Genomic DNA, 72,089 nt, shown 5'->3' with positions numbered 1-72,089 from the left:
ATACCTCCAGGTCGCCCAGATCGAAAAACTCCTCCAAAACGGACAAGTCCACACCGTCATAAAAGGAACAAAGTGGATCATCCGCGCCATGAGTCCCTTCGTTAGACCTCTCCTTTACCGCTGGGGCCTCCTCGAGCATGGACTCAGTATAGGAAGGCGACCCTAAAATCTCTATTACATTAGGTGCCTCCTTCGAGGCGTGGCCGGCATTTCGGGAAGTCTCGGCCCCGGTATCCTCATCGACCCCTCGGGTCTGAGGGGGATCAGCCTTATGGATCTCCTCTTAATGGTTGCTTGCTCCTCGGGGGATGTCGGCCCGTGGACCACGAAAAAATCATCTTCTTTGGGTTCATCCCTAAGTCGATAAAGCGAATCTGAGTCGGGCGCTCGAGAGCTAGAACTTTCCTTTGGCTTACGGCCCAACCTTTTGTTTAGCTTCTTCCTCTCTGAGTTCAGGGAGCCCGGAGCCTTCCTTTTCTTCTTTCCTCCTACTGCAACCCCGAGCTGCCCCAAAGTGGAGGGGTTAACAGACGGATCCTCGTCCTCTACTAAAGGCCTAAGCTCAACGGTCTTTGGCAAACCTGCAAAAGAAAAAGTGAAGAAAAGAGGATAAGTATGATACGAATGAGAGAGCCAAAATATTACCTATTTGAGGAAGGGTCTTACCGTGACAACGAGCCTCGGAATAAGGCATCTGTGAACAAATGCCCTCGATCCACTCCTTGAGCCGAGGGATCATATTTGGGACTCGAGCAACGGCTGCACCACCACAAATACAAGTAAGAAAAGAGGAGATGAAGGTAAAATGGCGTTCAAAGGGAAAATATACTTACGAGATGCGTTCCACTTCTCGGGGAACAGCATGAGTTCGGGGGGAACCAAGTCTTCGGTCTTCACCCGAATGAAATATCCCTGCCAGCCCCGATCCCGGTCCTCATCGATGCCCAAGAATGGGGCTTTGCTGGCCTAGCGTGTGAGCTTTATTAGTCCCCCTCGAAAGATTTGTGGACTGTATAGGCGGAGAAGGTGATCGATGGTTAACCGAAGGGATTCGGTCTTGTTCACGAAATAACGAAGGAGGATCACGATCCTCCACAGTGACGGGTAGATTTGACCGAGGCATACTTCGTACTTCTTGCAGAAATCCAAGATAACCGGGTCCAACGGGCCCAACATGAAGGGATAAATGTAAACACTTAGATAACCCTCCACGTGGGTAGTGATGGCGTCCGCAGGCCCAAGGACTACTACGTCTACCCACCCAGTTGCAGTCCTCTCGGACCGCGGGGAGGACGCTTCGATAATGGAGCATATATATCTTGATACTTCCTCACACCGGCCATGCACCGATGAGGGCTTCTCAACCTTAAAGTCATCGGCAACCGAACGACCCCCGGGAACAAACATTTGCAAGGAAGGCTCGGCAATCAGTTCATCAGTACCCGCGTCAGGAGCGGACCTCTCGAGGATGACCACATCCGAAGTAGTCTCATCGATTTCAAAAGTCCGTGAAGAAGAAGAAGAAGCGATTTTTTGGGAAATGGGTTTGGAAGTTTTAGCCATTGTTATCTGGAAAAAACTTGAAAAATATGAAAAAGGTTGAAAGATGAAAGGTCAAGTGCGCTGATTTGAGTAGAAAATAAGTAAAACCTTGCAACTTACTAAGAAGTTTTGAAGAACGGAGGTGAAATATTAGAGTGTGAAGAAGGGTAGTGATATCCTAAAAACTCGAAGGTAGAAGCTTGGCCAAAAGATAAAAAATGAACGAAGGAGGAAAGTATTTATAGAGGTTTCTCGCCGTTTCGCAATAAGGGACGACCTCCAGATGGCTGACGCGTGTTTGAAGTCATAATGACACGACTGACGGGACGTTCCGGATTCTTTATCGTTTTTGTCACGGCGTATTGAAGAGGGAATCGAAGTACATATGTCGTTTCTCGCCGTTTCCGTAAACTTACTCTCCGAGAAATAAGGGGACTATCTGTATAAGGGTGAAACCGAGCCCTTTGGACGCCTTGGTTCCCGATGAAGTTAACGGAGCAGAGATGTGACTGTAAGGAACCGGAGTCGGGGCAAGGAGCCCCTAGAGTCGGGGTCCGGACAATACACTTACCCTCGGAAGAATCGGAGTCGCGTCCCCCAAGTACGATTCGAACCCCAAAACTTCGAAGAGCATTACCAAATAATCGAGAACGACAAACAAAGGGTCGTGATATCCGGTATTACGACGTGAATCTCGGCACGTATCGGTAGAAAATCAGTGATTAGTAAAACGGAAAATTTTACCCCTTTTGGAATTGTACTTAGGGTAAAACTCCCCCACTATATAAAGGGGAGTCTAACTATTCATTAGGCATCATTGTAACATGCATATCAAGGCAATATACTCTTATTTTCTCTGTTATTCAAAGTTCTTGCTTTTGTTCATCAGTTCTTCATTATCGTGAGCCCGGGATCGAAGGCAGTCATTTCATTAAAGTTGTTACTGAGTCCGGGATTACTCCTCTTAATTGGTTTGACAATTTATTACGTCATTTATCTGTTTATTCTAACGCAATTTATCATTTGTATTGAATTAATCTGTGTATCATTAAAATCACATATAAATTTAATTATTATCTGTTGTTTAGAGTAAATAATTTTTTTTATTTTGTTTAAATTCATATGAGGTGGCACTGTCGTTCTAGATACTTCATGATAGAAGTTGGAAGAGAAGATGGTGCATAATGGGATTGAAAACTAGTATTATGTGATGCGGTTTTGATTTGGAGAGTCAAATAAATTTTTTTGTAGTATTTTATGTAGTTTTCAAATATATAAATTTTATTTTAAAAAAATTATGTTCGATCTGTTATTAAAATTAAAAAGTTGACTCTTAGAAATTTAAAATGAATCATATAAATTGAAATCGAGAGAGTACTCACCAGTAATGCAAAATAAAATTGCAATCATTAGATTGCTACTTCATTCTCTCTAATAAAATCGTGTAGCATCTTTGTCGTAGAGTATTTCTTTTCTTTTTTTATTTTATACGATTCCTAAAAAATGTTTTGGGCGACATATAACAACCTTTATTCGATTAGTGTCGTCTTATATACTTGACTTGGAGACAACTTAGAGGTTCATCTCAACCTAAACACATTTTTAAAGAAAACCGTCATAACAAAAAAGAAAAAACAGAATAATTTGCATTATAATTTGACATCTCCTTGCTCTTTCGTCTCTTGTTCAATCAAAGCCCTTTGAGTTTATGTATTTATTTATTGTTCGAATGGATTTTTCCCTTTGAGCTTTGCAAGTACAGGGGACCAATTCTAATTTGTGATCAGGATTTGCTCTCTATTTAAGTTCTTGAACTGAACGCTCAAACTTTATTGCCTTAATTTAGATATTTTCACTTGCTTCAAGTAAATAAGAATACAACTGAAATTTTTACTTTTTTGGTTCAGAGATTTCCCCTTAGGCTTGGTTTCTTTAACACTAACTTTTCCTGTGATTTATGAAATTACGGTTATTTCCCCTATTTTGATTTTATTTTGTTACAATTCTTTTAAGCTATTTATAATTAATAAAAAAATTGCAAACTTACCAATTTGCCCTTTCTTACACTCTTTTGATTGGCTAACTAAATCCTTTTGGAATAGAAAAATATTAATACCCAGACACGTTCTCTTTCCTCTACCTCTATAAAAAGAAAAAGAAAAAGAACTCATCAACTTCAGTGAGTCTTCATTGACATCAATGTGTTATTCCCGGTCAATATTGCTGTATTTGTAAATATTAATTCTGCAAAATATAAGTTAACGTAATGAAACAATAATAATAAATTCGAGCCCACTGAATTCACAGTATTTCCTTAAGGAATTTAATCCCCTCCTAGTACCCAAGGTTATGGATTATTTTCTCCCAGGATAGAACGAATAACACACTGGTATAGCGGTACTTCAAACCCCAGTGTTTCGGCGAACACAAAGTTCGGTAGCAAATCACACTTACAGTTGCTTTGTTTGAAGTTAAAAACAATGCAGAACGAAGGAGTATATACTCAGAAAAACGTATGGAAGTTCTGAGAGGAAGGAATGCAATGTATAGCCAATTTGTTGAGCGAATTGTATGTTGAGTTTTTCTTCAACATTTGCTGCTCATATATATAGCAGCCAAGAAGGAGTGCAAGACCAAACGTCCACCCTTCATGGTGGAGCAAGCATTACATGTTTGTGGAGCAAGCACTTCATGTTTGTGGAGCAAGCACTTCATGGTGGGAAGACCATTATCCGGCTGCCAAATTATCAATACACGGATTGAAAAATATCCGTTTACAAATACGGATAATCTTACGTTAATATTTACTATTAACAAATAAATTTGGTCCAAAAAATTAATCAATCAATCGATCATTTGACCAAATCCAAATCCAAATCCGAAGCCGAAGCCGAAGCCGTAGCCGAAGCCGAGCCGAGCGAGCGACGGCGACGACGGCGCGAGGCTTGCTTTCTTCTTAACTCTTTAAGAGCTACAAGAAGAGCAATTATATATATACCCACCAAAAATGTCTTCCACTTCCAATATGGGACAATGTCTCATTGTTAAGAGGGGAAACTTAAAATTTTACTCAAAATTTCATTTTTCCTCCATTTCCCATTCACCCTCATTTTAAGAATATTACATCTTAAAAAATAAAACCTCAACACAATGCACATCAAAAATATATCAATGCCTATGTATTTGCTTAAATTCCAGTGAATTTTCTAATTAAATAGCTTCCATGAGCCTATATATGAACATTGATGTCATTGGAGTTGATGAGGAAAAAAAAATCTTGCAGAGAAGAGAGGAAAGAGAACGTGGGCTGGTTTTTAATTTTTTTTGCTTTTGCAAAGGACAGGGCGGCTGAAGCACATACGGGATCTAAAGTCAAAGTTTAATACGACGCCTAAATTTTTAAAAGAAAATTATAAGATATGTTTTTATTTGAACTCTATTCTTCTAACTTTTTGAGATATAAAGTTGTTAATAATTTTTTTTATAATCGATCTTCTCTAATAATTCTTGCTCGATTGATAGTATAGCCAACTTATTTAATCTTTCTTGAGATATTATTAATCTTAGATAAGATTTTACAAAACAATCGAAGTATAGAACTATTGGAAGCTTAAAAGTATTGTTGAACACTTGAACTAGTTAAATCTTGGAAAAAGAAGGTGAGTAATGAAATCTTGGAGAAAGAAGTGAGTAAGAATATCAAAGAGAAACATAAAAAATATGTAGAGTTTTCTGAAATATGAAGAGATTAAAAAAAAGATTGACTTAGACAAATTAAGGAAGAGAGAGCAAATTTTTTAAGGAAATTTTACCTCCTATAGCAAAGGTATACACCATATTTATTATAAACTAAAATTATTTTAAAATATTATTTTCTATAGATATCTTTTATATTTTATAGCAGAATAAGTATTTTATAGTATATACTACCATTGATGCATGAAATAAGGCATGAAATACGCTATTTATTATGTTTTTCCTCTCTCTTAGACAGCTGGACATACCTATTTTTAAGGGATTGTCATTATTATATTCATGAATACATGGCGCGAATACATGTGAATACATGCGCGTGCAACTGGACTGTCCTGATTTTAGGCGCTTTTTGCTGTTAGATTCATGAATTAATGGCGCAAATACATGTGAATATATGTGCATACAGCTGGACTACCCTGATTTTAGGCGCTTTTTACTGTTGTATTCATGAATACAGCAGCGCGAATACATGTGAATACATGCGCGTACAGTTGGACTGCCTCGATTTTAGGTGCTTTTTACTGTTGTATTCATGAATACATGGCCTGATTTTAGGCGCTTTTTGTTGCTGTATTCATGAATACAATACAGCAGCGCGAATACATGTGAATACACTACCGTAACAACTGAATAGTAGCTATAGAAAGTAATTATTTATATGATAGTTATAAGAAGTTAATAGCCACTAAACAATAGTGGTTTCTGAAAATTCCTCATTTTTTAATGAAGGAGTAAAAAGTGGAAAGCTAAAAGTTATGAAAACTATTCATCTACACATTTTTAAGTAAGTCAAATTATTATTTTATTTATATATCTAAAAAAAATTCTTTTCTTTATATTAGAAAACTCTAGTTTTATATTAAAAATACTAAATATTATTTTTTAAATACCTATAAACCTATTATTTTTAAAAAATGGGGCCCCCTAAATTTGGGGGCCTAAGGCACAAGCCTTACTCCACATAAGGTTGGAGCTGGCCCTGGCAAAGAAATTTAATTATCTATATTATTATAAAAGCACGAATGTTGGAAGGCTAAATATTGAACGATAAAAATATCTCTGAAATATTGACTGACTTTTATACACTTCAAAATTGAATTATTTCTTCAAAAAAAAAGAATATGGGATAAAATTGTAGCATTTAGTGCCTAAAATATAGGAGTGTGAAACAAACTAATACTAAAAGATTTTAAAATGATAAAATAACGTGAATCAAATTATAGTACCTACAATGTAGGAGTTTGTTACCACTAGTAATAGAACTTTTTAAAGCCACATATCGTTGGGAAAAAAAGAAGAATTTCTTAAGTCACAAAATACGAAATACTCCAATGTCATTTTAACTCCTGGTTTAAACGTATGAAAGAATAACTAAAAGAAACAAAAAGTTAGAGTAAGTTTAAACGCGGAGAACCTATAATTAGCAGTCTATCTTGTTTCTGTGTCAAAATCAGAGGTAATCTTTAATTAGAATTAATTTTCTATTATTTATATCAAATGTCCTAATCATAATAATTTACTCGTACGTTTTTAATCCTACAGAAATTTAGAGACTACATAATAATATATATTTATATACCAAAATGGGAGGTAGTCTCTAAATTTCTGTAGGATTAAAAACGTACGAGTAAATTATTATGATTAGGATATTAGTTCCTTTTTTTTTCTCAAAGTCGTGTCCTTCTAATTCAAATATTGACAGACTTTTATATCATTCCAAATTGAATTATTTCTTCAAAAAAATAGAATATATGATATAACGTTTGATTTGGTAGGTATAACGAACTTTTAATATATACGCTAATTTGTAACTCAGAAATACTAAATCTCAATTGATTACTGCTCTTAATAAGTCAATTACTTTCAAAAATAGATATACTAAATTACATCTCAATGTTCTCTGTGACAAATGATTTGGAGATACTAAACAATTTTGATATGAGTAAGTATACTTGTGTATAGACACACGATGACTCATGTGCTTTCTAAGAGATTGGATTAATAAGAATTTAAATTAGAATAATTTTCCAGCGATAACTTTTGTATAATAACATTTTTTCAGTATAATTAAACAATTGTGTTTTCAATGTGTGGCTAAGAATTTAAAATTTTTAGACATAAAAATATGTAATAATTGAAATGTCCAACTGAAAAAAGTTCCATGAAAGACAATAATGACTAAATGACTTTTAAGTTTTGTTTTCTCCATTATCAATATATTTTTATCTTGAGATATATATTAGACGTCATATACCTTAAGACTTAAATAAAGTTAATCATAACTTCACATAAAATAATACTAAATAATAGTGCGTTCTTTAAGTTATTTTACAACTTTAATCACATAACTTTGTGATTCTAGAATGTTTAGTTTCAATTTGTCCTCCTATATTTGTCAAAACATTATTCATGACTTGATTTGTATGATATATTGCTTTTTTTTATTTTAAGGAACTAATTTTGTACCATATACATATGTATACATATTGAACAGTATATGCAATTGGAAAGTCATTATTGTCAGTATGTATTTCTCGTGCAACGCACGAACAGAGAGATTAGTTTAATTAAAAGAGGGTAGGAAAGGAAAGATTGGTAAGATTATAATTATTTTTTATTAATGATAAATAGCTTAAAAGAAAGGAAATCAAAATAGGAGAGTTAACTGTAATATTATTGTTTACCCATAAAAATAGATAACAATTAAATTTGTAAGTGGTTTTAAAGATATGCGGATTAATTCAATACAAACGATAAATTGCGTTAGATTAAACAGATAGAGGATATAATAAATTATCAAACCGCTTAAGGGGGGAGGTTCCGGAATCAACAACAACCTTAATGAAATATCTGCCATCGATTCCGGACTCACAATAACTGAGCTCTAATGAACAAAAGTGAGAATTTTGAATAACAGAGAAAATAATAAAATATTACCTTTATATGCGTGTTACAGTGTAGTTAATGAATAACTAGACCCCCTCCCCGCCCCCCGCCCCCCCTTTTATATAGTAGGGGAGTCCTATTCTAAATACAATTTCATAAAAGGTAAAATCTTTTGTTTAACCAATCACCGGATTTCTGCCGATACGTGTCGAGATTCACATCGTGATATTCGGATGGTCACGGACTATTGTTGGTCGTGTTCGATCGCCTAGTATTACTCTCAGATGCCTCTGGGATTCAAATCGAACCCGGGGTCATGCACAGATACTCCCGAGTTCGAGCGCTTTACCCGGATCTCGGCTCGAGGGGATCCTTGCCTCGATTTTGGTCCCTTGTCATCACGCCTCTTGCTCTGTTTACCTTATTGGAAACTGAGACGTCCCATGGGCTCAGTTTCACCCGTATACAGATAGTCTCCTCGTTTCTCGAAGGATAAGTTTAAGTAAATGACGAGAAACGACACGAGCCATCGGCAGTCGCATCATAATGACTTCAAACGCGTGTCAGCCATCGGCAGGCCGTCCCTGGATGTGAAATGGCACAAAGCCTCTATAAATACTCCCTCTTTCATTCATTTTTTACTTTTGACCAAACTTCTACCTTCGAACCTTCAGGATACCATTGTCTTTCTTCATATTCCAATATTTTTACCTTCGTTCTTCAAGATTTTTCAACAAGTTGCAAGCTTTTATTGATCTTCTACCCAAGCCATCATGCTTGATTTTCCTAGCAAGTTTTTACCCTTCATCTCCCAAAATTCTTTCACACTTTCAACATTTTTTCCAGATATCAATGGCGAAGACTTCCAAGACTGTTCCCCAAAAAGGTGCTTCTTCTTCTTCATGACTGACCACTGAAGTCGAGGAAACCGCTCCCGACGTAGTTGTTCTCGAGAGACTCGCTCCAGGCGTGGCTGCTGATGAATCGGCAGCCGAGCCTCCCTTGAAAATGTTCATCCCCGGGGGGTGTTCAGTGGCAGATGACTTTAAGGTCGAAAAGCCCTCGTTGGTACAAGGCCGATGCGAGGCGGTATCGAGGTACATTTGCTCTATCACCGATGTCGTTCTTCCTTTGGTTCAAAAGGATTGTGGCTGGGCGAGTAAGGACATAGTAATCCCCAGGCCTGACAACGACATTACTACCCATGTGGAAGGGTATTTGAGTGTTTATACTTACCCCTTCATACTGGGCCCGGTAGACCCGGTCATACTGGACTTCTGTAGGAGGTTTGACGTATGCCTCGGTCTGATCCATCCGTCACTGTGGAGGATCATAATATTCCTACGATTCTTTGTGAACAAAGTCGACTCGTGTTTGTTAACCATCGATCATCTACTCCGCCTATATAGTCCCCAAATCATCCGGGGGGACTGATAAAGCTCATACGCTGGGCTAGCAAAGCCCCATTTTTGAGCATCGACGAGGACCGGGATCGGGGCTGGCAGGGACACTTTGTCCGGGTGAGGACCGTAGACCTGATCCCTGCTAAATTTAGGCCATTCCCCAAGAAGTGGAATCTATCACGTAAGTATACTTTCCTTTAGATGTCGTTTTTACATTTTGTTTGCCTTTTCCTCATCGGTATTTGTGGTGATGCAGCCCTTGCTCGAGTCCCAAACGCCATTCCTCGGCTCAAGGAGTGGATCGAGGGCATTTGCTCGCAGATGCCTTACTCTGAGCGCTCGTGGCGCGAACTCTCGAAGGACCGCTGGGAGGCCCGTTCCCATGGTAAGATTTCTTTTCCGAATAAGTAACACTAGGCCCCTCTTTTCAGCATCATGTTCACATTCCCTCTCTTTTCTTTTTACATGCTTGCCTAAGACCATTGATATTAGGCCTTTAGTAGGGGAGGAAGACCTGTCAGTTGATCCCTCCTCTTCGGGAAAACCCGGGGCTACAGCAGGAGAGAAGAAGAGAAGGATAGCTCCGAGCTCCCCGAGCTCAGAGAAGAAAAAACTGAGGAGACGATTAGTCCGCAAGTCGAAGGAGAGCTCCAGCTCCTGAGAGCACGACTCAGACTCGCTTTTCCGGCTCAGGGACGAGCCCGAGGAAAGCGATGTTTCTGTAGGCCGCAAGCCATCTTTCCCCGAAGAGCAAGTGGCAGCCGAGAGGGAAACAACGGAGGCTAACCCCCTCAGGTTCAGGAGGTTGGTGCAAAGGTAAGGGCCAAGACATCTCGAGACACCGGTTATGCTCTGCCCAGTGTCATAGAAATTTTAGGGCCGCCTTCACTCACATAGTCTATGTTCGATGAAGTTCGAGCGACGAAGGAGCGATCCAACGAAGGAGCCCATAGTGTGGATGATCCCCTCCGTTCCTTTTTTGAAAGTGTGGACTCTACTGCTCTGGAAGACTTCTCTAGGTTAGATAATTTAGAGGTGCCGAGGAAAGGCTCATCCTCGGAGATCAGCGGGCCAAACTCGAGCCCAAAATTAATCAACAGGTTCCCCGCCCCGAGCATGGACCCCGGCCAGAAGTGGTCAGTTATCATCACCATCCCGGAGGATGCCCGGATTCTTTCCTCCCACATCGGAGTAGCTAGCTACCTCCGGTGCCTGGTAACCGAAGAAGACCAGGCAAAAATGAATGAGGTGGATGCGCCGTGCTTGTTCAATGAAGCGCAGCAGGCACTAAACCGGGTAAGGCGTCATTACACATTTCCATTTCAGACTTAGTTTTTGATATCTCTCATGCCTCTTCTCTTTTATATTTTTGCAGGCCTCGGTACTTCGTCATGAGAGTTTTCTCCGGTACCGGGCTGAGGTTAACCATATCGAGGCCGAGGTCAAGGAGATTGCTGAGAACATGGACATGTATAAGCTTCTCAGCGAGCAACGCGAAGAAGCTGTCAACAGTCTCCGGGCTAAGTTGGATGCGGCTCAAAAGGAACATGCCGACCTGGTGGAACAAGTAAAGATCTTTAAAGTTAGTGATGACGAGTTAGATGTGGCGACTAATGTCAAAACTCACAAGTCCAGTAGAAGGTTGACAGGATCGACCAACTATGAGTCGAGATGAACGAGGTCAAGTCCATAGCCAAAGGGTGGAAAGGAAAAATGGATCGATTTGCCTCGTAGAAAGAGACTGTCCGGGAGCAGCTGGCGGCGGTGGATTTCTAACTCTGAGTGGCGAGAGAAAAGGCTGACGCACGGGCTCAACAAATCGAAGACCTCCAATCTCAGCTAAGCTTGGCCACTGCTGAATGGGATAATCTTGGCAAAGAGCTCGAGATAGCGAGGTCCGTGTCGGAAAAAATGAGGGTTGATGCTGAGGAGATGATGGCCCAGTACAGGTTTGATACAGAGGCAGCCCAGGACTGCCTGAAAGTCACTATTGAGTACGTGAAGTGGCAGTCCCGAAGGGAAACTCTCGAGGAGGTCCATGCCCGGGGCTTCGACCTGTCAGCTGAGATTGAAGATGCGAAAAGGCTCGAGGCCAAGGCTAAGAAGCTGGCTGGCCCTGATGATAAGGAGGGCTCTGAGGGCTCCGGTGAACCCAAGGATTGAGAAGACCCTGACGGTCCCGGTGATGAGGCAGGTTCCGGTGAAGATTGGGCTTAGGCTCCTTAGGGATTTTTATTTATTTTTGTATTTTGTTCATTTTGTTGAGGCCGTTATCGTTGGCCTTTGTAAAGACTTTTATTGGAATATATATAACGCTTTTTTCCCTTTGGCAATTTTCAAATTCATTTCTTTTGGTTTCCTCTTTATGATTGCAAAGATTTCAAGTGCCTTAGCACGAAATAAAACGTAGTACTAAGGTCTTGTTCGGAGGTTCGAACAAGGCTCGTGGGGGCTCGGTATGACCGGAATCTTTCCCCGAAGTGCTTGTTTAGATGTTTTTAGATTATAATTTTGCCAAGGATAGCCTTTGAACAGGTTTGGAATTTTTTAAGGCCTTACATTTTGATTACGGGTTTCGGACATCTCCGAGTCGTTTCTAGGGTGGTCGTAGCCTTTTATGTTCAGGTATTGCCTAATACGCTTTGTACCTTTGGGTTTCAATAGCCCGAGCCGTCCGAACTTGCCTTGGATGACAGTCCCCGAGCGGGGGTGGCTGTAGCATTTTAAGTTTAGGCACTGCCTAATAGGCTTCTCTGCCCCCGAGCTTAGATAGCCCAAGCCGTCCGAGTTTGCCTTGGACGACAGTCCCCGAGTGGGGGTGATCTCTTGGAACCGGATAGAGGCGGCCTTTGGGCTCGATATCCTTTAAGGAACAGAATGTAATAGTTTTAAGGGACAAAATATGTATCTGCAAGGTGAAAACTTTCTTTTATTTATGTACGCAATATACAAGATTGTAAAATGTGTACAAGCTTCGTATTATGGCTTAAGTAGTCTATGTGGGCACGGTTCATTTGACCGTTTGGCCCTTATAATAAATCCTATCCACCGAGCCCAGATTGTTCACGCACAAAGTTTCCTTCCTTGCTAAAATTGTTATCCGAGGGTGATGGCCCCCAGTATTTGAGGTCGATAGTCGAGAGAATTCAGATACTGTTGATGTGACCCTCGATTCTGGTTCATAACCGGTCTTCAATTCTAATTTAGCATGATCTATTGTTGCCTCGTTAAAAACCTTGCCGGAAAACTCATTTGGGACAAAACTGGTTCAAGGAAAAAAGAGTGTAATGCGTGCTTTTGGGCCTAATAGTTGCATCATTCTTTGGTTGTTGCCTGCAAGTGTTAGTCCAATTAGCAACATATGTAAAGAAAATAATGAATGGGGTCATACCTTAGCAATAGTATCGTTTTAAGTAAGTTACATTCTAGTTGTTCAGTCGCTCACCATTCCCTGCTTCGAGTTTGTATGATCCTTTGCCGGTAATCTCGATAATTCGATATGGACCTTCCCAATTAGGTCCCAGTTTCCCTTCATTCGGGTTCCGAGTGTTCAGTGTCACCTTTCTTAACACCAAGTCCCCGATATTAAAGTGTCGGAGGTTGGCTCTCCGGTTGTAATACCTTTCAATCCGTTGTTTTTGAGAGGCCAACCAGACGAGGGCGGCCTCGCGCCTCTCATCCAATAGTTCTAGGCTCGTGCTCATGGCCTCAGCGTTTGATTCTTCGGTCGCATACCGGAACCTAAAACTCGGTTCTCCTACTTCAATCGGTATTAGCGCTTCGGCACCGTAGACCAACGAGAACGGGGTGGCCCCAGTACAAGATTTTGAGGCCGTACGATATGCCCACAGGACTTCACGCAAAATTTCCTTCTATTTTCCTTTGGCGTCGGTCAATCTCTCCTTAAGGTTTTGGAGTATGGTCTTATTTGTAGACTCTGCCTGCCCATTCCCACTAGGGTGATAGGGTGTTGATAGGATCCTTTTGATCTTATGGTCCTCGAAATATTTGCTCACCTTATTGCCGATGAACTGTGTCCCGTTGTCGCATACGATCTCGGCGCATTCCGAATCGGCATATTATGTAGTCCCAAATAAAATCAATAACTTCTTTCTCCCTGACTTTCTCAAATGTCTGGGCTTCAATAGTCAGTCATAAATAATATAAATTGAGCCTTACCGGGTGCCCATGGCAGGGGACCGACGATGTCCATCTCCCATTTCATGAATGGCCAAGGTGACAAGACTGAATACAGTAGCTCCCCGGGCTGGTGGATCATTGGTGCGTGCCTCTAACATCCGTCGCATTTTCGTATGAACTCCTTCGCATATTTCTCCATGTCGATCCAGTTGTAGCCAGCTCTGATTATCTTACGAACCAGTGATTCGGCACCCGAATGGTTCCCGCATATGCCTTCGTGAACTTCTCTCAAGACATATTTGGAATATCCTGGTCCCAGACATATGGCGAGTGGGCCATCGAACATTCTCTTTAATAGGGTGTTATCTTCGGACAAGCTGAACCTGGCCGCCTTCGTGCGCAGAGCTCACGATTCTTTAGGGTCCGAGGGCAGCTTTCTGGCCTTCAGGTAATCTATATTCTTATTTCTCCAGTCCCAGGTTAAGCTCGTCGAGTTTATATCGGTGTTGCCTTCTTCTACTACCGATTTTATGAGTTGTACGACCGTTCTCGAGCTGAATTCGTCGTCATCAACCGACGATCCCAAGTTAGCTAGAGCATCGGCTTCACTGTTTTGATCCTGGGGTATATGTTGCAGGGTCCATTCTTTGAATCGATGTAGTGTTACCTGTAGTTTATCCAGGTATCTTCACAATCATTCCTCTTTTACTTCGAACGTCCCATTGACTTGATTCACTATGAGGAGGGAATTGCACTTAGCTTCGATCGCCTTGGACCCCAGGCTTTTAGCCAGTTCGAGACCTGCAATCATGGCCTCATACTCGGCCTCATTGTTAGTCAATTTTACTGTTCTAATAGATTGCCTAACTACATTACCCGTCAGTGGCTTTAACACGATGCCAAGTCCGGACCTTTTTGTGTTCGAGGCATTATTTGTAAAGAGGGTCCAGATCCCTGAGGAAGTCCTCGAGTTCAACAACAATTCCCTTTCGACCTCGGGTATTAGGGCCGGCATGAAGTCGTCCACGAAGTCTGCCAAAATTTGGGATTTGATGGTGGTTCGGGGTCGATATTCGATATCGTACCCGCTATTTCCACGGCCCATTTGGCCAATCATCCCGAGAGCTCAGGTTTATGCATTATGTTTCTCAACGGGTAAGTAGTCACGACACAGTTGAGATGGAATTGAAAATATGACTTTAACTTCCTAGAGGCGCTTAGCAAAAGCGAGCGCCAGTTTTTCCAGGTGAGGATACCTAGGTTCGGCCTCGCCTAGAGTCCTGCTAACATAATAGATAGGAAATTGCGTACCTTTCTCTTCCCGGACTAGGACTCCACTTACCGCTATCTCGGATACCGCTAAGTACAGGTACAACTGCTCGTCTGCCTTCGGAGTATGAAGAAAAGGCGGGCTCCATGAGAAGTTATTCTTCTTCTTCAAAAACGAGAAGAACCGATGGCTCTTGTCGGAGGACCTCGAAATGAATCGACCCAAGGCGACTATGCGCCCGGTTTGCCTTTGAATGGCTTTGACATTGTCCATGACAGTGATGTCCTCTACGTCCTTGATCTTATCGGGGTTGATCTCGATTCCCCGATTGGATACCATGAATCCGAGGAATTTTCCGGACCCGACTCCGAATGCGCATTTCTCCAGGTTCAGCTTCATATTGTATTTCTTTAATATGTTGAAGATTTCCTACAAATGTTTCAAATGGTCCTCTGCTTGCAGGGACTTAACTAACATGTCGTCAATGTAAACCTCCATTGATTTTCCTATTTGCTCTTCGAACATTCGATTTACTAGGTGTTGGTAAATGGCACCGGCATTTTTTAATCCGAATGGCATTACGTTATAATAGTAGGTGCCTATTTAGTGATGAAGGAAGTTTTTTCATGGTCGCCCGGGTCCATACGGATTTGGTTGTACCCTGAATAGGCATCGAGAAAGTTGAGGATCTCATGGCCGGCCGTCGCATCGATCATGCGATCGATGTTAGGCAGAGGAAAAGAGTCCTTGGGGCATGCTTTGTTCAAGTCTTTGTAATCTACACACATTCTTAATTTATTTTCCTTTTTAGGGACTACTATGTTTGCTAACCAGTCCGGGTACTTAACTTCCCGAATTGAGCCTATTTTAAGGAGTTTAGATACCTCATTTTTGATGAATGCATGCTTGACTTCGGACTGAGGCCTCCTTTTTTGTTTGACCGGGTGAAACTTCGGATCCAGGCTCAGCTGGTGAATAGTTATTTTCGGAGGGATCCCTATCATGTCAAGGTGGGACCAGGCGAAACAATCTATGTTAGTTATAAGGAATTCAATGAGCTTTGTCCTGAGCTCGGGACTTAACCCCGTGCCCAGGTATACCTTCCGATCGGGTAGGTGCTCAATCAATATGACTTGCTCCAGCTCCTCGACCGTTGACTTGGTGGCATCGGAATCATCAGGGGTTATGAAAGACCTGGGAACTCCGTAACCTTCATCCTCGCTCGTCCCCTGCTTTTTTGGATCAGTCGGGACCGGTATCGATGATTGCTATTTGATTTATTCCTTGGTGACCAAACTCGGGTTCTTTGATGTCGAGAGTGCAAATATCAGGACAACCTCATCGACCGCGAACATCTCTTTTGTGATCGGTTGCTCTCCGTAAACTGTTTTAATCCCTCTTGGTGTTGGGAATTTCAACACCTGGTGAAGTGTCGAGGGTACTACTCTCATGTTGTGAATACATGGCCTCCCGAACAGAGCATTGTATCTCATGTCTCCTTCGATCACGTAGAACTTTATTTCTTGAACGGTTCCGGTGGTGTTCACCGGTAGGTTCATCTCCGCTTTAGTGGTCTCACATGCCATGTTGAATCTGTTTAGAACTCGGACTGCAGGCACAATTTGGTCTTGTAGACCCAGTTGTTCTACGACTCTTGATCTGATGATATTGGCTGAGCTACCTGGATCAATTAATACACGCTTAACTCGAGATTTATTTATGAGTATAGATATTACCAGTGCATCATTGTGTGGTTACACGATGCCTTCAGTGTCCTCATCATTGAAATATACGGTTCCTTCTCACACGTAATGTTGAGTCCGCTTTTCCCTTATGATGAACACTTTGGAGAGCTTTAACATCGGCCTCTGGGGGACGTCGACCGCACCAATGATCATGTTAATGACGTGCTGAGGTTCCTGTTGCTCGATCTGCTTATTGGAGTCCCTATTCCTGAAGTGATGTTTGGCTCGATCGCTCAGGAACTCTCGGAGGTGTCCGTTGTTGAATAACCAAGCTACTTCATCTCTCAGTTGTCGGCGGTCTTCAGTTGTGTGGCCGTGAGTGCCATGATATTTACACATTAGGTTGGGGTCCCTTTGGGTAGGGTCGGACTATAAAGGTCGAGCCTATCTGGTGTCTTTGATGCATCCGATGGCAGATACGATGGCAACAGCGTCGACGTTGAAGTTGTACTCCGATAACCTCGGCGCTTCCTTAGGCCTGATGGGCCTGTGAAAACCGTTTTTGCTCATGAGTCCTCGATTATTTTGACCTCGGTCGCTTCTTCTTTCACTTCTCACAGGGTTTCGTCCAGACCCATTACCCCTTCGATCTCCATTATATGGTCGATACCGGTCTCTATTCGATCTTGGTTCACGATCAATGTCTCTTTTGGATCTATCACTAGCTCTGACGGGATAAACGAACCCGGAAGGGGCCCCGAGCTAACCATTTTCAACCCTGATTTTTGATTGGTACCGGTTATGGACGTCGGCCCAAGTTACCGCCGGGTATTCTATCAGATTTTGCTTCAACTGCTGTGAAGCCAATGAACTTCGAGTATTGAGTCCTTGGGTGAAGGCCTGAACGGCCCAATCGTCCGCGACCGAAGGTAGGTCCATTCATTCCATTTGAAATCAGGACACGAATTCCCTGAGCATCTCGTTATATCTTTGCTTCACTTTGAAAAGGTCTGACTTCTTGGTCACGACCTTGATGGCCCCGACGTGTGCTTTCACGAAGGCATCTGCAAGCATAACAAATGAGTCAATAGAATTAGGGGGTAAGTTGTGATACCATATTATAGCTCCTTTTGACAAGGTCTTTCCAAACCTTTTCAGCAGGACGGACTCGATCTCATCATCTTCCAAGTCGTTCCCCTTGATGGCACACATGTAGGAGGTCACATGTTCATTTGGATCAGTTGTTCCGTTGTACTTAGGAATTTCGGGCATGCAGAATTTCTTTGGGATCGGCTTCAGAGCTGCGCTCGGAGGAAAAGGTTTTTGAACAAATTTCTTGGAATCCAGGCCCTTCAATATCGGTGGTGCTCTTGGGATTTGGTCGACCCTGGAGTTATAGGTTTCTACTTTTTTATCATTGGCTTCGATTTTCTTTTCTCCCAATTTCACCCGTTTTGTCAGTTCCTCAAGCATCTTTATGATCTCGGGGTTGGCCCCGGGTTCAGCTTCACTCGGCCTTTCTACGATTGGTTCATTTTTGCGAGTGCTTTTCCGGGATGGTTTGGGCTCAACTCTGCTGGGGGCGCGGTTCTGGTTCTGCAACTGGGCTATCGCTGTGTGCTCAGCCTGCAGCATTTCTAAGATTACTCGCAAGTTGATCCCATCACCTTCGTCGTCGTGTGTATTTTGGGCTACCGATCGGACTCCCCCACGGATGTTGTTCTCAGGATCAGTAGGCAAGTTTGCATTGATGGCCACATGTGAGTTAGCATCGATCGGGTCCGCGTCCGGAACTCTGTTGGGGTCGACAGGGGGCACCTCGTTACTGGGTACCACATTGTTGTTCTCGCCATGGAGGCCAGACTCAGCATCCACGTTCAAAGGGGCATATTGGGAGTTCTTCGTTCTAAATTTTGACCTGAAAGTAAAAATTCAAATAACAAGTGTAAAATAGGGTGTGTTATGGAAATTTATATCATATTGTCACTATTATCCTTAGCCCCACGGTGGGAGCCAAACTGTTTTATCCTCAAAAATGGATAACAATTAAATTTATAAGTGGTTTTAAGGATACGCGGATTAATTCAATACAAATGATAAATTGCTTTAGATTAAACAGATAGAGGACGTAATAAATTGTCAAACCGCTTAAGGGGGAGGTTTCGGAATAAACAAGAGGCTTAATAAAATATCTTCCCTCGATCCCGGACTCACAATAACTGAGCTCTAATGAACAAAGTGAGAACTTTGAATAACAAAGAAAATAATAATATATTGCCTTGATACGCGTGTTACAATGTGGTTAATGAATAATCAGACCTCCCCTCCCCCTCCCTGCTTTATATAGTAGGGGAATCCTAATCTAAATAGAATTTCATAAAGGGTAAAAATCTTCGGTTTAACCAATCACCGGATTCCTGCCGATACGTGCCGAGATCCACGCCGTGATATCCGGGTGATCACGGATATCACGGTCTATTGTTGGTCGTGCTCGATTGCCTGGTAGTGCTCTCCGATGCCTCTAGGATTCGAATCGAACCCGGGATTATGGCCCCGATACTCTTGAGTTCGATCGCTTTGCCCGGATCTCGGCTCGAGGGGATCCTTGCCTTGATTCCGGTCCCTTGTCATCATGTCTCTTGTTCTGTTTACCTTATTGGAAACCGAGGCGTCCCATGGGGTCGATTTCACCCGTATACAAATAAACCATATGGAAAGTTAGTTTTACATAGACAAACCTAAGGGATATCTGAAACTAGTCCATTTCATATATATATTGAAGCTTTCAGAGATGTAGGAGTATGCTATATATATATCTTATGTCATATTTAATAGACACAAAAATATTATGTCATATCCAAAAATCACAAGTTTCAAAATCTTATAATCACAAAAATATTATGACATATTTAAATATTAAAATTCAAAAAAAAAAATCTTAAAATCCTTATCAAGTCAAACTAAAGAGTAATAGCATACTCCTACATCTCTGAAAGCTTCAATTTAATGAGCATAACTATACATATGTAAAAAACTTTTTCTGTTGTCAATTTAAGATTCAGATTAATTAAGCCATCCACTTTTTCTGGCCCTGCTGGGCAATAGATAACTGATATATTCATCCTATACGGATGGAAAATATATATTTTTCAAAACTACATGGTAGGTGGCACACATTTCCCTCGGATCAAATATTAGCTAGCGTTTGGTCATAGATTTTCAAATTTGTTCTGAAAAATCTAATTTAGGTGAAGTTTGGTTTGAAGATGAAAATGTGTTTGGACATTAGTTTTCAAAACATGTTTCCCAAATTTATTTTGGAAAAATATGAAACATGACTTACACCCAAAAGTTCTAAAAACTATCACAAATATCCAACAGTATCATTATCAATAACATTTATTATATTATCGCAAACCATAAAACCATAGTCCTAAATATAAATAAATTTGATACAAAATTATCATTTTTATATTGAACTACATGATACACTATCAGGTGACCGAGAAGACGAAGCGACATTGTTACAAAATAATAAATGGTGGACTCTTTTATAAAATACAAAAGTTTGGGATAATTTTTAAAAAATGTAATAGTGATATTTTGGCCCAAGCTAGTTTTAGAATTTGGAATTTTGCCAAAATATAAGCAAAATCTATGATCAAACATGTATTTGCCAAATAAAATTCAAATTTATTTTGACAAAATTTATGATCAAACTGGTCCTTAGGTGTAGGTAGTTTCAGATAAAGGGGGGGTTCATTGGATATTACGAGAAGAGGCATCAGAAATATTACGAGTATGAGTATGACTTCGACCTCTTAAACAGAGACAAGTAATTACGTTTCTACGACTAGAAGTTGTATATTTCAAAATTTTCGCCATCTTGCTTTCAATTTCAGCAAGAGTAACAACATTTGATTTTTTATTTATACACTCCACTCTAGTCTTAGAGCAATGGTAAAATTATCTCTATAACTTACTGGTCACGATTTCGAGCCGCTGAATTAGCCATCAGTGGCAGATGCACGTGGTGGCAAGCGGGTTCAACTGAACCCGCTTCATCAAAAAATAATACTGTGTATATGTATAAATTAGGATTAAAACTGCGTAAATTTTGTATAAATATTTTATTTGAACTCACTTAACAATTACTATTTTACGACTAAAGTTATGTACTTCTAAGATTGAACCCGCTTGCATAAAATCTTGGATCCGCCACTATCTACATCATACCTTCTTGAGATGCGGTCCTTTCCCAAATCCTGCATTAAAACAAAATACTTCATGCTTCGAACTTCACTACAGTCTTCATATAATCATTCAAAGTCAACAATCGAAATAAATGGATTGGATGATACAATAACAGATAATGTACTATGTTTACCATTGAGGAATCTTGTCAAATGGTAAAGGTTTATTTGCTTATAACCATAGATCTTAGATTCAAGTTTTGAAAATGTGAAAAAAGTGCTAAACTCCATAAAGGACCTTCTATAGTTTAAATTTGGATTAATGGTGTCAGTAATTTTTGACATCATTAAAAAAAAAAAAACCTATACCCGTTTGGCCATGAAATTTTTTTTACTTTTTTTCGATAATTTTTTAGTTTTTTCGAAATCAATGTTTAGCCATAAAAGTTTTAATTTTTACTTGAAGATGAATTTTGGAATTTTACGAAAATTTGAAAAACTCCAAAAATTAATTTTCAAAATTTTCACTAAGACCACTCACAAAAAATTCAAAAACAACCCAAAATTATATTCATATCCAAACACAACTCTAATTTTTAAATATCATTTTCGGGTGTTTGTTTTTTACATTTTACAATTCTTATATATATCCAAACGGGCACCTAGTAGAGTTGAAAATTTTACAGAGCGGCCAAAAGCACCCATCGCCCAAATCCCTAGCGCCTCCATTTACGAAGAATCCAGTGGTTTTTGACGAAATATACTTATACATTTTATATTGAATACTCATAGACAACTACTAAAAGAGATGTGTCATGCCACCAACTAGTAGAATTCAAAAAGGGGTTGAAAAAAAAAAACTAAAATGACTCTTTTGAAGTTGACATAATTCATCGTTCTTGGTGAGTCAACATTATACAACCACTAGTGGGGCGTACTGAATCAATATTGCTATAATGAACCAAATATCCAAAATACCTCTCACCAACTATTATCCACTTCCCCTATATAAATACCAACCTCAAACCATTCTTCAATTCTTCAATATTATTAATCACTACTGCAGCAAACTTTTCATCTTTCAAAAAAATGGCCATTATTCTTGATGATGAAGCCCCTATTCATGGAGATGTCTTAGAGGTTATTCTTTCGCACGTGCCACTTGTCGACTTGGTTCCCGCCTCGTGCGTGTCAAAATCATGGAGCCGAGCTATCACCTCTTCTCTCCGATGCTTCAACCAGCCAAAGCCGTGGCTCATTATCCACACCCAATGCACTCGCTCGCCCTATCACATTTCTGTACACGCTTATGACCCCCGCTCGCAGGTGTGGCTCGAGATATCTCAGCCGTCCATTAAGTACGTCTCCGCCCTCCGATCATCCCATTCCAATTTGCTCTACATGCTTTCACCTTCAAAGCTCTCTTTCTCATTCGACCCAATGAATGTCACGTGGCATCACGTGGATGCACCGCGCGTGTGGCGGACCGATCCTATAGTGGCTCACATAGCCGGCTCCATCGTTATAGCCGGTGGCACGAGCGATTTCGAGGACGATCCTTTAGCCGTGGAAGTCTACAACATGGAGACTCGCACGTGGGAAACGTGCGAATCCATGCCCCCCATACTCAAAGACTCCGCAGCTTCCACGTGGCTGTCGATCGCCACCACCGGCGATAAACTCATTGTCGCCGAGAAATTCACTGGCGTCACTCACTGCTTCGACCCGAAAACCAAGAATTGGGCCGGACCTTATGAGTTAAGGCCCGACCCACGAATTTTCCACTCGATCATCGGATTCTCCAATGATCGTCTGACCCTCATTGGAATGATTGGAGACGCTGAAAACGTCACCGGAGTTAAAATTTGGAAAGTGAACACGGAGAATTTTGAGTGTGAGAAAATGGGGGAAATGCCGCCGGCGTTAATTAAGAAGCTGAAAAGTGAAACTTTTGGAGTTTCTTCAGTTAGTGTGTGCTTAGCTGGAGATTATGCATACATGTACAAGTCGTCGGAGATGGCGGAGGAGATAGTGGGTTGGGAGTTCAAGAACGGCGGCGGATTACGGTGGTGGAGCATGAATAATGCGGCGACTGGCGATGGAAATAGATCGGAGAGAGTGGTGTTTACTTGTTCTGTTATTGGGTTGCCCGATTTGCAGCGAGCTATGTCATTGGAAAATCGAAAATTTGCTGTGAAGTTGTGAAAATGTGACGCATGGACAAAATTATTTTTTTATTTTGTATGTTGCGGTTGATTTTTAGTTCTTTCTTTTTTAATTTAAAAATTGTTGCTACCAACCATTGGTTAATTGATTAAAGAGCAGCATTTGACCATTTTGGCAAGTCACCAATAACGGGTCCACTTTTTGTTAGTTGGGATATGACTGGTTTGCTAAAAAAGTAATTAGATTATTGGTTATAAATTAAGTAGCATAGTATTAATCGTTACTTCTTGCTTCATTCTTGTTTCCTAGTTTAGGTGCTTATGGTTTTGGTCCTTCATTTAAAGATATTATTATAAGAAATTAAAAAAAATAAAGTATCAAAAACCAGAGAAAAAAAGAAAGGGATTGGAGCTGCAGTTTAGATGCCTTCCTCTTCTTTATGCTCTCCCAAATTCTATCGAGTACGCTGAAACCAAAAAAGATTGTTAACCCAAAACAAAAAAGAGAGGAGAAGAGAAGTTCCAACAACGACACCTACTTTTTGGGGCTTTTGGATTAGCTTATTTTGCCGAATGGGCCAATCTACTCAACGACCTTCATATCTGGAAGTGGGCCTAATCAGCTTCAGATTTGTTTCCCGTACCATTGCGTGGGATCTTTATACAAAAAGCGGGTTGGATTTTATTTTTCTTAACCAGCACACATATATTATACAAGAATTAACCCAAATAGCCGCTCACCCAACCGCTTAAACTAAAAATAATCGGTGGAGATATAATATATATGTATTCCCTTCGTCTCATATTAGCAGTCGTGGTTACTAAAAATTATTGTCTCAAATTATTTGTCATTTTAGAAGTTCAACTGTTCAAGACAAAATTGATTGTTTTTTTTTCTTTTTTACCCTTAGGAGTAATTGTTCTTGAAGATGGAGATAACACATAAATAGAATAAATATTCAATGAAGAGATATTATATCTTAAGACATAAATAAGGGTAGAATAGTCCAATCCCTTTTCTCATTAATATTTCTTAAGGGACGTGCAAAAGAGAAATACGACACATAATATGAGACGGATGGAGTATCATTTATGTATTATATGTGTATAATTAGTATAATCAATATATAAACTATGTATATGACTAGAAAAAGTAAACAATAAATATAACCGGCTATTTATGTAAAGGTCACATTATTATACGCTGACTATACCCGATTATATACATATTATTTATGAGTTCACGTATATTATATATTTGCTGACTTTTTTTAGTTTAATTAGTTTGGTGGAAAGCTATTTAAATTAATTTTTCTTTATGTTGTTTGTTTATTGGCCCAAAAAGGCCCCAAAGCTTAGTAAATGGCAGGCATTGGAAGCTTTTTTTATATGCAATTTGAATTTGATCTCTTGGACACTAAATTGTATTCAAAACATATTTTTTTCAATAATTTGATTTGAACTCTTGACCTACTTGTCTTTTTTTGGTCGAAAGTCAAAAGTTTTATTCAACCAAGTATAACTATATACTCTTGACCTACTTGCCGTAAATAAATATAATTCACTAATTGAGTCAATTCATGTTTTCACTTGAGACTTCAGGGTGCATAGTTGACCATAAAGAAATACTTATGATCGAAGCGTTAAGACCATATTTTTACAATTCATTACTTTCTTGACGATCTTGAAAAAGTGCACAACACAGTTTTTCAACTTGTATTGACAATTTAGTAGGATATTGCAATAACAAGAAAGACTGTCCCAAAGTTTCAAGTCAGCAAAAACTAGGCTCAACTTGGCAACTTGTATGAATGGGACTTGTGCAAACTTAAAAGGACTCAGACAGATTCTCCTCTTGAGTTGCTTATTCTCAGAAAAACATTTTCTGTATTATGCTTTCTCAAATATTTTAATTTGGTTTGTCAAATTATTTTATTTAGTTTTAAAATATTTAAATGTTATTTTTAAAAGAGAAATAGAATAATAGTGATTGAAGTTTGACCTAAAATTATATTATCTACTTCTTATATTCTTAATCCCTGGTAACAGCTTATCCTCATTATCACAATGAACAACAGATTAAAAAATAAATAGGTAAGTAAATAAATGGAAATTTTACATACTATAGCTAAATAGTGCACCCTATTTATTATAAACCAAAACATCTTTAAAATATTATTATTTCTAGCCACTTTTTATATTTTATAGCAAAGTATAAATATATACAATTGATCCCTCAACCCTCTCTCTCCTCCCTTTTCGAGTTTTTGGCCAATATTGTCCCTTATCTTTGAGGGTATGTTTATTTTGGTCCCTCAAATATAGCTCTGAGCATATTTAGTCCCTTAAGTATGCTAAAGTGGAGCATCTTTAGTCTCACTGACACAATGTATTCAAAAACTAACGGTGTTATCCAACTTTGATTCATGAAGCAAATCTTCTCCTCTGAAGCAAAACGTTTCCTCTCCTTTTATTGGATAACGCAAATTATCATTTTAATTCCTCATTTTTAGATAATGTCTTGTAAAATTTTGACCTTGAAAATATCCCCTTCTGTACCAGTTTTCAATGAGAAAATGACACTGTATAGCCGCGGTAAAAATAATACCCGAAAAAATATATAATATATATATATATATATATATATTGTATGTTAATATACAAAAATTATATAAATTTTATATACTTTTTTCGCTATCAGATGTAAATAGTTTTTGGCACGGGCTAAAAGTGATAATACAACCTAGTTATTTGTTTGCTTCAATAATATGCCTAGACGTGATCCCGGTAACTCTATTTTTTTCAAATTTTAACTTTTCTTTTTCCAAAAATCAACCGAAATTTTTAAATGTATATATATACAAAAAAATATACAAATTTTATATATTCTTTTGGCTATTACTTTTACAGCGGCTATACAGTGTCATTTTCTCATTGAAAACTCGCATAAAAGGGGATATTTTCAAGGTCAAAATTTTAGAAGACATTATCTAAAATGAGGAATTAAAGTGATAATTTGCGTTATCCAATAAAAGGAGAGGAAACGTTTTACTTTAGAGCAGAAGATTTGCTTCATGAATCAGAGTTGGGTAACACCGTTAGTTTTTGAATTTTGTATCAGTGAGACTAAAGGTGCTTTACTTTAGCATACTTAAGGGACTAGATATGCTCAGGGTTATATTTGAGGGGCCAAAATAGACCTACCATCGAAGATAACAGACAATATTGGTCAAAAACTCCTCCCTTTTGCCTCTCTCTTCGGCAAGGCCGCCGTCTTCTCCGGCAAGTCACCGCCATGGCCAAATCTGTTTAGATTTCCCGCGACTCTGCTTCGGATTTCCAATAGCTCAATCTGTAGCCATAGGCAGATCTCCCAAAATAATCAAAGGAGCAAAGTTGTTGTTCTATATTCAATTGATTGATATAATATTCACTCACTGAACTCTTTTCTTTCTTTACCCCTGCCTTTAGCTACCCTCCCGATCTCTCCAAAAAAAATCCTTTATTCAATATTACCGGTTACTTTTTATATATTATTGTTATAATTTTAATTATATTCACAAAGAGCGATGCCACCTATTGGGTATGAAATGCCGGAATGGTGCTTCTACACTTTTTCTACTTCACTGGAATCTTATTTCGATAAGATATGATTCAATTATTTTTCACTAATACCTTAATCTAAAGTGTATTATGAGTGCGATTTTTTTGTTGTTTGAATACAGTCGAATTAAATACGGTGAATTTAAAACAATGTAAAGTAGTTAAGAATGAATATAGGTGAATTGAATATAGTGTATACAATCGAATTGAATAGAGCTTATATACACCCTATTTTTTAATTTTTTATTGTTTGAATACAACTGAATTCAATACAGTGAAATTGAATATAATGTAAAATATATAATAACGAATATATTGGAATTAAATACAGTGTATACAATCGAATTGATACACGCTAATTTATTGTGCTTTCCGTTATTAAACAACTGCAATCCCTAATTTTTAGACGGATTATCTTATTGTATTTATAAATACACTCGCGAATACATAGAATACAGAATTAAACAGCCGTAATCCCTATATTTTAGGCGGATTACATCACTGTATTTATAAATACAGTCGCGCGAATACATAGAATACAACACAGTAGTAACGAAATTGTAGCTACAGCTAGTAAATATAAATATTATAGCTATAACACGTTAAAATAGCCACTTAACTATAGTGATTTATGAAAATTCCTCTGAATAAATTCCAGTATCAATGTCAAAATACCTATCATGTGGTGCGCGCAAGTTTCAACTAGAAGCTGAAGGCGATAGCTGTCGGCCCAAATAAAGCCCAAGAAGAAAAGAATCCTTTGAGACACACAACCTATTGCCCATTGGACCAAGTGATGATATAGCTCATTTAAATCTTGTGTTATGAAACCATAGTTTTACGATCCAGATTTAGGGGCCATAATCGACACCTGACGAGAGCAAGCCCAAAGTTAAAAATTTATTTGTAGCTTTTGAAAATTGAAGTTAACAATACGTTCAAAATTTTCACATTAAAATTCATAATTTTCTCGAGCACAACTGCTTGCTTAATTCGAGCTAAATCCAAATCCTAAAAGGGATGCAAACTAATTTATCCGTTGGTTGGCCCTAGAAAACATAATTTGTTTTGCGCATTATTTAATTTGACATAAGGTGTTGCGAATCAATTTGTATCTGATGATGAAAATAGTTTTTATCTAAAGTTAAATTTATAAAAAGAGATGTAGTAAGTTCCTATTTTGGAGGCTCATTTTGATCGATAAGCCTATATTGTTCGCCAAATTTCACAATTTGGAGCTGTCCACTTTAATCTTACATGTGCTATGGAATCTTTTTATTTCCTACTTTTGGCGGTTTCCAAAAGGTAAATATCACAAGTCGCATCAATGATTTGGTATGGTGTTTTCCAATAACCATGTGACAAACGTTGAAAACATAACAAAATTCTTCTTTAACACCAGTAAAAAAAAATTGTCCTTGAAATTAGGTGAAACTTTGGTTGGGACCTAAACCAGGCCCCATATTCTATTGTACTTGTCTAGTTGATGTGTGTAGCATTTTATTTGAGGTTGGTGTATGCATAAGTATTTCCAAAAAGAGATTCGGATGATTTTCCTCAACAAGGCATCAAAATCATACAAATCCTTTGCTTATTATTGTTTTTTATTATTTTCTAAATGGTCATGAATTTATAAACTAACACTATACCAAGTGTATCACCAAAAAAAATTAAAATAAAAATCAACATCGCTGTTTTGCATGTTAATGCCTTAGCTTGTAATAGAAGTTTCAACCTTTTTCCTTCCTTTAATCTCGTTTTGAATGGGAGAGACTTGGCTCATGAAAAGTGAAAGGAAAAAAACATGGTGAAAACTGAGATTGCATATATAATTAAGATACATATTTGTAACATTATCATTATCATGTACTAAATTCTCCAAATTCTGTTTAATCTCTCACATCCACGAACAATAATTACTTTAAATTTCATTAATCTAGCATGAAAAAAAGAATTATAAACTTAGTGGAACTTCAAATATATTTTTCAACAGTACATAAATTCAAGTTTAATAGTGATATTTACATTAATGATAAACATATGACAATACAGTAAATTATATACTACGATATTTAAGAAGCTGTTTTTGAGCATCTCATTCTCGAAAGCCAAGAAAAATCTCGTGGCGTGGAGTGAAAGGAATATTGGGAATTGAAATTGGAATTCCACTTTGCCTATAGAAAAAGTAAACTTGATAAGATTGGGAAAAATAATTAATTAATTAAAATATTAAACAAAAGGTTTAAACAATGCTCAGCAAGTGTAGACTAGAGAATATTCGGTCTTCCCAAAGCGACAAAAATACCCTTGAGCTTTGGGTTCCCCAATTTTAAAAATAAATTAATGCATTATAAACTGCAACTAACAGTTTTATTGAAAATTGAGAAATTCTGAAATATCGCATTATACCTATATACGGTCGAAATCGGCATGTCAGATTTTATAAGCACGAGGAGCTACCTCGAGAGTAAGCTCGTAATAGATCAGGCTCGAGCTCAATGGCAGAGTATGGAGCATGAAGATCGAAGTGCTCTCTAAAGATCGAGACCGAACATGACCGACTTAGAGTAAAACATAATAACGGAATGGCGAAATATTAGCAACCGACCGAATATTTCAGCGGAAATCCCGTAATAGATCGAATCAAGCAGTTATTGACACCAATCATGGGATTTGTTTCCGTTATTAGAATTGTACCTTATTTAGGATTCATCTACTAAATAAAGAGGGACCCCATTCATTTGTACGGGGGATGGATTCACTGAAAAACATATACAAAAACGCTGCTCTCTATTTCACTTACTATCCATTACTGTTCATCATTGTTTATTTTTTGTTCTTTACTGTTCTTCTTACCCAACCTCGAGACCATCCCAAATCAAGGTCGAAAGCACTACTAGAACACTTGTTTGATTTATTTTATTATTTAGATTATCTATTCAATTCCTTGTTTATCAATTGGTATTGGATTAAATCGCGTGTCCTTAAAACCACTAAATAAGTTTAATTGTTACTCGAATTTTAGGGTAAACAGTTTGGCGCCCACCGTGGGGCTAAGGATAATAGTAATTTTTCAGTACTGATTCTGGTGAAACACACTATTTTACGCTTGTTCTTGTCAAGTATCTTTGCTTTCAGGTTAAAACATGTCAAACTCACAAAATGCATCCCCATACGGTGACAATGACTTCGGATTCCATGGTGAAAACGAAAATGTGATTGCTCCAAGAATTGAGGTGCCACAGGCTAATCACGGGGGAGCACCGGTTGCCAACCCCATCGATGTCAGTTCGCACGTTGCTCTAAATGCGGACCTAGGCGTAGATCTTGATGGGAGTGTACGCAGAGAAGGCCGATCTAGTGGCCAAGGAACACATGGCAGAGGAGACGAGGGAGTCAGTCTCCAAGTAATATTCGAGATGCTTCAAGCTCAGCAAGCCGCTATTGCTCAGTTACAAAATCAACATAAAGCTCCAAATAGGGTCGAGTCGGAAATTACTCATCGTATCGAGCTAGTACCGGAGAGGCCGAATGGTAACGAATCGGGGACTGATCCTGCGATAATTAAAATGCTGGAGGAGCTCACCAAAAGAATTGAATTAGGGGAGAAGAGAATCGAAACCAACGATAAAAAAATGGAGACATACAACTCTCGAGTTGATAAGATACCGGAGGCACCACCAATCTTAAAAGTGATGGATTCAAAGAAGTTTGTACAAAAACCCTTTCCTCCAAATGCGGCTCCGAAGCCTATTCCAAAGAAATTTCGTATGCCAGACATACCCAAATATAATGGTACGATCGATCCCAACGAGCATGTTACTTCATATACATGCGCCATCAAGGGTAACGATTTAGATGATGATGAAATCGAATCTGTGTTGTTGAAAAAATTCGGAGAGACCCTTTCGAAAGGAGCAATGATTTGGTATCACAACCTGCCACCAAATTCCATCGACTCATTTGCCATGTTAGCAGATTCTTTAGTAAAGGCACATGCCGGGGCCATAAAGGTCGCAACGAGGAAATCAGACCTTTTCAAGGTAAGACAATGGGATAATGAAATGCTGAGGGAGTTCGTGTCCCAATTTCAAATAGAACGCATAGAGTTGACACCAGTCACAGATGATTGGGCCATTCAAGCTTTCACCCAAGGGTTGAACGAGTGGAGTTCGGTAGCATAACGTCAGTTGAAACAAAATTTGATCGAATATCCAGTTGTAACTTGGGCATATGTGCACAATCAATACCAAACAAAGATCAGGGTCGAGGACGATCAATTGGGGGCTCCTTCCAGTTCAGCACATCCAAACAGGTCGGTAGTTAAAAATCAGAGGGACATCGACAGGGAGCCAAGGTCGAACAGAGACCGATATCAACCATATACCGCAGATCGAAGGAACAATAAGGATAATGGTTTAGGATGCAATTCCGCCCGGAACGATCAGAGAAGTGATCGAGGACAGAATTCTCGGGGACTTATGAGCAAGAGTGGTTTTGACAAGTACGTCGATCCCACAGAAGCACCTCGGTTATCGGAATATAACTTTAGCATTGATGCATGAGGCATTGTATCGGCAATCGAAAGGATCAAAGATACTAGGTGACCCAGACCCATAGAAACTGATCCTTCTCAAAGAAACCCAAATTTGATATGCAAGTATCATGGCATGCATGGTCACAAAACCGAGGATTGCAGGCAATTAAGGGAGGAGGTAGCCCGTCTATTCAATGAGGGCCCATTTCGAGAGTTCCTCAGCGATCGAGCCAAGAATCATTTCAGAGAAAGAGATGCCAACAGGAAAAATGAATAGGAGGAACCCCAATATGTCATTCATATGATAGTCGGTGGGGTCGACATTCCACAGGGTCCTATATTCAAACGCACTAAGATATCAATCACTAGGGCAAAACGAACCGACATTATGTGCCCGAAAGCACTTTATCATTCAATGACGAAGAAGTAGAAGGCGTTTCTCAGCCCCACAATGACACTCTGGTAATTTCTATCTTATTAAATAAAGTTCAAGTTAAGAGTGTTTTAGTGAATCCAGGTAGCTCGGCGAATATCATCCGATCGAGGGTCGTGGAGCAGCTCGGCCTGCAAAATCAAATCGTGCCCGTAGCTCGGGTCCTAAACAGCTTCAATATGGCCAGTGAAACAACTAAAGGGGAGACTATTCTACCGGTGAACTTGGCTAGAACCATTCAAGATACTAAGTTCCACGTGATCAAGGGCGACATGAGATACAATGCCCTACTCGGAAGGCCTTAGATCTACAATATGAGAGCAGTCTCTTTGACTCTCCACCAAATGATAAAATTTTCGACATCAGACGGTGTAAAAATAGTATACGGGGAGCAACATGCTGCAAAGGAAATGTTTGCGGTCGATAAGGTAACACCGATAACCTCGCAAAAGGTCGAACATCAATAATAAACAGGAAGTTAAATAGAAATCACATCCACCAGCCTCGACCGAATCGGGGAAACGGGAAATAGAAGAAGAAGAGGAGGATTTTCTGACCCCTCCAACTTTTGTTATTCCCGAAGATACTGACGCTACCAAATCAACGGTCGAAGAGCTGGAACAGGTTGTATTGATCGAGTACCTGCCCGAGCAAAAGGTATACCTGGGAACGGGATTAACCCCCGAACTCAGGAAAAAACTTATTCAATTTCTTATTGATAACATAGATTGTTTTGCATGGTCCTATTTAGACATGACAGGGATTCCACCGGAGGTAACGACACATCGGCTAAGCCTGGACCCTAGATTCAAACTGGTAAAGCAAAAGAGAAAGCCCTAGTCTGAAGTAAAGCATGCATTCATAAACGACGAGGTAACTAAACTTCTCAAAATAGGATCCATTCGAGAGGTGAAATATCCCGAATGGTTAACCAATGTAGTTGTAGTCCCTAAAAAGGGGGATAAACTTAGAATGTGTGTAGATTATAATAATTTAAACAAGGCGTGCCCCAAAGATTCTTTTCCACTGCCTAACATCGATCTCGTGATCAATGCCACTGCCGACCATGAGATCCTTACTTTTCTCGATGCCTATTCCGGGTACAATCAAATCCAAATAAACCCGGAAGACCAAGAAAAGACTTCATTTATCACCAAGTATGGAACATATTGTTATAATGTAATTCTCTTCGGGCTAAACAATGCAGGAGCTACTTACCAACGCCTAGTGAATAAAATGTTCGAAGAACAAATAGGTAAATCAATGGAGGTTTATATTGATGACATGCTAGATAAGTCCCTGCGCACAAAGGACCATTTGGCTCATTACAGGAAATGTTCGATATATTAAGGAAATACAACATGAAGCTCAACCCCGAGAAATATGCTTTCGGGGTTGGTTCGGACAAGTTCCTTGGCTTCATGGTATCGAATCTGGGAATCGAGATCAACCCCGATAAAATCAAGGCCATCGAAAACATCACCGTAGTGGATAGTGTAAAAATCGTACAGAGGCTAACTGTGCAGATAGATGCCTTAGGCTGATTCATTTCGAGGTCGTCGGATCGAAACCACAGATTTTTTTCTTTACTCAAAAAGAAGAACGATTTTGCATGGACCACGGAATGCCAACATGCATTGGAAGAGTTGAAGCGATACCTATCGGGCCCACCACTGCTTCACACTCCAAAGGCAGATGAGAAGCTTTACTTGTACTTGGCTGTATCGGAAATCGCGATAAGTGGTGTCCTAGATCGAGAAGAGCAAGGTACGTAATTTTTTGTTTATTATGTAAGTCGAACCTTAGGAGAAACAGAAACTAGATATCCACACATAGAAAATTAGCACTTGCACTGATAAGCGCCTCTAGAAAGTTAAGACCATACTTTCAATGTCACCCAGTATGCGTATTAACCACTTACCCACTTCTTAATATTTTGCACAAGCCCGAACTATCGGGTCGATTGGCCAAATGGGCCATCGAACTCAGTGTGTACGGCATCGAATATTAACCTCGGACGACCATCAAGTCTCAAATTTTAGCAGATTTCGTGGACGATTTCACGCCAACCCTCATACCCGAAGTTGAAAAGGAACTCTTGTTAAAATGGGTATGTCATCGGGGGTATGGACCCTTTTCACAGATGGTGCTTCAAATGTGAAGGGGTCCGAGCTAGGCATCATTTTGAAGCCACCCACGGGTAGCACTATTAGGAAATCTATCAAAACTTCTAGGTTGACTAATAATGAGGCCGAGTACTAGGCCATGATTGCAGGTCTCGAGCTAGCTAAAAGCTTGGGAGCAGAAGTCATTGAAGCCAAGTGTGACTCTTTACTGGTGGTGAACCAAGTAAACAAAACCTTCGAAGTTCAAGAGGATAGAATGCAAAGGTATTTGAACAAGTTGCAGGTAACTTTGCGCTGTTTCAAGGAATGGACTTTACAACATGTACCTCGAGAATAAAACAGTGAGGCCGATGCACTTGCAAACTTGGGGTCATCGGTCGAGGAAGATGAGATCAACTCGGGGACTGTCGTTCAACTCTCGAGATCTGTGATCGAGTAAGGTCATGTCGAGATAAACTCTACAAGCTTAACATGGGATTGGAGGAATAAATATATTGAATACTTGAAGAATGGAAAGCTCCCATCGGACCCTAAAGAGTCGAGAACCCTACGAACCAAAGGTGCTCGATTCACATTGGCTAAAGATGGAACATTATACAGAAGAACATTCGATGGACCATTGGCAGTGTGCTTAGGACCAGGAGACGCCGATTATGTTTTACGAGAGGTCCATGAAGGCACTTGTGGGAACCACTCCAGTGCCGAATCACTGATTCACAAAATCATTAGAGCAGGATACTACTGGGATAGCATGGAAAAAGATACTAAGGAGTTTGTTCGAAAATATGATAAATGTCAAAGGTTTGCACCGATGATCCATCAACCCGGAGAACAACTTCATTCAGTCCTATCCTCATGGCCATTCATGAAATGGGGGATGGATATCGTCGGCCCTCTTCCATCGGCCCCAGGTAAAGCTAAGTTCATTTTATTTATGACTGACTATTTCTCTAAATGGGTTGAAGCACAAGCGTTCGAAAAAGTGAGATAAAAAGAGGTTATAGACTTCATCTAGGATCACATCGTGTGTCGATTTGGGATACCCGCAGAAATAGTATGCGACAATGGTAAACAATTTATCGGCAGTAAAGTGACGAAATTTCTCGAAGACCATAAAATAAAAAGGATATTGTCAACACCGTATCACCCTAGTGGGAACGGACATGCCGAATCGACGAGCAAGACTATCATCCAAAACCTGAAGAAAAGGTTGAACGAAGCTAAAGGTAAGTGGAGAGAAATTCTACCCGAAGTGCTTTGGGCATATCGAACAACATCGAAGTCCAGTACAGGGGCAACTCCATTTTCCTTAGTATATGGATCCGAAGATTTGATTCCAGTCGAAATCGGAGAACCCAGCGCCAGGTTTCGACATGCAACGGAGGAATCGAACCATGAGGCTATGAATACTAGCCTCGAATTATTAGATGAAAAACGAGAAGCGGCACTCGTTCGAATGGCTGCACAAAAGCAACGAATCGAAAGGTACTACAATAGAAGAACTAACCTTCGCCACTTCAGGGTTGGGGACTTAATCCTAAGGAAGGTCACCATCAACACTCGAGATCCTAATGAAGGGAAGCTCAGCTCAATTGGGAAGGACCCTATCAAGTCCTTGATATAGTCAGAAAAGGGTCTTATAAACTCGGAGCGATAGACGGCGAACCAATGTCAAGCACCTGGAACATATCACTTCTCAAACGATATTATTGTTAAGGTATGAGTTTCTCACTTCTTTCGTTTATATATATATTCGACGCTAACTTATTGCAGAAGTTTGACCAAAGACATCGAGACCTCGGGTTTTAGAGTACGCATTGCACTCTTTTTCCCTTAGATCGGTTTTTATCCCAAATGGGTTTTTCCGTTGAGGTTTTTAACGAGGCAACAATTATGTGCTACCTAAGGAAAATTCAACAGTATCCAAGGCTTCTTTGCAATTAACCTCGAATACTAGAGGGCATCCCCCTCGGATGTTGTATTCTCGAGAATAGTACTTCATGTAAAAGGGCCTCGATAGGGAAGCTTTGTAATGGGCCAAACGGTCAAGTGAACCGTGTCCATATAAATTAGTCGAGCCCCGATGGCAAAACATGTGCGCATGTATAAACTATTCAAAGAAGCATTTTCTCTTCATTTAAACATTTTGTGTCTCGAAGAAAATCATCTACTATACAAACCTCATGCTTATGATATTGTGAGAAACGACTCAAGAGCCAAAGTGCAAATATACACTCGGGGACTACCACTTATTATAGGCATATTCGAGTTATGTAAACTCAAATTCATAAGACCTCAAAGAGGCACCCCTCGATCTATAGGCCAAGGCCACTATTCTTGGGGACTGACATTTCAAACTAGTTCAAAATGTTATTGGAAAAAAAGCCCAAGAGGCATACCCGAAGGCTACGACCAAAATACATACTCGAAAGCTACGGCCAAACTAAAGGCTATGGCCTAAATAACATGGCTCAGAGACGTCCGAATTCTACAATAATGATAGGCCTTCAAATTCTATGAAAAACCGGCTAAAAAAGGCTACCCTCGGCAAATAATCAAAAGGGCTTCGATAAAATCAGCCCTCGAAAAACCTTAAGAGGTATCAAATTACCTCTAACACAAACGTGCTAAGGCACAAAAATCAAAAGGGTTTCAACCAACATCGGACCCTCAAAAAACCCAATGGGTAAAAAATATTATACATGCTAAGGCATAAAGAAATTTTTACTAAGTCTTTTAAGCCAAAAGGGGAAAATAATAGCCTTCTTTTAGAGGCCATATGGGCCCAACCTAAAAGGGCCTAAAGGCCAATACATTTAGAGTTCGAGACTTTGTTCTCACTCAACTCGAACCTAAGGGTTCCACTATTCTGAGTTCAAATAAAGTTGACTTTAATTTAGCTCAAGGATCCTCTATTATGTTACTATAAGTTCGAAAATTACCCATTATTTGATAAAAAACCTAAGGGTTTGCTCTATTCTAAGTTCGAAATATACTCGAACTTAGTTATAAAAACAGTGCAGTTATGGCATCGATCAAGCCATCCGAAATCTCGAACACATTATTGAGCTCGGGGACTCGCCCTTGCGTGTCTAAAAACCTAAGGGTTTATTCTAGAGTTCGAATTAGTATTCACTCGATTACAGAGGTTGCAACAACAAAATTTTCACAAGGCAAAAGCACAAAACACGTTTGAACATAAAACTGAGAAGACATTCAAAAGAAGTTTTTCAATTATATATTGGTAAAAAGGGTTATGTACAAAAGACCGATCAAGGTCTTACAAAAAGAGAAATTAAACCCTAACTACTGCCGGTTTCGACCTCTTCTCCGGGAGAAGCTTCCCCTTCAGGCCCCTCATCGGATCCGCCTCGTCTGCCTTCTTCATCATCGTCTTCGTCATCGAATGAGGCAAGCTGCCTGGCTTCAGCTTCAAGCACCTTGGCTTGGGCTATCTCCTCATAGAGGTCAAAACCTCAAGTATGGATTTCCTCGAGGGTTTCCCTCCGGGATTGACACTTTGCCGAGTCAATGATCCATTGCTCTCGGCCAGAAGCCTCCCTTAGCTATATTTGAGCAGCCTCAGTATCGGCCCAATACATGGCAATGGACTTATCCGCCATGACCTTTGTCTTATCGATCTCCGACTTGGCCTCAGCAAGCCTAGTTTGAAGCTCCTCGATCCTCTTGGCTTGGGCAAAACTTTTCTCTTTGATGCCCCGAAGTTGAACCTTGACCGATAACAGTTTAGCCAAGGTAGTTTCTTTTTCCGCAGCCAAGCGGTCCATATTCTCCTTCCACCGATCACAATCGGCCTTTACCTGATCGACTTCTCCCCGAAGCAGCTCGATCCTTTCAACCTTTTGCTGCAGCTGAGATAATGAAGTATTAGCCTCCACAGTTGGGTCGAGTCCGTACTTTATCAAAAGGATTCTCACCTGCTTATCTAGCTCGGCCTCTTCCTTATGAGCCTTGGCCAAATCCGCTTGAAGGTCCTTTATAGTTTTGTCTTTTTGGCCACAAAGAAGCTTCAGAGCGTTCCTCTCCTCCGAGACCTTTTGGAGCTCAATGGCTGGGCCTGAGGATCCACATTTTCACACTGGCTGAGGTCAGCTCGAAACTTGGCAAAGGCCTATACAAAAAAGGAAAACAGAAGTCAGATTTAGAGGGGGGGAAAAGTGTAAAGAAAAGAAGTGCAGTAAACTGATTCTTACCCGAGATAAGAGACGTTGGGCCTCTTCTAAAAGAATAGAAGTGTCACTGATATCAGAGGCATCATCGACTCCAATAAAGCAATCCCGAAAGGGATCCCCTACACTAGAGCCTCCGCCTATATCAGGGGTCTTCAACTCTCGATCTTCCTTAGTGCCTCCTTAGAAAAAGTGAGAAGTGAAGGCAAGTGACCTGCTGTCATGGTCCCGAGCAAGTCGCTTGGGATGCTCTGATCGATCTTCGGGGTATCAGAACCGGCCCCGCCCGATGTAGTTGCAGATGGTTGAGAAATGATCTCGACCTCTGGTAATTTGGGATCCTCACCCGATTTCTTTTTGGAAGCCTCCTCGACACGAGGCTTGATTTTAGCAGCCGCCGTCGGCTCAGAAGGTTTGGTGACGTCGACGGCTTTCCTAGGTCAGACCGTCAGTGCCGAGGCATTTTACTCTTCTTCGGCTCTCAGGTTTTGAACCGAGTTTGGGCTTGGGTTCCTCGGACTGCGAGGAAGTTTTCCTCTTTTTGTCTTCCCCCGGCTTCAGAACAGGGGACTTGGTTTCTTTCTCGCCACTTGAAGGCCTCAAAATGGCATCCTTGGTCAGGCCTGCATGAAAGAAAATTAATGACGAATGAAGTATAAAAAGTGTTTTAGAACATGAAAAAGGAGATCCTTACCGTGGTTCTTGGCCTCCCGTCTTCCTTTTGCCAAATCACGCCATGCGCGTTCGGCATAAGTGGAAGTTGAGGCTAACTTCTGAACCCAATCTTGGAGGTCAGGTACCGCTTAAGGCATCCAAGGAATAGCTGCATGTCGAAAGGAGATATCAGGCGAAGTCGAAGAAGGTACGAAGAACAAAGTTTAAAAGATCACTTACGGTCGAAGTTCTACTCCTCAGGGAATGGCATCTTCTCTTCCGGGATAATGTCGCAGGTCCTCACCCGTATAAAATGGCTCATCCAACCCCGATCCTTGTCCTCGTCGATGCTCGAGATCAAGGCCTTCATTGCCCCGCGTTGGAGCCTGATTAGTCCTCGGTAGATTCGAGGCTGGTACAACCGCATAAGGTGATTTAGAGTAAACTCTAGCCCCTCAGCCTTGCTAGAGAAAAGCGCAACGTGATTACTATGCGCCATAGAGAGGGTTGGATTTCGCCGAGGGTGACCTGATATCTTTTACAGAGATCAATAATCACTGGGTTGAGCGGACCCAATATGAAGGGGTAAGTGTAAACACTTAGGAACCCCTCCATATAAGCGGTGATGCTCTCTTCGAGAGCAAGAATTTGCACCACGACCTAAGGACCCCAGTTGCAGTCCCTCTTCACGGCCTCGAGGTGGCTCTTCGATATCGAGCACATGTACATCAACACATGCTCACATCAGTCCGGGATCGATGAAGGGTTTTCAACCTTGAAGTCAAATTTTAGAGAACACGGGCCGAGAACATATTCGTGGGGAAGCGGCTCTACCGGCGCCTTGTCGCCGGACGGTCGGGAAGAGGAGCAAGAAGCTTTCTCCTTCTGCGGTACGGTCTTTGAGGTTTTCGCCATTTGTATAAGTAAAGAAGAGCGAAGGAAAATGAAAAACTGGTGCTTTCGGTGCTAACGAGGGTGGCTCTACAGACGACGAAAAGGAGGAGACGAAAAGAGTGAGAATACTTAGAGGTTGGGTTAGAGCAAAAGTAAAGTTTGATTCAATGAAGGAGCGGGTATTTATAAGTTCACGACGACGGTTCGGTGGCGTTAGTGGCTGATCGCTAACTGACAGGTATTAATGATTTGGGGAACTAAACTGATGGGACGTTTCGATCACATCAGTCACTTACGTCATAAGGACGACGTCATGATCGAGGTTTCGGAAAATCACTCAAACCGTTTCTTATCATTTTATTCCAAGAAATGCGGGGACTATCTGTATACGATCAAAATCGGGCATGTCAGATTTCATAGGCACGAAGAGCTGCCTCGAGAGTAAGCTCGTAATAGACGAGGCTCGAGCTCAATAGCAGAGTATGGAGCATGAAGATCGAAGTGCTCGCTGAAGATCGAGTCCGAGCATGACCGACTTAGAGTAAGCCATAATAACGAAATGGAGAAATATTAGCAACCAACCGAAGACCTCGGCGAAAATCCCGGAAAAGATCGAATCAAGCGGTTATTGACGCCAATCATGGGATTTGTTTCCGTTATTAGAATTGTACCTTATTTAGGATTCTTCTACTATATAAAGAGGGACCCCATTCATTTGTACGGGGGATGGATTCACTGAAAAACATATACAAAAACGTTGCTCTCTATCTCACTTACTATCCATTATTATTCATCATTGTTTATTTTCTGTTCTTTACTGTTCTTCATACCCAACCTCGAGACCATCCCGAATCGAGGTCGAAAGCACTGCTAGAACACTGATTTGATTTATTTTATTAATCAGATTATCTATTCAATTTCTAGTTTATCAATTGGTATTGGATTAAATCACGTATCCTTAAAACCACTAAATAAGTTTAATTGTTACTCGAATTTTAGGGTAAACAATACAGATCTAGGAAGATGTTGTATAGTACAGTTCATTGGAAATGATTTGAGACAAGTACTCTTCTGACCCTTTAAGCATTCACAAATGAAATTCAAATAAATATCCTAAAATATTTACTTTTACCTGTTATGATCTAAAATAAATGACCACGCATGCATGTTGTTCGGCGTAATGAGATTTACAGCTTGAAAAATTACATCAAAAGAAGTGTACATTGCAATTTTTTTAAATAAAAAATATTTGAAAAAGTGGTGGTAAAGAGAAGTAGAGTTGATTTTCCGAATATATATATATATATATATATATATATATATATATATATATATAATGTGTGCGTGTACGGTCAAAAATGGTTCTCAGTCATAAAGATTGGTCGAGACAATGACGTTTCAATCGAAGGGTATCCACACGACAAGCTTGGACGAATTCCGAAGTAGGGGCGTCGAGCTTCAAACTATAAGACAAATCGACGGCAAAACTCGATATCGTTATCGAGCCCGTGTCTGAATCGGACTACGGGGCAACACCGATCGACACAGACCCCGAATATCGATGCCCCAAGGCAGAATCGAGCTCGAACCAAGACTGGGGGTTCGATCTAACACCGAGCTCGAGCCAGTGCTAAGCTCGCAGACAAGAGCCGTTACAACCGTACCGAGGGAGAGAATCTTGGCGGAAATTAAGGCAGAGACAAACCATCATGGGTCTTCCACTATATGTATCATTTTATTATGTTGTTATAGATAAAGCAGTGACCCTCTACTATAAAAAGGTAGATAGACTGCAATAGACAGGCGCCGCGAAGAGACATGGAGATTTCATTGTGCTTGTTTTCTTTAACTCATTCAGTCTTCCTGTTCATTATTCCCACTTTATAGCAAAAATACATGTATTATTATTTTGTATCAAAGGAATTTGCATACCCTTAGAACCGCATCTAAATTTAACATTATCCGATTTTTCGGGTAAACAGTTTGGCACCCACCGTGGGGCTAAGGGTAACACTGATCGTTTGATATAAACCTAAAGTACACGCCAGTTTGCAACTTCAAATCAGCAATGGGTTCAACTATCGACCACGAAGTCGGCCTTCAAGATGAAACCAACAACTTGGCGCTCGGGACCGGAAGGCCACTCGATGAAGGCGCTGAGGCTCGAATCGAAGCACCCGAAATTCGAGCCGAAGTATCATTGGATGTTAATTCATAAATAGCTCTAGAGGCGAATCAGCATTCCGAACCGGAAAGAAGCATTCAGGGCGGTACTCGATCCGTAGCTCGAGATACCCATAACGAGGAGGAGATCGGAGTCAGCTTACGGATGATCTTCGAGATGTTACAAGCCCAACAAATAGCGATAGCTCAGTTGCAGAGCCAAACTCAAGTGCAAAGCAGGCCGGAGCCCAATCCGCTTCGAGAAGTCACCCACAGGACGGAACCAGCCATAGAGAAGCCAAATGAGCAAGAATCGGGGACTACTCCTGAAATTACTAAATTGCTCGAGGAACTCACAAAACGAGTCAAAGCCAACGATAAAAAAGTAGAAATATATAATTCCAGGGTCGACCAGATCCCGGGGGCTCCACCAATGATAAAAGGGCTAGATTCGAAAAAATTCATTCAAAAGTCTTTTCCCTCGAGTGTAGCCCCAAAACTAATCCCCAAAAAATTCTGTATGCCCGAAATACCCAAATATAACGGAACGACCGACCCCAACGAGCACGTCACTTCTTACACGTGTGCCATCAAGGGCAATGATTTGGAAGATGATGAGATCGAATCTGTATTATTAAAAAAATTCGGTGAAAACCCTGTCAAAGGGGGCAATGATATGGTATCATAATTTACCATCTAACTCCATTGATTCTTTTGCTATGCTTGCATATTGCTTCGTAAAAGCTCATGACGGAGCCTTAAAGGTCGAAAACAGAAAGTCGTACCTGTTCAAGATAATACAAAAGGATAACGAGATGCTAAGGACGTAAATATAAAATCTAAACGAAAACACCTTTAAAAATTCGTAAAAATCCAGCATAATACGTTAAAGTACAATTTTTTTTTACGTAATGCTAGAATTTTATAATGTGTTGGAGACTGAAAGTTTATACGCATGACCTCCATAATCCAATATTTCTGTATTTCAGCTATGATATTTTTGTCTAAAGAACTATTTTTAATGACTTTAATAACATTAACTATTTTTTAATTACAGATATGAAAACTGACTATTTAGACCATACTATTTTCAAGAATTAGTCTATATTTCTAAGTCCAAATAAGGTGAAAAGTAAAAACACCAAAAGCCAACATTGACAAAGACAGGACGAGCATGTGACTTCTGCCAAAAGCTTAAGTAGTGCAGTTTCTTTTCCTTCTTGTTCTTCCTGAATTTCTGATCAATCAAACGCATTCCCTTTTCGGTTTTCAGTCCAATCACTGATTAAAAAGCAATTTTTTTCTTTGTTTTCAAACTTCTTTCTTTTTGACACTTTTATAGTTTTATTTAGGTAAAATACATAATATGCACATCAACTTGTCCCAAAAGTCCATTTTCGATTCAACTTTTACGGGCCTTCTTTTTTTCATCTTATACTTGTTAGAAATAAATTTAATATCTCACTAAGACATATACAATCAGTCACAAAGTGGAAGGTGTTGCACACTTTTCTTATGTCTTGGCCACATATTACCACACCAGATTCAATTTGATTTTAACTTTTTTTAAAATTTTACTCCTTTTCCTTATTTTGTTTATTTATAAATTTGCATCTCTTTCCTTATATTTGTTCTAAAAATCTCTTCTCTCGCACTCCCTTCATACCCTTCACCCCAATTAAAAACTTTTAATTTAGATAAATAGTTTTCAGGTTAATTAAGATTCTTGGCATTGTAATACCAAGAGGAAAATGATTGAGAAGAGAGATATGAACATGATTGGAGTTTGACCGGAGAAAATGGAAGCTCGCCGGCGTTGAAGGAATTTTTCCGGCCAACATCTGGTCGGATTTTATAGTTTAATTGAGTTTTTCCGTGTTAAATCCTTTTCATGGGCTTTCATTAATCAAATGTGAAAATACAGCCGAGGATTTTTGCACTCTTTGATTAATTTTTCATCTTAATTTTCTGTAAGGTATAGGAAGGGAGGATCGACATCAATGGAGGTTTTGCTGATAGAAAAATAAAAGGAGGAGGGAGGAAAAAGAAAAAGAAAGAAAAAAGAAAAGAAAAGAGGGTCACGGCAAATTAAATGTATTAGATACATAATGTCCAATAAATATTTGACATGTGTACAATTTAATGAGTTTTAAACTTTTTTTTGGCTCTTCACTCGCGTTAAAGAAGATTCTTTTTTCTCTTTGCCACGTCATCTTTCAGGGAGGCATTAAATTCATTTCGGACAAATATAGGATGGAAAAGAAACGTCCGTAAACGTTGAATTGGAAACTATTTTTTGGGGACAAGTTCAAGGTGTATCTTATGTATTTTTCCTTTTATTTACTCCCTCTATTTAAATTTATTCATCTTAATTTGGCTAGACATAAATTCTAAAATGTAAAGAAGACTTAAATCTTGTAATTTAAGTTAAACGCGTGTATGGTATACATAAATATTGTTTAAATTTTATGATTATAAATATACCATATCATTCGATAAAGGAGTATTATTAAATACAAAATATGAATGCATGAATTAAAAATTTATTAGATATAAATTGAAATGAAGGTTCTTTCAAAAGACTACGTATTCCTAATCAGGATTCAACTTTAATGTACTCACCTTATAAAAAATATTTTTATAATTGAGTTGTTTATAAAATAATTATAGACAAATTTTTAGAAAAGATATTTATATACAGTCGAAATCGAGCTCGTCTACGACATGATGGATTAGGCTCGGAACATGACAACCAAGGGCTGAAGATCGACCTCGAGTCCCACCGAGCTAGAACCCGGGGTTAGAACGACTGCCTTCGAGAACATTGAGTCCATGATCCCGGAGTCGACCTTAGCCTCGATCGAGCTCGAAAAAACATTGTTAGCATGACCAACAGAAGACCAAAATATTCGTGACCGGTCGAATATTACGGCGAAAATCTCGACGCGTATCAGTAAGGAACCGACAATCAGCTAATCAAGAGATTTTTACCTTTTATAGAATTGTACCTAAAGTTGGATTCCTCTACTATATAAAGAGGGGTCTCATAATTCGTTGGGAATATTGTAACACGTATTCCAAAGCAATACATTATTATTATCTTTAAGTCCTTATTCTTCTGTCTTAATATCGATCGAAATACGTTGGGCTCGAGGGTGGCTAACCTTTCAAGGCTAAAACTGTTCAATTCGTGTGTTTTGCATTTACTTTATCATTATTTATTTCAATTGCAATTTGATTTATCATTTTGTGTCAAGTTAATCCACATATTCTTAAAACCGCTTACAAATTCAATTGTTATCCGATTTTTAGGGTAAACAGTTTGGCGCTCATAGTAGGGCTAAGGATAATATTGGTTATTTGATATAAATCTCCATAACAAACACTACTTTACACTTGTTCTTTGAAGTGTCTCTAATTACAGATTAAAACTCAAAATGTCGAATTCTCAATCAACACCCCTACATGTTGACAATGAGTCTGGTCATCACGATGAAAATAGTAACATAGCGCCCGGTGATGAGGTACCGCCCGTTGATCCCATCAGAATTCCGGTTGCGGGCACGATTGACGCTAACTCATATGTGGCTATTGACGCAAACTTGCCTACCGACCCCGAGAATAGCGTCTGTGATGCAGCCCGATCGGCAACTCAAAATACACAAAATATTAGAGGAGACGGGATCAGTTTACAGGTGATCTTCGAAATGTTACAGGCTCAACATGCGGTGATAGTTCAGTTACAAAACCAAAGTCGTGCACCGAGCAAAGTTGAACCCGATCCACCCCGGGAAGTCAACCGCAAGGATGAACCGGTCGCAGAAAGGTCAAATGAGAATGAATCAGGGGCTAACCTCGAGATCATAAAGATGCTAGAAGAGTTGACAAAACGGATAGAATCAGGGGAGAAGAAAATCGAAGCTAATGACAAAAATGTGGAAACCTACAATTCCACGGTAGACCAAATCCCAGGAGCACCGCCAATATTGAAAGGCTTGGATTTCAAGAAGTTCGTGCAAAAACCTTTTCCTCCGAGTGCGGCTCCAAAGCCGATCCCTAAGAAATTCTCCATGCCCGAGATTGCTATGTATAACAGAACGACCGACCCAAATAAGCATGTAACCTCTTACACATGTGCCATCAAAGGGAACGACTTGGAGGATGATGAGATTGAGTCTGTCCTATTGAAGAAGTTTGGAGAGACCCTGTCAAAAGGGGCTATGATATGGTATCATAACTTACTTCCTAATTCTATTGACTCATTTGCTATGCTTGCAGATTCTTTCATAAAAGCACATGCCGTGGCCATCAAGGTCGAGACCAAGAAATCAGACCTTTTCAAAGTAAAACAAAAGGATAACGAGATGCTCAGAGAGTTCGTATCCCGGTTTCAAATAGAATGAATGGACCTGCCACTGGTCGCTGATGATTGGGCCATTCAGGCTTTCACCCAATGGCTAAATGTTCGAAGCTCGGTGGCTTCACAACAGTTGAAACAAAACCTGATAGAATATTCGGTCGTTACTTGGGCCGACATGCATAACCGGTATCAATCGAAAATCAAAGCGGAAGATGATCAACTCGGGGCCCCTTCGGGGTCCGTTTATCCTGTCAGAACCATCGACAGAGTCAAGAGAGACATTGATTGTGAACCGAGACCAAACAGGGATCGGTATCAACCGTATAATGAAGACCAAAAAAGTAGTGAGTCCGGTCAGAACTCTATGAGAAATGAAAGGAGAAGTGATCGAGGTTAGAGCAACCGGGGACTCATGAGTAAAAACGGCTTCGACAAGCCCATCGATCCTAAAGAAGCACCGAGATTATCGGAATACAACTTTAACATTTATGGTGCCGCCATTGTATCAGTTATCGGACGCATCAAAGATACCAAATGACCTCGACCTCTACAATCCGATCCAACCCAGACGGATCCTAACTAGATATGTAAATATCACGGCATTCACGGCCACAGAACGGAGGATTGCCGACAGTTGAGAGAGGAAGTAGCCCAACTGTTCAACAACGGGCATCTTCGAGAATTCCTGAGCGACCAAGCCAAGAATCATTTCAGGAATAGGGATTCTAACAAACAAACCGAACAAGAAGAACCTCAACATGTCATTAACATGATCATTGGTGGGGTTGATTCCCCTCAGGGGGCGATATTGAAGCACACCAAAGTGTCCATCACGAGGGAGAAAAGAACTCGAGATTACATACCGGAAGGAACCTTGTCTTTCAACGACGAGGATGCGGAAGGGATCGTGCATCCCCACAACGATGCACTGGTAATATCTGTACTCATAAATAAAATTCGAGTTAAACATGTGTTAATTGATCCAGGTAGCTTGGCCAATATCATCCGATCGAGGGTCGTGAAGCAGCTCGGTCTACAAGATCAAATCGTCCCTACAATTTGAGTTCTAAACGGATTCAACATGACATATGAAACCACTGAGGGTGAGATAACATTACCAGTGAACACCGCCGGGACCATCGAGGAAGCTAAGTTTTGTGTGATCGAAGGAGACACGAGGTACAACGCTTTGTTCGGGAGGCCTTGGATCTACAACATGAGAGCAGTGCCCTCGACACTGCACCAGGTGCTGAAATTCCCAACACCCAGCGGAGTCAAAACAGTTATAGGGAACAACCGGTTGCCAAGGAAAGTTCGCGGTCGATGAACTGATCTCAACATCGGAGGATCCGAACCAGATAGGCAAAAACGGGGCCAAATAGCAATGATTGATACCAGTCTTGATGGAATCGGAGAAACGAGGGATAGACGAAGACGATGACTATAGGGTCCCCTGATCTTTCATAGCCCCCGATGACTCCGAGATTACAAAATCAATGGTTGAGGAACTGAAACAAGTCGTATTGAGTGAACACCTACCCGATCGAAAGGTATACCTGCGCACGGGGTTAAGCCCCGAGCTCAGGAAAAAACTCATTCAATTTCTTATAGCTAACGAAGATTGTTTCGCTTGGTCCTACCTTTATATGACAGGGATCCCGCCGGAGATAACCACTCACAAACTAAGCCTGGACCTGAAGTTCCATCCGGTCAAGCAGAAGAGGAGACCCTAGTCCGAGGTCAAACATTCTTTCATCAAGGATGGGGTATCTAAACTCCTTAAAATATGGTACATTCGGGAGGTTAAACACCCGGATTGGTTAGCAAATGTAGTAGTAGTCCCTAAAAAGGGGGAACAAATTAAGAATATGTGTACACTATAAGGATTTGAATATGGCATGTCCCAAGGATTCTTTCCATTTGCCTAACATCGATTGCATGATCGACGCCACGGCCGGCCACGAGATCTTCAGTTTTCTCGATGCCTACTCCGGGTACAACCAAATACGCATAAACCCCACTGATCAGGAAAAAACCTCCTTCATCACTAAATACGGCACATACTACTATAGCGTGATACCATTCGGGTTAAAACACGCCGGTGCCACTTACCAATGCTTAGTAAGCCGGATGTTCGAGGAACAAATAGGAAAATCAATGGAGGTTTACATTGACGATATGTTGGTTAAGTCCCTGCGAGTAGAGGACCATTTAAAACATTTGCATGAAACCTTCAGCATATTGAAGAAATACAATATGAAACTGAACCCGGAGAAATATGCATTTAGAGTTGGGTCAGGTAAATTCCTCGAATTTATGGTATCCAACCGGGGAATCGAGATCAACCCCGACAAGATCAAAGCCATCGAAGATATCACGGTTGTGGATAATGTGAAGACCATGCAAAGATTAACCGGGCTCATAGCCGCCCTGGGGTGATTCATCTCGAGGTACTCCGACAAGAGCCACCGGTTCTTCACACTATTGAAGAAGAAGAATAACTTCTCATGGACCCCGGAGTGCCAACGGGCCTTGGAGGAACTCAAGCGGTATCTATCGAGCCCGCCGCTGCTTCACAAGCTGAAGATAAACGAACAACTATACTTGTTCTTGGCAGTATCAGAGATAGTAGTAAGTGGAGTCCCGGTCCGAGAAGAGCAAGGTACGCAATTTCCAAATTACTATGTTAGCATGTCCCTAGGTGAGGTCGAAACTAGGGACCCTTGCCTAGAAAAGCTGGCACTCGCTTTTCGAAGCGCCTCTAGAAAGCTAAGAATATACTTCCAGTGTCACCCCATATGTGTCGTGACTACTTACCCATTGAGGAATGTCATGCATAAGCCCGAGGTCTCGGGCCGGTTAGCCAAATGGGCCATGAAAATCAGTGGGTACGATATTGAATATCGACCCCGGACCGCCATTACATCCCAAATTTTGGCAGACTTTGTGGCCGACTTTACGCCAACCCTAATACCCGAGGTCGAAAGAGAGTTATCAATCAACTCAGGAACATCCTCGGAGATCTGGACCCTCTTTGCGGACGGCGCCTCAAACGCAAAAGGGTCCGGACTTGGCATCGTATTGAAGCTACCAACGGGCAATGTAGTTAGACAATCTATTAGGACTATGAAATTGCTAAACAATGAAGCCGAATATGAGGTCATGATTGCAGGTTTCGAACTAACCAAAGGCTTGGGGGCAGAGGTGATCGAAGCCAAGTGCGACTCCCTCCTTGTGGTAAACCAAGTTAATGGGATGTTCGAGGTCAGAGAAGAATGAATGCAAAGGTACTTGGATAAGTTGCAGGTAACATTACATCGGTTCAAAGAATGAACTTTGCAACACGTACCTCGAGATCAAAATAGTGAGGCCGATGCCCTTGCTAATTTAAGGTCATCGATCGAGGACGACGAGTTCAATTCGGGGGCAGTCATACATCTTATGAGTTCGGTAGTGGAAGAAGGCCATGCGGAGATTAACTCAATGAGCCTATCTTAGGACTGGAGAAATAAATATATAGAATATATGAATACCGAAAAACTACCCTCAGATACAAAAGAATCGAGGGCTCTACGTATAAAGGCAGCCCGGTTTACCCTATCCGAAGACAGAACCCTGTTCAGAAGAAAATTCGATGGCCCACTCGCGATATGTCTAAGACCAGGGGATACCGAGTACGTTTTGAGGGAAATCCATGAAAGCACCTGTGGAAATCATTCAGGTGCCGAGTCATTGGTTCGAAAAGTTATCAGAGACGGCTACTACTAGATTGATATGGAAAAGGACGCGAAAGAGTTCGTACAAAAGTATGATGAATGTTAAAGACACGCTCCGATGATTCATCAGCCCAAGGAGCTGCTGCATTCAGTTTTGTCACCATGGCCGTTCATGAAGTGGGGAATGGTTATCGTTGGCCCCATTTCGTGGGCACCCAGTAAGGCTCAATTTATATTGTGTATGACTGACTATTTTTCTAAGTAGGTGGAAGCCCATGCATACGAAAAGGTCAGGGAGAAGGAAGTCATCGATTTCATTTAGGACCATATCATATGCCGGTTCAGAATGTCTGTCGAGATCGTGTGCGACAACGAGAAATAATTCATCGGCAACAAAGTTAGCAAGTTTCTCAAAGATCATCAGATCAAAAGGATCATATCAACACCCTACCACCCTAGCGAGAACGGACAAGCGGAATCGACCAACAAAACCATTCTCCAAACCCTCAATAAGAGGTTGACCGATGCCAAAGGAAAATGGAAGGAAATCCTGCTCGAAATCTTATGGGCATATCGTACTACCTCGAAGTCCATTACCCCGGCTACCCCATTCTTACTGGTTTACAGCGCTGAAGCTCTAATACTAGTCAAAGTCGGAGAACCAAGTCTCAGGTTCCGATATGCAACCAAGGAATCGAATGACGAGGCTATGAACATGAGCCTAGATCTATTAGATGAAAGGCGCGAAGCAGCCCTTATCTGGTTGGCCGCCCAAAAACAGCGGATCGAGAGATATTACAATCGAAGGGCCAACCTTCGACACTTCAATGTCGGTGACTTAGTGTTAAGGAAGCTCATACTAAACACCCGGAACCCAAACGAAGGAAAGCTGGGGCCGAACTAGAAAGACCTTATCAAATTATCGAGATCACCTGTAAAAGATCATACAAGCTCGGAACAATGAACGGTGAGCAACAATCGAACAACTGGAACATAACTCACTTGAAGCGACACTACTGTTAAGGTATAACCCCATTCATTTCCTTTTATTTATTTACATTACGAACTAACACTTGCAGGCAATCATCAAAGAACGATACAATCTTTAAGACTGCAAGCACGTGTTGCACTCTTTTTCCCTTGAACCGGTTATGTCCCAAATGGGTTTTCCGGCAAGGTTTTTAATGAGGCAACAATAAACTGTGCTAACTTAGAATTGAAGTCCGGTTATGATCCGGTATCGAAGATCATGACAGTAGTATTCGAGGCTTCTCTACGCTCGGCCCCGAACACTGGGGGGCATCACCCTCAGATAACGACTTTAGCAAGGAAAGAAACTTTATGATTGAATGGTCTCGGCTCAACCGATAGGATTTACTGTAAGGGCCAAACAATCAAATAAACCGTGCCCACATAGACTACTCGAGCCGTGGCACAAAAATTGTACACATGTGTAACTACGACACACAAGAATAAAAAGAAGTTTCTACCTTGCGAATAAATATCTTGTCCCTTGAGAATTTCTCTTTTTTCTTTTCATCTTAAGGAATTTCTTACATTCGATCCTCTAAAGATATCGAGCCCGAGGGCCGCCTTTATCCGGGTTTAAACGATCACTCCCAATCGGGGGCTGCCGTCTAAAAACAAACTCGGATGGCTCGGGCTATCGGAGCCCGGAGGCACGAGACCTATTAGGCAGCGCCCGGACATTAAAGGCTATGGCCATCCCCATTCGAGGACTGTTATCTTAGGCAAGCCCGGATAACTCGGGGTAACAAGCCCACTGGGCAACATCCAAACTAAAGGCTACATCCATATTAAAATGGCTCGGAGACGTCCGAGACCCGTAACAAAAAACAAGGCCTTCAAAATTTCATAACCGGTTCTAAAGGCTACCTTCGACAAACTATAATCTAAAATATCATAAGTACTTTGGGGAAAACATTTTTGGTCATACTGAACCCCCACGATGCCTTAAATAAAATAATGTTGAAGGCAAGGCCTATTCGAACCTTCGAACATAACCTAACTATTTTATGCTAAGGCATTTCTATATTTGCAAACATAAAAAATAAACCAAAGGAAAACAAAATTCTTAAACTGTCGAAGGGAAAAAAAAGCCTTGTATATTATACAGAGTCTTTACAGAGGCCAAATAGCCTTAACAAAAAATACAAAAGTATACTAGTACAAAAAAACAAAAAAGCAAAAAATTTCTACAAAGGCATCTAAATAGCCTGGTCTTCTCCACCCCCGGGTCCATCGGAGCCCTCAGAGTCTTCTTCTTCTTCTTCCTCTTCTTCTTCTTCTTCTTCTTCTTCTTCTTCTTCTTCTTCTTCTTCTTCTTCTTCTTCTTCTTCTTTTTCTTCTTCTTCTTCTTCTTCTTCTTCTTCTCCTCATTCTTCTTCTCCTCCTCCTCTTCTTCTTCTTCTTCTTCGGAGTAGGCCAACATTTTGGCCTCGGCCTCGATCCCCTTAGCGGTTTCGATCTCGTCCAATAGATCGAAACAACGAGCATGAATCTCCTTAAGGGCCTATCTTCGCCGCCTCGGCATCGGCCTTATATTGGGCCACCATCTCGTCGGCATCGACTTTAACCACCACGACCGCTGACTTGGCCGTTTCAAGCTCCTTTGCCATAATTTCTCGCTCAGAAGCGGACAAGCAAAGATGAGATTGGAGCTCTTCAAGCCTTTTGGCCTGCACCTCGACCTTTTCTTTTGCTGCTCGAAGCTGGGACTTAGCCGAAACCAGCTGTGCCCGAGCAGTCTCCTTTTTTTAGGCCAGGCGGTCCATCCTTCCCCTCCATTCATCGGCCTCGGTCTTGACAACATCCATCTCAGCTCGCAGTTGATCGACCCGATCGATTTTTTGTTAGACTTGCGAATTCCGACCGTTAGTCACCGAATCTAGTTCATCATCACTAACCTCAAAGACTTTTTCCTCTTCCACTAGAACGACATGTTCTTTTTGAGCCGCGTCCAACTCAGCCCGAAGACTCTTGGACTTTTTCTCGCGTTTCTCACTGATAAGTTTGTACATATCTCTCTTCTCAATAACCTCTTTGGTTTTGACCTCGAGGAGACTCAACTCTTCTCGATATCGGAGGAAGGTCTCGTGGTTAAGCACCAAGGCATGCGGATACGAGGAAAAAAATTAAGATCATTAAGTAACCAAAGCTGGAAAATGAAAAGGTTAGGTAGCACATTACACGACTCAATGTTTGTTGTGCTTCGTTGAACAAGCATAAAAATTCCATCTCATTTATCTTTGCCCGTTCTTCTTCAGTCACCAGGCACCAGAGGTAACTAGCTACCCCAATAAGCGCGAAAAGGACTTGGTCGTCCTCCAGAACAGAGATAATGATCGAGCGCTTCCGACTGGGATCGATACTCGGGGTAGGGAATCGGTTGACCAATCTCGAGCTCGAGCTAGACCCACCTGTCCCCGAGGGCGGACTTCTTCTTGGTACATCTAAATCACCCAATCCGGTGACATCCTCCGTGGCAATAGAGTCCACGCTATCAAAATAACTTTGGAGGGGATCGTTCGCTCCTTAGACCCCCTCATTTGAACGCTCCTTCGCCGCTCGAACTTCACCCAACATTGAGTCTATGAACGAAGGAGATCCTGTTATATCGATGACACCGGGTGGAGAAGAACTGGCGTCTTGAGGGTTCTCGAACTGATGCATCGACCTCTTGAGTTTAGGAGGGATTGGCCTCTGTCGTCCCCCCTTCTGTTGATGCCCGTTCTTCAGGGACCGATGGCTCCCTGGCTACTAAAATTTCATCCTCTTCAGAATCGTCCCTGAGCCGGTAGAGGGAGTCCGAATCAAGTATTCGGGAGTTGGAGGTTTCTTTTGGCTTGCGGATCAGCCTCCTACTTGGTTTCTTTTTCTCCGATCTCGGAGCCCTTTTTCTCTTCTTCTCTGCACCCTGTTTTGGAGCAGAGGACTCAATAGGAAAATCGTCACTACCGGATGGGGGCCTCATTTGGACATCCTTGGGTAAACTGGCAAAAAGAAATAAAACAAGTAAGGACTTAATCATGCAAAAGGGAAACAAAATATTACTCATGAAAGAGATCTCACCGTGCGAACTGGCCTTCTATCGGCCCTTTGAAAGCTCGCGCCACGAGCGCTCAGAATAAGGCTTTTGTGATATGATGCCCTCGACCCACTTCTTGAGTCGAGGAACTGTGTTTGGGATCCGAGCAACAACTGCACCATCACAGAACATCGATAAGAAGGAAGGAAAATGGCGATAAATAAAATCTTGGGAGCAAAATTATATACTTACGTGACATGTTCCACTTCTCAGGGGACGACATGTGCTCGACCGCGATCAAGTCCGAGGTCCTCACTCGGACGAAACGGCTTAGCCAACCTCGATCCCTATCTTCATCGATACTCGAGAATGGGGCCTTACTGGACCGACGAGCGAGCTTGATCAGTCCCCTCCGGTAGAGTCAGGGACTGTATAAACGCATGAGGTGATCGATAGTGAAAGGGCACCCTTCGATCTTACTTACAAAGAAACAGAGGAGGATTACGATCCTCCAGAAAGAATGGTGAATTTGACCGAGGGTTATGTCGTATCTTTTGCAAAAGTCGACGATAACCGGATCCAAGTGGCCCAACGTGAAGGGATAAATGTAAACACTTAAAAATCACTCGACGTGGGTGATGATGGCTTCGTCAGGTTCGGGAACCACCACATGTTTGTCAACCCAATTACATCATTTTTGACTTCGGAGAGAATATCCTCGGTGATCGAGCAGATGTACCTCAAGACATCCTCACACCGGCCTGATATGAATGAGGGTTGTTCGACTTTAAAATCAACATTGATCGGGCACCCCCTCGGAATGAACATTTTTAGAGAAGGTTCCGGTGCTGGTTCCTCGACAACAATACGTCAAGCGGTCTCTTCGGTAGCCGACAGCGGGGTAGAAGGAGTTTTCTTTTGGGGAACGATTTTGGAAGTTTTTGCCATTTCTTTATGGAGAGGAAATAAGAAAAAAGAGGAAGTTAAAAGAGTACACTCGATGGTTTAAGATATAGACGAATGAGAGTTCTTATAAAAGATCTCAAAGTAACCAGAATATAAGTGTTTGGAAGTACTGAAATTTCTTAGGAATAAGGGCAGAAGGTTTGAATGTAAAGTTTGAAAGAACAAATGAGGGGGTATTTATAGTTTCCAACGACAGTTCACATCTAGGAGCGCCCGACCAGCAACTGACAAGTATTTAATGCCATTAAGACTTGACTGACGAGACATTTTGACTGTTTTGTTGTTTCTGTCACAGGGTATCGAAGTTAGGATCGAAAGCTCATATCGTTTCACGTCGTCTTCTCTCCGAAAAACGAGAGAACTATCTGTATACAGTCGAAATCGAGCTCGCCTACGACATGGTAGGTTAGGCTCGGAACATGACAACCAAAGGCTGAAGATCGACTTCGAGTCTCACCGAGCTAGAACTCGCGGTCAGAATGCCTACCTTCGAGAACATTGAGTCCGTGATCTTGGAGTAGACCTTAGCCCCGATCGAGCTCGAAGAAACATTGTTAGCATGACCAACAAAAGACCAAAATATCCGTGACCGGTCGAATATTACGACGGGAATCTCGGCGCGTATCAGTAAGGAACCAACAATCAGCTAATCAAGAGATTTTTACCTTTTATAAAATTGTATTTAAAGTAGGATTTCCCTATTATATAAAAGGGGATCTGGTAATTCATTGCGAACATTGTAACACACATTCCAAAGCAATACATTATTATTCTCTTTAAGTTCTTATTCTTCTGTCTTGATATCGATCGAAATACGTTGGGCTCGAGGGTGGCTAACCTTCTAAGGCGAAACTGTTCAATTCGTGTGGTTTGCATTTACTTTATCATTATTTATTTCAATTGCAATCTGATTTATCATTTTGTGTCAAGTTAATCTACGTATCTTTAAAATCAATTACAAATTCAATTGTTATCCGATTTTGAGGGTAAACAATATTTGTTGGTAATTTGATTAAAAAAAAAAAAAATTTCTAAAATAAGTTCAATTACATGAATAGTGTTAAAGATCTTTTTACTATTAGCCTATATAGCTCAATTCTTCCGTTTTATTTTGTGTGTGTATTTTAGTTTCAATGATAAAATGCATCCAAAATTTAAAATTGGCGGTTACAATTGAAATAAATTTGGAGAGGGAAAAGTACATGTTTTTTTACTCTGTATTCTTTACTTTTAAAAGTGTCCACATCTCTATCTGAGAGTTTTTTGGCCTTCAGTTTGGCCTATTATGAGTGTCTATCTATATGTTTCTGATTATTAATAAATAATAAAAAGAATGACTCGACATAATAATAGAGAGGGATTGTGATGTTGATACTGAAAAGGATATAGTGTAAAGGAAAAAAAGCTACTTTAAGCTAAAACTCACCAAGAAGAAGAATAATTGAGTAAAGGAAAAATCCCATTCTTGTATACACTCAAATGGTGCCCATTTTAGTATAATTGAGTCAATTCTTGAAAGAGAAGAGCTGGTTTTGTATAAAGAACAAAAATTGGCATCTAGGTTTTTGAGACCTTTTTAGTCTTAAAGAACGAGCAAGTTTATCAGGTTCTTGTGGTTGAAACTGGATAAAGGGCATTTCTTTTTATGGCAATGATTGTTTAAGTTTGGCTAGCTTTGGATAATGTTGAAGAGGTGAGTTATGTCAAAAATGGATAAAGGGCATTTCTTTTTACTTTGTTGGTTGTAGAAATTTGTACAGGTAAGAGTGTAGCAAGAATGTTGCATCTGCTTTGGAATGTGGGGCTGCTACTTATTTGTACATTGATGATGGAGAGTTCTTCTGCTACACTTTCTCCTACTGGTATAAACTATGAAGGTTGGCTTCTTTCTTGAAATTCCTCACTTGTCCTGAAATTTTCCTTTTGTTAATTAGGCTAAGTATAAATTAATTCCTCTCAAACTATGGTTTAATTCTTTACAGTGGAAATAATCTAAAAGAGTGACTGTTTCTATATGTAATAAATGTGCAGTTGTTGCTTTGACGGAAATTAAGAAGGCTTTACATGACCCCTATAATGTTCTGGACAATTGGGATGTGAATTCCGTAGATCCTTGCAGTTGGAGAATGGTTACTTGTTCATTTGATGGCTATGTTTCTGCTCTGTAAGTAGTTTAGTTGAATAGTATTTTTGCAGAAATTTTGTTGTGTAATCAAAAGGCCTGAGTTTTATCCAGTAATTGATTGATGAACATTTTCTCTTGCATCAGAGCACTACCTAGTCAAAGTCTATCGGGCACATTATCGCCTGGAATTGGCAATCTTACTAACTTGCAATCTGTGTAAGTTCTTGACTATATGCTTCTCTTAGTTACTGCTGCTTGGTTCCATTACAATCTTTGGTCAATTCCTATACGATTTTCTCAGTGTTCTAAGCCATTCTTTCAGTAAATTGTACTTGATCTTTCATGTAGATTGTTGCAAAACAATGCCATTTCCGGTCCTATACCTGATGTGATTGGGAAGTTACAGAAGCTTCAGACAATTGATCTCTCCAACAATAAATTTGAAGGCGAAATACCCACTTCTTTTGGAGACCTCAAGAATTTGAATTATTTGTGAGTTCATGAATTTTCACTTATAAGTCACTTTCAAGAGACCTGTTTGTTCATTCATTGTTGGTATCATTTTTCTGGCCTGTTGTTGATATTTACTTGTTTCTATTCTTCATCTCGAACCAAGTGTCTTTCGGAAACAATCTCTCTACCTTCCAGGGTAGGGGAAGGTTTGCGTACACATTACCCTCCCCAGACCCCACTTGTGGTACTCCACTGGGTTGTTGTGTCACCGACTAAAATTGACTCCTAACGATATATTTCATCGTCGAACAAGAGAGGTGATTAATGTTATAGAATGGATTCCTCCAGTCTCTAAGATTGAATGCCTTGCTCTTGCGTATGCCAGCATGCCTTCTTTTACACATTCGCTTCAAAGTTCATTATGCATATCCGGCAAAGACTTCATTTACTCAAATTTTCTGTTCTTTCATCATATATCTGACTGACTTAGCTGATCATTTCTTGCAGGGATGTCTCTTATAATAATCTAAGTGGTACCCTTCCTAAAATATCAGCACGAGCTTTCAAGTGAGTCGCCTTTTCTCTTGCCATAATACTCAGTCATTTCATTTTGAGGTAGTTATTCCTTACATTATTGACGTTAAGTTATGGTTGTCCCTGTAACTATCAATACCAACTTGACAAAAGTCAATTAGTTAAGAATACAGTAAATGTTTTAGGATAAATTGCTATGTTTGAAAAGTATTTTTCATTAGTATTCCTCACTATAAAAAATGAACTTCCTCTTCATGGCTTTTAGAGTGCTTGGAAATCCTTTAATTTGTGGTCAAAGTTCTGAGAACAATTGTTCGGCAGTCTATCCAGAACCACTGTCCTTCCCACCAGATAGTCTGACAGGTATGTATAACATTTCGTGCTCAAGTCCCTTCCTTTTCAACTGAACATGGAAAACTGTTAAAACATTTATACATATTGAGGAAGTTATGCTATTTGTACTGTTGAAGATGTGTTGCATCTAATGTTTTTGGTATCGTAGATCAACCAGGTGCTGCTCGCAAGAGCCGTCGCGTGGTTGTTGCATTTGTTGCAAGTTTTGGTGCTGCTTTTTTGGTCAGTGTAGCAGTGGCTTTTGTTCTTTGGTGGCACTACAGACATAATCGGCAGATCTTCTTTGATGTCAACGGTTAGTTGATTTTATTTTTGCCCCTCTTCTCTATGATAATTCCAGCTTTTATTGGTTCTGTATCTTCTGATTCTTTAGTTGTCAAAGATTCTATCTTTGTGCCTTTCTTCATGGATATATAAGTTGAGCCAAGAAAGATGTTTGGGATCAATTCTATGTTTACCCAGATTGAATAAACCTATTGAATGTGAAGAACCTTAGAACCCTATCAGCAAATTATGAAGGCCTTGGCGTACTCATAAATTCTGGTCAGTTTTCTCGGTGAGGACGCATAAAAGCCCTTTTCTTTCAAGTTACTTCTACCTATCAAAAAGAAAAAAAGGTTTCAATTTCACATAAATTTTTCGTTTATATTTCCTGAACCACTGTGGAGTAACTTTAATTGTTGGTATTTGACAGAAGAGTGGGTTGCTCTAGTGGTGAGCACCCTCCACTTCCAACCAAGAGGTTGTGAGTTCGAGTCACCCCAAGAACAAGGTGAGTAGTTCTTGGAGGGAGGAAGCCGAGGGTCTATCGGAAACAGCCTCTCTACCCCAGGGTAGGGGTAAGGTCTGCGTACACACTACCCTCCCCAGACCTCACTAGTGGGATTATACAGGGTGGTTGTTGTTGTTGTTGTTGTTGTTGTATTTGACAGAAAGATTTTCTAATCACACATCTGAATAATTGTACTTGCATTTTCTTGTGAAGGTTGACGCATACATTTCTGTAGAAGGAAAATGATGGCATAAAAAAATGTCAACAAAATTCACCTTGAACTAGATGAATTCACTGCTTATAACATCACAAATTTCCAACTTTACTCTCTTCGTGCACCTTGCCTTGTCAATTGTTTTCTTCCCCTTGTACAGACCAGTTTTGGGACTTTGGCATTAATTCTTTCCAAATTATTTTCCGTCACTTGTTACTGAACAAAGCACTATTATTTTCTTCTTGTCTCGCCAAATGTTTTTTTTCATCTGTCCTATCTAGCAATTCTGTATTGCTTTATCTGAGCAATGACTTCTCAATTGCAGAGCAATGTTATCCAGAGGTATGCTTGGGTCACCTGAAAAGGTACACCTTTAAGGAACTGTGGAATGCAACTGACCGATTCAGCTCAAAGCATATTTTGGGTAGGGGAGGATTCGGGATTGTGTATAAAGCCTGCTTAAACAATGGAACTGTTGTGGCTGTCAAAAGATTGAAGGACTATAATGCTGTTGGTGGTGAAAATCAATTTCAGACAGAAGTAGAGTTGATTAGTTTGGCTGTCCATCGGAATCTTCTCCGTCTTCTGGGGTTTTGTTCAACTGAAAATGAACGGCTTCTTGTTTACCCTTATATGCCAAACGGGAGTGTAGCATCACGATTAAAAGGTCAGCTCATGGCTTCAATATGTGTTATTGTTAATACTTAGTAATCACTACTTGGACTATTACCTTCAGATAATTAGTCCAACATTACCATTTATTGAAGTTAAAATATTCTCATGAAGGTGTTTTTTTATTAACTACTCTCTCCATTCCACTTTATATGACAGATAATCGACAGGACACATAGTCTAAAATGCTAATTTCACTCATTTATTATATTGGAGTCGAAGAAAATTTCAAAATAATGGTATAAACTAGTTATAGAGAATATCATATCAAATCTTAAAATTTGGATAGTTAAACAAAATTGAATTCTTGGAAGTTATAAAAGGTATATAGAATAATATCATTACTAGAGCAATGTCAAATTTTGGACCGTGTCAGGAAGTCATATAAGTATGGAATGGTGCGAGTAGTTTCTACTTCCTAATGTTGTTGCCATATTAACATGCATTTTAGGTGCTTGCTATCACCAGTCCTATTTTATTTGCTGACTACTCTAACTAAACTAGAATTTGGTCTCTTAAAGTTGTGGAATTTGCTTGCAAAAAGGGTGCATGATGGAAGAAAATATTTAGTTACACAGAGAAAAGGAAACTAAGATGAAAATTTTGAAGCACAGAAAGAAGCATATCCGCAGATATTTCAAACCTTTCTTTTCTCTTAAAGTTTCTTATGGGTGACGGTTTTGGTTTCTCTTTTCATGATGTTTCTAGCTTCACTCTCTTGCGTACACCATATGTTATATTTTGACTGTCATGACCACGTTCTTTACCCTAGTTTCTTTGGTAGTTTAACTTCTAGTCGCCTCTACTACAAGAAAAATATTAAATGATGGAAACTCTTCGCAATTTGGATTGAGAATTTATTGAGGCATTTAAATACTTTTAGCAATTCAACCGATAGCACCTTCATCGAACGTTGTGAAGACCAGTGACTACTGCTATTACCACTGTCGTTGGTGATTTGAATTCACAAGATTCTGGCCTTGAATTTAAGTATTAACTTAGATGTTACGATCCACCCTCTCCTCAGTCCCATCCTGTACTACTGAAATTATATGTATAATCCATCATCAGTTTGCTGCAGGCTGGAACTATTGTTGTATGTTTATGCATGTTCGAAAGCCAAAGCAAACACATTTTCCTTTTCTAGAGCTTTATCAGCTACTACTATTTATTAGTTTCCAACTCACTGAATTTTGTATAAGTTGAAGAACTGATGCACATATTGCCTTGACTGAAAATGCGTCGTGGTTTCTCAATTTGCAGATAATGTGTATGGTAGACTAGTTTTAGACTGGTCAAGGCGGAAAACGATAGCACAAGGTACAGCACGAGGGCTAGTTTACTTGCATGAGCAGTGTGATCCCAAAATTATCCATCGTGATGTCAAAGCAGCCAACATTTTGTTGGATGAGGAATTTGAGGCAGTAGTTGGTGATTTTGGGTTGGCAAAGCTCTTGGATCACCGGGATTCTCATGTGACAACTGCTGTTAGGGGCACCATTGGCCACATTGCTCCGGAATATTTGTCAACTGGCCAATCTTCTGAAAAAACTGACGTTTTTGGGTTTGGAATCTTGCTGCTTGAGCTGATTACAGGCCAGAAAGCCATGGACTTTGGTCGAGGGGCCAACCAGAAAGGTGTTGTTATGCTTGATTGGGTGCGTCTCTCCTCTTTTTCTTTCTCCTGGATGTACTGAGTAATTTTTGGAATATGTATTGTGAATCCCGAGGGGAGTACGTTATGCAAAGGGGGACTGAGTTTTTGAACTGAACGCGATATTTTCAACACGTAACATAGATATATACATAAGGGAAAAAACAATGAGTGTAGTGCTAAGAACATTAAAGGTTTGAACCCCTTAAGTTTAATTCTTAAATCTGCCTCGAAAGATTTGAGAAAGAGAAGCCGGTTGTTCTAGCTGTTTTCTTTTCAATTATGAGGAGTTATAGGTTCAAACCTCAAATGTGGCTAGCTAGTGTTTTGTGCATCTAGTTTACCGGACCCTCTAATTAGCACACTTCAACGAACTCCCTCGTTTAATTACTGCTAATGTTATGCAGGTGAAAGAGCTCCATCAAGAGGGGAAATCGAACCTTATGGTGGATAAAGATCTGAAAAATAACTTTGACCGGATTGAACTGGAAGAGATGGTTAAAGTTGCCCTACTATGTACCCAGTTCAACCCTTCTCATCGGCCAAAAATGTCCGAAGCATTAAGGATGTTAGAAGGGGATGGTTTGGCTGAAAAATGGGAGGCATCACAAAAACTTGAGGCACCAAGAAACCGCGCTTTTGAACATACTCCACAAAGATATTCCAACTACGTTGAAGAATCGTCACTAGTTGAACCAATGGAACTTTCTGGACCTAGATGACATCCATTTTTCCTTCTCAGTTCTTATCATCCTTGAACCAATGTATGTATTCATCTGTAAATGAAAAGGGTAAAGTCATGTGTAAGCTTCTTGTTAGCTGAGTTCATATATCCTCTTGCTCTCTCAATTTTGAAATAATATGCCACATACATATAATTATGATTGCATTAGTGATTTATTAGGACGAAAGGTTTGAGATTTATGAGTAGAAAGGCCATACGGTTTGCTATTTTCATGTACAGTAAAGATTTGATGGAAGATATCTTAGTTCATAATATCTTATTCCTTGATCTTTTATACTTCCAAGCCATTTTGAGAAGTACAAACATACCTGATAAAGGGACTGTTTTGGTCCTTTAATGCTGTTTGGAAGCGCAAAAAAGTGGACATTGTTATCCAAGTCATATAAAAGTGGTTTCAATTCTTTAAAATGTTGCATATTGTATCAAAGATTTTTACCTCCAAATTTCTTAATTCAAATAGTAAAAGAAAAAGAACCTAATGAATCAAACTCGATCCCTCCTAGAAGTATTTCTTTTTCTTGTGTTCTGCCTGGACAAGTGTGTGTGTGTGTGTGTGTGTGTGGTGGGGGGGGGGGGGGGGGGGAGGCATATTATTTGACTTGAATTTTCTTAATGACACATTACCTAACGCGGAACAAAAAGAGGTACTTTCTGCAAAGATTTGGAATTTAATTTTTTCTTTTTGTGGCAGTGCTTTTACAAGCCATTGGATGGTGTTTACTTGTTAGATCACAAATATTTATGCTGAAATAATGAGTGATAATTCAATTTAACCATTTGTGTATCATAAATTGGCAAATCAAACACGATTTGGAAGGAATCAACATGACATTCTCAGCTATAACAACCCTTAAAGATTTGGGAACTACCCCTGACAACAATCAATAAAGATATAAACAAAGGCTCCATTTTTGGTTCAAACCAGGAGATTTCAGTAGCTAGTAAAAACAATCTCTCTGAGGCTTAGTGCAATTTCAACATGACACAAGATGATGATGCTATGAGGATCATTAAATGCAGAAAATCAAGGAAATGAGATTAATAATTGCAGAGGAGCAGCCTTTATCAGAAGAAGATTTCAACCACACTTATACATAAATACATACATACAGAGAAGATACAAAAGAAGCACAGATGCAACAACCTGAAATGGAGGCTTCCTTGTGTGTCCACAAAAATGTTTTTTTTCTGCTTTGAAATTGTTGATGAAGGTAGACAAACGGAGCTCTATGCACTATAAATCAGTTAAACACTAGAGGAAAGATAGATTCTAGTTAGCCTACTCACCAACACAAGCTATTCTCTACATGCTGTAACAAAAAAGTCATTGGTTACTAGCATCAAGACACAGACATGCTGACTAAGATCATCTGGAATGAGCCTAACGTCGTATCTTCAACTCGAGAGGCTCCAGGTAACACCCCTTCATTCAGTAGTAAGCAGAGTGACTTCAATGAAGTTTCAGAAAAAGTGTCCCTTAACCTTGTTAATATTCCCTTTTTCTTCCTAAGCAATCAAAGAGATCTGAGAAGAGTGATTCGTAGCAGTGAGATCAAAGGACAGCATTAAACAGAGATGGCATCGATGCATTGGCTGTTCGAGAAGTAGGAATTCATGGAAGGTATTATGCCATCAGCAGAATAGAGTTTGAATCAAATAAGTCATAACAGCTACTAAGTGGTAATTGGTAATAATATATCCAAATGGTTCTGCACGACTTTAATAAAAAGGGAAGACTACACAAGGTGGAGAATGAGGGATCTTAGCAAAATGGGAGTGTCTGCAAGTTTGGGACTAAGATGCATCTAAACTATGCTGGATTGTATGCTGGAAGTTATTCATACAAACAGATCAGAAGAACATGGAATGGAAGGAGCTGAAAGCATTATGGAAACTCCAGGCTGTGACCCTCACATAAAACAAGATCTATAAGAAATATGATGTTTGTTGACGCCACCTAATCACGATTGCACACGAACACAAACGCCTCAGTTATTCATTCATAGAACTTGAGAGATTTTAATTACTCATATGATCCTATGGCATTGAGATTAACCATATAGTTGAATGAAGCTCCTCTAATAATAGTTTTCTATCATGCCTTTAAAGATCCAAAACTACATGCATTTCATAACCCATATCTATCAAAATCCAAAAATACCCAAATCAACTTCTCTTACTTGTCCTCTTAACAACAGTATCACATATCAGTCTCATTAAAAGAGTGTTAAATTAAACCCAATCAGCGAATTCCTAATGCAACAAAAACCTATTAAAAAGACAAACATAACAGCAATAAAAAGGAACTACTAGCATATTTCAACAGATATAAGCTATAATCTTGATGCAAATAAACAACATACTCATAACATAAGCAAAAACAACACTTTTCTACCATGCTTTCATGAGATCCAGGATCTCATACTAACATTAACCCAAAATCTATCAAAATCCAAAAGTACCTAAATCAACTTTATTACTCCTAAAAGTAACAGTACTGAAGCCTTTACAATGTCAAAAAGAAATCGTAGCATTTATCAACAAATATAAGCTGAGATCTTAATGCAAATAAGCAACATACTCATAACATAAGCAATGACAACAGTTTTCATCCATGCATTCATTAGATGCATACATTTCAATAACCCAAAATAAATCAAAAGCAAAAATACCCAAATCAACTTCACTTACTCCTTTCTATCAACTGTAATATGGCCATTATTTTGTCAAATGGAGTCCATCTCACATAAGTATAATCATCTTTGCAAAATGTAGACTTTGTTGGCAATATTTTTTGGGACCCAAAAATATTACATTGTGTGTTGGACATCATTTGCACAAGTTGTATCTCTTCTTTTACACCTAAGAGGTCAAGACTTTTTTGCCTATAAAAGGGAAGGCCATTAGTTCATTTTAGACACACCAACAAGACTTGTCTTCAATTCTTGTTTCTTCCTTTCTTCCTTTATTAAGAGTGTTTTGTATGAGAGTTAAGTGTTGGGAAGCACTTGTGTGAACCCTTTCTTTGGAGTGATCTTGTGAGGTTATTCTCTTAGGGTATTTGGGATTAATTAGAGTGTTTATTCTAATTTTGTACTCTCTTTTGTACTCTTATTGTTATAGTAAATTGCTCCTCTCCGCTTGTGGACGTAGGTCACTTTGACCGAACCACGTTAAATTTGTGTCTTCTTTATCAACTTCAATTGTCTTTGTTATTATCATTATACCGTTGTTTGGCTATATTACGCACTACCCGGGTTCCCGATCCTAACAAATTGGTATCAGAGCCGGATCTAACAGGGTTAGTTTCAATAGCCAAAATGACTCTAACAAAGACCTATGTTGAGAAATTTGACCAAAAAGCAAACTTCGGAATGTGGCAATTAAAGATGGAAGCTATCCTAATTCAGGATGGCTTAGACTTGGCGTTGCAAGGAAAGGAGAAGAAGTCGGATAAAATGACGGATGAGGAGTTTGCCATCATAGACAAAAAGGCAAAAGCAGGTATTATTTTAAATCTCTCAAATAAGGTTTTACGTGAAGTTTCTGTAGAAACCACAGCTAAAGGCCTGTGGAAAAAATTGAAAACCTTATATATGAAGAGGACGGTGGAAAATAGACTTTACCTGAAGCAGAAGTTTTATACAATTCGTATGGGTGAAGGTACCTCTATTCTCTCTCATCTTGACACATTTGATTCCATTCTTATGGATTTGAGTAATATAGATGCTTAAATTAAAGATGAGGATCAAGTCGTGTTACTGCTTTGTTCTCTACCCCCATTTTTTAAGCATATAAGAGATACTATGCTTTATGCAAAGGATAATATCTCTTATAAGGATATTAAATCTATCTTAAAATCAAAGGAACTGATAGATAATGATATTACTGGGGAAGCTAGTGGAACTCAAGCGGAAGTTGGCTTGTTTGTTAGGGACAACTCCGACTCCATATCCAGATACAATAATTTACAGTGTCGCTATTGTCATAAGAAATGTCACATTATCTCCGAATGCTATAAGCTGAAAAATAAAGAAAAGCATAAGGAAAGAAAAAATGAGCATAAAAATACTGACACCGCCGAAGCTAGTGTAGCAACTGATGAGATTGAGGGAACTATATTTTTAGCAACTGAAACTAGTTTCAGATTAGACAATGAGTGAATTTTAGATTCCGATTGTTCATATCATATGTGTCCTAGAAGGGACTTGTTTTCTACATATGATTCAGTTGTAGGTGGAGTTGTCCAATTGGGTAACAATGTTACTTGTAACGTTATTGGCAAAGGTACAATTCGGGTCAGAATGCACGATGATGTGGTAAGAACTCTCACCGATGTTAGATATGTTCCTGAGTTGAAGAGAAATCTCATATCTTTGGGCACTTTAGAATCCCTTGGGTGCAAATTCACTGGTGAAGGTGGAGTTCTGAAAATGTTTCAAGGTGCTCGTGTGATCATGAAAGCACACAGATCTGGTTCGTTGTATACTTTATTGGGATCCACTATTATAGGCCCTACTACAGTTTCGGTATCAGACAATTTGTCTGATTTTGATGGCATTAAATTTTGACATATGCCCATTGAGGCTTTTGCGGAGAAGGTGGAGCAAATTTACTATATCATCCAAAATTAGGCCAAGGTGGAGATTTGTAATATGGCCATTATTTTGTCAAATGGAGTCCATCTCACATAAGCATAAGTATCTTTGCAAAGTGTAGATTTTGTTGGCAATATTTTTTGGGACCCAAAAAATATTGCATTGTGTGTTGGACATCATTTGCATAAGTTGTATCTCTTCTTTTACACCTAAGAGGTCAAGACTTTTTTGCCTATAAAAGGGAAGACCATTAGTTCATTTTAGACACACCAACAAGACTTGTCTTCAATTCTTGTTTCTTACTTTCTTCCTTTATTAAGAGTGTTTTGTATGAGAGTTAAGTGTTGGGAAGCACTTGTGTGAACCCTTTCTTTGGAGTGATCTTGTGAGGTTATTCTCTTAGGGTATTTGGGATTAATTAGAGTGTTTACTCTAATTTTTTTGTACTCTTATTGTTATAGTAAATTGCTCCTCTCCGCTTGTGGACGTAGGTCACTTTGACTGAACCACGTTAAATTTGTGTCTTCTTTATCAACTTCAATTGTCTTTGTTATTGTCATTATACCGTTGTTTGGCTATATTCCGCACTATCCGGGTTCCCGATCCTAACACCATCAGTATCAGATGTGAAGCTCTTTACACTTTAAACTTTCAGGAAAATCCTAAACGTAACATGCTGATTATCAAAACGCAGCGAAAAAAGCTAAAACTTTCAGCGAAGATAAGCCACAATCTTGATACCGATAAACAACATAGTCATACGGCGTAACATAATTAAAAACAGAAAATTTCTACCATGCATTATGAAATCCAAGATTGGAAACATTTCGTTAACCAAAACCTAACAAAATCCAAAAATACCCAAATCAACTTCACTTACTAAATCCATTTCCAAAAAGTAACATAGTACTAATAATAAAAATTATAACGAAAAGACTAGAACTTTCTTTCAGCAAAGATAAGCTGTGATCTTGATATGAATAAACAACAGACTCATAACATAAGCCATCACAACAAACACAACCCCAGCCAAAGCAATGACAAAAGGTTTCTACCATGCATTCATAGGATACAAGATTGCATACATTTCATAAAGCAAATATATCAAAATCCAAAAATACCCAAATCAACTTCATTTACTCTTCTACCAACACTCAAGCTCCTTAAGGAGTGACAAACTAAATCCATTCAGAATATTCCTAAAAGTAACATACTGATTACGAAAACAACGGAAAAAAACTAGCTAAGATAAGCTGGGATCTTAATGCAAATAAAAAAAATACTCTTAAGTCAAGACTGCATACATTTCATAACCGAAATCTATCAAAAGCCAAAAATACAGAAATCATCTTAAACTCCCCTTCTACCAACAGTGACAAACTAAACCCATTCAGAGAATTCTCAAACGCAACGTATTGATTATAAAAAAACGAACAAACAAGCTAAACATTTATGGGGCTTCAATAGGAAACCGAAGCAATGTACTATTTGTTGAGGTTTTATTTTTTAAGATGTAATATTCTTAAAATGAGGGTGAATGGGAAATGGAGGAAAAATAAAATTTTGAGTAAAATTTTAAGTTTCCCCCTCTTAACAATGAGACATTGTCCCATATTGGAAGTGGAAGACATTTTTGGTGGGTATATATATATAATTGCTCTTCTTGTAGCTCTTAAAGAGTTAAGAAGAAAGCAAGCCTCGCGCCGTCGTCGTCGTCGCTCGCTCGGCTCGGCTTCGGCTTCGGCTTCGGCTTCGGCTTCGGCTTCGGATTTGGATTGCTTTTCTTGTAGCTCTTAAAGAGTTAAGAAGAAAGCAAGCCTCGCGCCGTCGTCGTCGTCGCTCGGCTCGGCTTCGGCTTCAGATTTGGATTTGGATTTGGATTTGGTCAAATGATTGATTGATTAATTTTTTGGACCAAATTTATTTGTTAATAGTAAATATTAACGTAAGATTATCCGTATTTGTAAACGGATATTTTCCAATCCGTGTATTGATAATTTGGCAGCCAGATAATGGTCTTCCCACCATGAAGTGCTTGCTCCACAAACATGAAGTGCTTGCTCCACAAACATGTAATGCTTGCTCCACCATGAAGGGTGGACGTTTGGTCTTGCACTCCTTCTTGGCTGCTATATATAAGGCAGCAAATGTTGAAGAAATACAAAACTCAACATACAATTCGCTCAACAAATTGGCTATACATTGCATTCCTTCCTCTCAGAACTTCCATACGTTTTTCTGAGTATATACCCCTTCGTTCTGCATTGTTTTTTAACTTCAAACAAAGCAACTGTAAGTGTGATTTGCTACCGAACTTTGTGTTCGCCGAAACACTGGGGTTTGAAGTACCGCTACACCAGTGTGTTATTCGTTCTATCCTGGGAGGAAATAATCCATTACCTTGGGTACTAGGAGGGGATTAAATTCCTTAAGGAAACACTGTGAATTCAGTGGGCTCGAATTTATTATTATTGTTTCATTACGTTAACTTATATTTTGCAGAATTAATATTTACAAATACAGCAATATTGACCGGGAATAACAATCTTAAGGAATTTAATATTTATTTCTGTACTTGTGTTATTCTTATTATTCTGCAAACTAAAACCTTTGTGGTTTGTGTACTCCCGTTTTGGAGAGTTAAGCCTTCGTGGCGTTTTGTTGGATATTAAAATCTACGTGATTTTTACTCCAGTTTGAAAACGTGTATTAAACGTTTGTTTGTGTCATTCTTTTCTGAAAAAGATGATGACTGAAAACGAAAACCAAGCTGTTCCGATGGCGACTGCCAACGCAACGACAAGCCGAACACCGGCGTTGGCACCGGCAGAAAAACCCGGAAAATTTTCCGGGATTGATTTCAAACGCTGGCAGCAGAAGATGTTCTTCTACTTAACTACGTTATGTCTACAGAAGTTCATCAAGGAAGATGTTCCTGATCTGCCGGATAAAACTCCAGATAATGAACGCTTTCTCGTGATTGAAGCGTGGAAGCATTCTGATTTTTTATGCAAGAATTATATTCTTAGCGGACTGGATGATAATCTGTATAATGTATACAGTAGCATGGAGACATCCAAAGAATTGTGGAATGCGCTTGAAAAGAAATATAAGACTGAAGATGCCGGGATGAAGAAATTCGTTGCCGCAAAATTTCTGGACTACAAAATGATAGATAGCAAGTCTGTTATTACTCAAGTCCAGGAATTGCAAGTGATTATTCATGATCTACTTGCTGAAGGTCTTGTAATCAACGAAGCATTCCAAGTAGCAGCAATGATTGAGAAGTTGCCTCCGTTGTGGAAGGACTTCAAAAATTATTTGAAACACAAACGAAAGGAAATGTCCCTTGAAGATCTCATTGTTCGGTTGAGAATCGAAGAGGACAATAAAGCTGCTGAAAGGAGAGGCCGTGAAAATTCAACAATAATGGGAGCAAATATTGTTGAAGCTAACAAAAAGAGGAAGAAGGCTTCTGGTCCGAAATACAACCCAAGCAAGAAGCGGTTCAGTGGAAACTGCTACAACTGTGGGAAAACCGGACACAAATCTACGGAGTGTCGTGCTCCGAAGAAAGACAAGAAAAGGGGTCAAGCAAACATGGTAGTAAACCATGATGATGTTGATAACTTGTGTGCCATGCTCTCTGAATGTAACTTGGTGGGAAATCCTAAACTGTGGTGGTTTGATTCAGGAGCCACTCGCCATGTTTGTGCAGTTAGAGAGGCTTTTGCTACCTATGCTCTTGCTGAACCCGGAGAGACAGTTTATATGGGAAATGCTTCAACAGCAAAAGTTGAAGGATATGGGAAGGTATTTCTAAAAATGACTTCTGGCAAGGTCATGACTTTGAACAATGTCCTTCATGTTCCCGAAATGAGAAAGAATTTAGTCTCTACTGGACTTCTTGTTAAGCACGGTTTTAAGTGCGTTTTTGTATCCAACAAGGTTGTAATTAGTAAGAATGGAATATTTGTGGGAAAAGGTTACCTCACCGAGGGCCTTTTCAATCTAAATGTAATGGTTGTTGAAAATAATAATAATATTTCAGCTTCTTCTTACTTACTTGAGTCAAATGATTTATGGCATGTACGTTTGGGTCATGTCAATTATAAAACCTTGCGGAAAATGATTAACTTGGAAGTACTGCCCAAGTTTGAATGCGAAAAATCAAAATGTCAAATATGTGTGGAATCTAAGTATGTTAAACATCCTTATAAGTCAGTTGAAAGGAATTCAAATCCTTTAGACTTAATTCACACAGATATTTGTGACATGAAGTCAATACCATCTCGCGGTGGAAAGAAGTATTTCATAACTTTTATTGACGATGGTACTCGATATTGCTATGTTTACTTACTGAATAGTAAAGATGAAGCAATAGACGCATTCAGGCAATACAAAAATAAAGTTGAAACGCAACTTAACAAGAAAGTAAAAATGATAAGAAGTGATAGGGGTGGTGAATATGAATCTCTTTTTGAAGAAATATGTTTAGAATATGGAATTATTCATCAAACAACAGCCCCTTACACGCCCCAATCTAATGGGATTGCGGAAAGAAAGAATCGCACATTAAAGGAGATGATGAATGCGTTGTTGATAAGTTCTGGTTTGCCACAGAACTTGTGGGGGAAGCCATTCTTACGGCTAATCGAATATTAAATCGAGTGCCCCATAGCAAAACACAATCCATTCCTTATGAACAATGGAAAGGAAGGAAGCCCAACTTGAATTATTTTAAAGTGTGGGGGTGTTTGGCAAAAGTGCAAGTTCCTAAATCCAAAAGGGTAAAGATAGGACCGAAAACCGTTGATTGTGTTTTCATAGGATATGCGACAAATAGTAAAGCATATCGATTTCTGGTTCATAAATCAGAAAATCCCGGCATTCATAATAATACGGTTATAGAATCAGATAATGCTGAGTTTTTTGAAAATATATATCCGTATAAAAAGGAATGTGAATCGTTTGGTGAAGGATCTAAACGACCTCGGGAAGAAATAAAAGAAAGTACATGTAATCAGGAGAATCCAAGACGTAGTAAACGTCAAAGAACGTCTACTTCATTTGGACCAGATTTTGTGACTTTCTTATTGGAGAATGAGCCTCAAACATTTAAAGAAGCTATGACTTCTTCGGAATCATTGTTTTGGAAAGAGGCAGTCAATAGTGAAATAGAATCCATATTGAACAACCATACATGGGAATTGGTTGATCTTCCTCCTGGAAATAAAC

At 39.8% G+C, this 72,089-nt stretch overlaps 3 protein-coding genes across 3 annotated transcripts; 2 read left to right on the top strand and 1 right to left on the bottom strand.

Annotated features, from left to right (window-relative positions):
• The first annotated feature begins 21,845 nt into the window (after nt 1-21,845).
• On the top strand, nt 21,846-23,210 carry LOC104092684 (F-box/kelch-repeat protein At1g23390). Its single transcript, XM_070187421.1, has one exon. The coding sequence runs from the start codon at nt 21,965-21,967 to the stop codon at nt 23,078-23,080; it is 1,116 nt and encodes a 371-aa protein (XP_070043522.1). The 5' UTR covers nt 21,846-21,964; the 3' UTR covers nt 23,081-23,210.
• A 14,095-nt stretch (nt 23,211-37,305) lies between these two features.
• LOC138900076 (uncharacterized) lies at nt 37,306-38,758 on the bottom strand. The gene is made up of 3 exons (XM_070186781.1): nt 38,701-38,758; nt 38,376-38,552; nt 37,306-37,817 (listed from the first exon to the last, which is right to left on the bottom strand). The coding sequence occupies exons 1-3, from the start codon at nt 38,756-38,758 to the stop codon at nt 37,306-37,308; spliced, it is 747 nt and encodes a 248-aa protein (XP_070042882.1).
• Nucleotides 38,759-56,226: 17,468 nt separating this feature from the next.
• Nucleotides 56,227-62,336, top strand: LOC104092686 (protein NSP-INTERACTING KINASE 3-like). The gene is made up of 10 exons (XM_009598342.4): nt 56,227-56,607; nt 56,762-56,894; nt 57,000-57,071; nt 57,204-57,347; nt 57,816-57,875; nt 58,108-58,205; nt 58,345-58,491; nt 59,508-59,849; nt 61,118-61,512; nt 61,916-62,336. The coding sequence occupies exons 1-10, from the start codon at nt 56,508-56,510 to the stop codon at nt 62,228-62,230; spliced, it is 1,806 nt and encodes a 601-aa protein (XP_009596637.1). The 5' UTR covers nt 56,227-56,507; the 3' UTR covers nt 62,231-62,336.
• Nucleotides 62,337-72,089: the final 9,753 nt, after the last annotated feature.

The sequence above is a fragment of the Nicotiana tomentosiformis genome, chromosome 10 (assembly GCF_000390325.3).
Source record: "Nicotiana tomentosiformis chromosome 10, ASM39032v3, whole genome shotgun sequence".
NCBI lineage: Eukaryota > Viridiplantae > Streptophyta > Magnoliopsida > Solanales > Solanaceae > Nicotiana > Nicotiana tomentosiformis.
This window is presented reverse-complemented; position numbering and strand designations above follow the sequence as displayed.

Bases quoted from the DNA above. Each gene is read 5' to 3' on its own strand.
- LOC104092684 (XM_070187421.1), top strand. From the start codon at position 21,965: ATGGCCATTATTCTTGATGATGAAGCCCCTATTCATGGAGATGTCTTA.
- LOC138900076 (XM_070186781.1), bottom strand. From the start codon at position 38,758: ATGCAGCTATTCCTTGGATGCCTTAAGCGGTACCTGACCTCCAAGATT. The intron at 38,553-38,700 runs GTTAGCCTCAAC...TCTTTCATGCAG, and splicing joins CTCCAAGATTGGGTTCAGAA to GCCTGACCAAGGATGCCATT. The intron at 37,818-38,375 runs GTCTGACCTAGG...GTGGATCCTCAG, and splicing joins AAAATGCCTCGGCACTGACG to GCCCAGCCATTGAGCTCCAA.
- LOC104092686 (XM_009598342.4), top strand. From the start codon at position 56,508: ATGTTGCATCTGCTTTGGAATGTGGGGCTGCTACTTATTTGTACATTG. The intron at 56,608-56,761 runs GTTGGCTTCTTT...ATAAATGTGCAG, and splicing joins TACTGGTATAAACTATGAAG to TTGTTGCTTTGACGGAAATT. The intron at 58,492-59,507 runs GTTAGTTGATTT...TCTCAATTGCAG, and splicing joins GATCTTCTTTGATGTCAACG to AGCAATGTTATCCAGAGGTA.